General features: G+C 32.4%; 6 protein-coding genes and 5 non-coding genes across 14 annotated transcripts; 10 read left to right on the forward strand and 1 right to left on the reverse strand.

Moving 5' to 3' along the window:
* The first annotated feature begins 8,027 nt into the window (after positions 1-8,027).
* Positions 8,028-10,074, forward strand: LOC110609839 (IAA-amino acid hydrolase ILR1-like 2). The gene is made up of 4 exons (XM_021749666.2): positions 8,028-8,449; positions 8,732-8,857; positions 8,942-9,256; positions 9,343-10,074. The coding sequence occupies exons 1-4, from the start codon at positions 8,075-8,077 to the stop codon at positions 9,853-9,855; spliced, it is 1,329 nt and encodes a 442-aa protein (XP_021605358.1). The 5' UTR covers positions 8,028-8,074; the 3' UTR covers positions 9,856-10,074.
* A 3,683-nt stretch (positions 10,075-13,757) lies between these two features.
* On the forward strand, positions 13,758-14,490 carry LOC110628173 (gibberellin-regulated protein 3). Its single transcript, XM_021774696.2, has 3 exons — positions 13,758-13,964; positions 14,038-14,113; positions 14,207-14,490. The coding sequence occupies exons 1-3, from the start codon at positions 13,911-13,913 to the stop codon at positions 14,389-14,391; spliced, it is 315 nt and encodes a 104-aa protein (XP_021630388.1). The 5' UTR covers positions 13,758-13,910; the 3' UTR covers positions 14,392-14,490.
* Positions 14,491-16,187: 1,697 nt separating this feature from the next.
* On the forward strand, positions 16,188-17,819 carry LOC110627858 (UDP-glycosyltransferase 74B1). The gene is made up of 2 exons (XM_021774235.2): positions 16,188-16,832; positions 17,052-17,819. The coding sequence occupies exons 1-2, from the start codon at positions 16,188-16,190 to the stop codon at positions 17,784-17,786; spliced, it is 1,380 nt and encodes a 459-aa protein (XP_021629927.1). The 3' UTR covers positions 17,787-17,819.
* A 7,296-nt stretch (positions 17,820-25,115) lies between these two features.
* LOC122721879 lies at positions 25,116-25,310 on the forward strand. The gene has a single exon (XR_006348660.1). It is a non-coding gene; the product is annotated as a U2 spliceosomal RNA (small nuclear RNA).
* An 11,699-nt stretch (positions 25,311-37,009) lies between these two features.
* On the forward strand, positions 37,010-46,300 carry LOC110610021 (DNA polymerase lambda). Of its 3 annotated transcripts, XM_021749894.2 has the most exons (15): positions 37,023-37,165; positions 37,254-37,478; positions 37,557-37,694; positions 37,905-38,237; positions 38,461-38,539; positions 38,645-38,775; positions 39,247-39,309; positions 40,122-40,301; positions 40,385-40,438; positions 41,131-41,219; positions 41,632-41,722; positions 44,537-44,617; positions 45,497-45,564; positions 45,761-45,845; positions 45,927-46,300. In XM_021749894.2, the coding sequence occupies exons 2-15, from the start codon at positions 37,365-37,367 to the stop codon at positions 46,023-46,025; spliced, it is 1,605 nt and encodes a 534-aa protein (XP_021605586.1). In that variant the 5' UTR covers positions 37,023-37,165; positions 37,254-37,364; the 3' UTR covers positions 46,026-46,300. The 3 variants fall into 3 exon arrangements, 2 of the variants coding, with proteins under 2 accessions (XP_021605579.1, XP_021605586.1); XM_021749887.2 differs by having other exon boundaries at positions 37,011-37,478; XR_002487149.2 differs by lacking the exon at positions 45,927-46,300 and having other exon boundaries at positions 37,010-37,478; positions 44,550-44,617; positions 45,761-45,828.
* LOC122721885 lies at positions 37,023-37,173 on the forward strand. The gene has a single exon (XR_006348666.1). It is a non-coding gene; the product is annotated as a U4 spliceosomal RNA (small nuclear RNA).
* Positions 46,301-47,368: 1,068 nt separating the features above from the next.
* Positions 47,369-47,486, forward strand: LOC122721870. Its single transcript, XR_006348650.1, has one exon. It is a non-coding gene; the product is annotated as a U5 spliceosomal RNA (small nuclear RNA).
* Positions 47,487-48,191: 705 nt separating this feature from the next.
* On the reverse strand, positions 48,192-50,877 carry LOC110622176 (uncharacterized protein YuxK). Its single transcript, XM_021766601.2, has 3 exons — positions 50,481-50,877; positions 49,625-49,792; positions 48,192-48,626 (listed from the first exon to the last, which is right to left on the reverse strand). The coding sequence occupies exons 1-3, from the start codon at positions 50,737-50,739 to the stop codon at positions 48,415-48,417; spliced, it is 639 nt and encodes a 212-aa protein (XP_021622293.1). The 5' UTR covers positions 50,740-50,877; the 3' UTR covers positions 48,192-48,414.
* Positions 50,878-51,889: 1,012 nt separating this feature from the next.
* TRNAV-AAC lies at positions 51,890-51,963 on the forward strand. Its single transcript has one exon. It is a non-coding gene; the product is annotated as a tRNA-Val (tRNA).
* A 1,335-nt stretch (positions 51,964-53,298) lies between these two features.
* LOC110600998 lies at positions 53,299-55,382 on the forward strand. 2 transcript variants are annotated; one of them, XM_021737969.1, is made up of 3 exons: positions 53,299-53,370; positions 53,451-54,230; positions 54,304-55,382. In XM_021737969.1, exons 2-3 carry the CDS (start codon positions 53,964-53,966, stop codon positions 54,478-54,480), a joined length of 444 nt encoding a protein of 147 aa, XP_021593661.1. In that variant the 5' UTR covers positions 53,299-53,370; positions 53,451-53,963; the 3' UTR covers positions 54,481-55,382. The 2 variants fall into 2 exon arrangements, with proteins under 2 accessions (XP_021593661.1, XP_021593669.1); XM_021737977.1 differs by lacking the exon at positions 53,299-53,370 and having other exon boundaries at positions 53,380-54,230.
* Positions 55,383-56,459: 1,077 nt separating this feature from the next.
* TRNAV-AAC lies at positions 56,460-56,533 on the forward strand. The gene has a single exon. It is a non-coding gene; the product is annotated as a tRNA-Val (tRNA).
* Positions 56,534-60,948: the final 4,415 nt, after the last annotated feature.

Genomic DNA, 60,948 nt, shown 5'->3' on the forward strand with positions numbered 1-60,948 from the left:
AGTACAATGGTTTGTAAATAATCTCCAGCTTCGTTTGCTATATTAGCCCAGGTCTTATTTCAACCCGTTTATTTTGATTTGATGATTCAATATCGGGAAATCGTGGGTTGAGAAAGATTGGCTTCAGCCTAAGAAGCGTTGGATTCGAGGCCGTCTCTGTAGTGAGAATGAGGGCCTCCCACTGTGGAGATGAGGCTGGTGTCGCGTTGGCAAGAATATTAAGAATCAGAGTATTAGACAATGTCCGCGGAGTCACCGGAGTTCGATTTCGATAGCAGTTCCTGCGCAAGTGATAACTTAAGATGCATCATCGAGGGGGGCCAACTGGAAGTCCAACAATTGAGGATAACAAGCCTATTATCTAGAATTCCATATTCATATCCCTAAGCCCAATTTAGAAAAGCTACAGGCCTAAGTTCAGCTCAACATCGCCATTGAGGCTTTGTCGAATGAAGTAGAGGAGACGAAGATGGAACTGTCGCAGTCTTCGACGGCACAATTGTGGAAGAACAGGCGGAGATCTTGTCCCATTATCTCGAAGAAATATGGGCATGTTATGTTATAATGGTTGGGGAAGAGTTGGGATTGTGAAATGGGAGGCATGAGGAAAAGTGGAGAACAAATTTAAAGAGGGATTTGGGTGAAAGAGAAGCTTTAAAGGGAAAGTAATAATACATATTTGAACTTTTATTCAATTCATGTGGGTTTCTCTGGATTGGTAAAGCTGTGGTGAGAGTAAAAAATTATAAACTTATAATATAAATCCAGCTACAACTATGACTGAATCTTAAATTTAAATTTTATCATATTTGATAAATTGTCAAGATTTTTAAAGGTTTACATGACAATTAATGGTTTTCAATGTATTAATACTCAACTCGTGAGGTTTTAAATTTAAATCTACTTAAAACTAATGATATTAAAAGAATAATTGAATAATTACCAATAATAATAGAGATAAATGCTGTGAGAACAAGAATTTTTACTTTTTAAAAAAATATTTCATTAAGATTTAGGCTAAGCCCAATAGAAGAAAAAAAAATCTGATTTGCAATGAAAAAAAAATTTCAAACATTTAATAATAAGAAAGTCTAAATCCAAAATATAACCAGAAGATTTTAGAGTTTTAAATACCGCCGTATAAAATATCGTCGGCCACCGGAATATCGAGAAGCCATTAACATCTTTGCATAGCAAAATAACCAACTCTTTTTCATAGGCTCAATCGTAAAGTAACCGCAAACTTAGGCTCAATAGTAAAGTAACCACAAGCAAGTTTGTAGGCTTTTTTTAGTTTATAAGCTGATAAAATATTATACATAAGAATGTTAATGAACTTAATAAGTTAATTTCATCAGTTTATAAATTAAGACAAATGACAAATTTCCTTAATCTGCTGTATTGTTTTTAAACTATAATCAGGAGAATCATTCATATCATTAGGGAACAGATGTATCTAAATATGCAATTGTAGCTTGTTAACAAGTTAATTAAGCAATTTGAGATTTTTTGCTTTTTTTTTAACAACTGACCATTGACTTGGTGCTTTACGCAACGTATAATCTTCTCAATTTTCTCATCTAACCATAATTAACTTTTGAAAAAAAAAAAAAGGAGAAATGAAAAAGTAGACGCATTTTTTCACTTAAATAAAACGTGAAACATTCTCTGTTAAAGTTTTTACCCATGGAAAAATATGTAAAAGGTTTTGCTTGAGTTGCCTAACAAATTGATCTTCTTAAAAATATAATTAAATATTTTTATAATTTTCCCATGAATTTTATATATAAGGATAGAATTTGAAGTGTAGACACTCATGTCTTCATTTGCTAAACCAGTAATTTACCTTTAATCACTATGTTAAATTATATGTATTTTATTAAATACAAGAGCAGAGTTCAAAACTACATAATACTGAATCACTTAAGCAAATCAATTCCACTGAAAATTAAAATTTGATTTAGTCTATTTTAATTATCAAAATTTTAAAAAATTAATCAAAATAAATTCAAATAAACCAGATAATATTCCACCAATAAAGATTAAATGATTGAAAATTTTAAAATTTAGATAGATTTAAAACGACTTTCAAACGATTCAAATATAAGATGATTTAATTGATTTAATGACACCAATTTCATTGATTTAATAATTGATCTGGACTTGAAAATTTTATAAAATTTAACTTTTAAAATATAATAGACTAATAATTTAATAATATTTTTTAAAGAGAAAAAAAAAACCTTGAACTCGTGTATGTAATTTGAATTAATTAATTAATATTGTGCTTGAATTCATGAATTTAAATCTATGAATTGGATTTAGACAAAATATTTTGTTTGAAAAGTTTAAACAAATATGAATTTGGGTTGCAGTGAAATTCAAGATAAAAATAAAGGCTTAAAAATGAGAATTTCAAATACTAATAGTAACTAATGACCGCTGGATTTCTTCACCCCGGTTTGGGGTCAGGCCCATGATACCAGCCCATTATGTAGAGGCCCTCAAGCCTCACACATGCACCAAATCCGATCCGCTCAGCCTTGAGACCGAACTCTCGTTAGTCTCTTCAACCAGGCCGGCCCAGCATTGTCGGCCCACCGAACAGATACTCTCTGGGTTCAGTCTTGATTCTACCTTTCGGCCCAGCTCAGGATCAGGAGGGAGGCCTACCCATCCGTCACAGGGGACCACCCGCATGCGCGCCCGGGAAGAATCAGGGGGCCATTACGCATGGGACAGAGATTTGATTCCCTCGTACGTCCGTATCAACGTAGCAAGGACAGGTGGTCCAATGATATACGTTCTGTTAACACGTCACTAGCAGACAAAAAGAGACATATAAAAGGAGAAATACTCTCCTCTAGGTCGAAGTTTTTCCAGTTTTACAGAACCCATTATAAAACCCTATTTTTCTGGATCTCAGATCATCAGTAACTATATGTTTTTTTTCTGAACTATATATTATTTGAAATTCACATTGAATCTAAAAAGAAAAGTTAAATATTATATTAAATTTTAAATTATAAATTATTTTTATTAGTCAAACATGGTTTCTAATTTCAAATTTTAGTATTTAACATTTATTATTTTAAATTGAATTCGACCATATTATAACATGAAGGGAATAATATAAATTAGCCAACTTTTGGTGGGGAGGTGATGGAAAGAGCATTAAAATGCATGATTAGCCCACAACGATCTTGTTTATTTAAATTTTATAGAGGTATGGAGTTTAAAGATTTTGAAAATTTTAATATTGCATACTTATCTAAGCAATGTTGGTGCATACTTTAAAATCCATCTAGCTTATGAGTTTTAACTTCTTAAAAGTACATACTTTCCTCGCTTTTTTATATGAAATGCATGAGTCAAAAAGCGATGGTTTTGGATTTGGCAAGGGATATTGGCCGGTAGGAATATTGCAAACTTAGTTAAGCAATGTTGGCGCCTACTTTAAAATCCATCCAGTTTATGGGCTTAACTTCTTAAATGTATATACTTTCCTCGCTTTTCTATATATAATGCATGAGTTAAGAAGCAATGATCTTGGATTTGACAAGGGATATTGGCCGGTAGGAATGTGTTTAAGGAAGGCGTCCGAATAAATATTGGAAATGGTTTTAACTCTTATTTATTTGGCAAGATCCATGAATTCCAGGTGTGCCTAATCTTCGTCTAGTTAAGCCACCTCATTGCTCTCTTCATATTAATTTAGTGGTAGATTTAGTAGATCAAAGTGATCTGAACTGAAATTATCAGCTGGTGCATCACATTTTTTCTTTGTATCATGCTAGGACTATTCTCTCTATTCTATAGGCTTTATAGGCACTTTAGGCTTTATAGGCACTTTAGATTCCTTGATTTGGCACTTTGAGTAGAGTGGATAATATATTGTTAACTCATGCTATAGGTATCTTACCCAACATTCCTTTACCCAAATTTCTATCTTGCTTCCTTCCTCTTCGACTATCCTTTCAAAGTCGATTTAGTAAAAGACGTGAACTCTTCAGATTCAGCCTAAATTTAAAGTTTTTATATAGCGTTTACTTCATAATGTAGTCCATGTAATGCATAATTTAGTTTTACGTGGCATTCAAGTTTCTCCTATATATTTCTTTTGTCTTACACATTTTGAAATGCTGGAATATGGTTTTTTCTTTGTTCCCATGTTAGAGCTACTTAGTTTTTGAGTCCGTATACCTATAAACATGTGCTTGTCAGTTTTTTGAGTTTTTCTGTCTAGTGAGGTACCCTATGAGATTAATTTAAGACAGAGTCAGATTGTGATGCCATTATAAAGCTTCTTTATTTTACTTTGTGGCATATATAGAAGGTACAGAGTTTTTTAATTCATACTTTCATATCCTTCATCTCACATTACTCTTAACATTGTGGAGTTTAGATAGTTTGAAATTTTTGCGACTTTTTTATCGCGCAACTCTCCGTGCCAATTTCAAAATGAGTTTGTTACCTTTTCCTCATGAGACTTTAAAATATAACATTGATGCTGATTGAAAAAGTCAATTTTCTCGAGTTGCTATTTCTGTGGTAGTTCGCAATAGTAATAGTGTTTTAGTAGATGAAGTAGCTAAACGTATTTGGAGTTATTATCCGCTAGTTGTAGAGGTTCGTGCAGTTCTTAAAACTCTTCAGTTAAGTTTAACTCAATGTTCTAGATCAATTATTTGTGCCATTGACTCAGAGATCTTATTTGCAATGTTAACTAATGTGACTTTTTCGCTATCTTCTGACATTTTGGCTACTATTGCAGTTATTTGGTTTTTGCGCTATCAGCTGAGTGATATGTCTTTTAAACTTATGCATCGAAAAAACAATAAAGCTGTTGATGTAGTTATTAAGTTTTGTTTAAAAAATGTTTTGTCCTCTGATTGAATTGTAGCCGGTCCTCGAGAACTAGTCTCAATTTTGTAAATTATGCTATATTTACAGCGATACAATGCATTACCAATACAGGTAAAAAAAATTTGATATAAATTAAATAAAAAATAAACTTAATCCTATGTGTGATATTTTAAAAGATCACATTGTTTGATTTATTTTTTTTTTCAATTAATAATTTATGACCTCTCAAACAGATAATTTATTTGTTCAGTAAACTCATTGAATATGCTATTGATGGCTAATAGTTACTTATATTAGTTACATTTTTAATTTTAAAATCTTTTTTATCAACTTATTTTTTTATGTCATATAATTTCTTTTATTTATTAATTTTAAACTTTATAATTATAAATACAAAAAAATTATACAAATAATTACATTAGCTATAAGGTTTATTTTTATATAATAATAAATGTATATGTATAAAAAATTATATTTTATTAGCAACTTTTTAAATCACATATATATTTTTATATATAATAAACTATTAATTATATCTATATTCTAATAATAAATAAATAATATAATATATACTTTTATTTATCATTTTATAATATTATCTTTATCTCACAATATTTTTTGTATTCGTTAAATCAGTAAAAATAATTAATAACATCAATTTTAAAAAATTTATAATAATTTATTTAAAATATCCTTTAAATAATTATATATTTTTTAATATAATAATATTAAATGATTTAAAAATTAATAAAAGTATGTGTGAAAAATAAAAATCAATATTTCTTTAAAATTTTTAAAATGATAAGTAATATGAGATATAAAAATTTTATCTCAAACCGCATTATTATAAGAGGGACATAATAATAATAATTTATAAATTATTTAGATATTTTAATTGCTATTAGCTATTAAATATTAATTATAATAAGCAGTTAAATCAAATAAAATATAAGTGAAAAGAAATTTTTAAATGAATTTAGTTGATTATAAATTTAAGAGGATTCTTAAGAATTGATTCAGTCAAATATTTAAGTTGACTGTGAATGAAAATTGCCGTAATTAATAAAGGATTGTGATAAGGGAAGGGTAGTGTAAAGTCACATCGAAGTGATCATTGGAGTCATCCCGTCTCGTCTCCAGCTTAAGAAACCTCTTCTTTTTAGGTTTTGGAGGATTTGGATGTTCCTTCTCGTCTTTCTCCAACGTTTCCACGCGTGAAAACTGACCATACGCTATAAACCGACCGCCTACATTCACACTTCGCCGCTTTCTTCTTTTTTTTTTTTTAAAATTATTTTTATACTTTAACCTCTGTTTTTTTTCCACAGAAAAATAATTAATATTTAAAAACATTATTAATACAAATATTTTGTGTAAATTTTTATTTTTATTATAAAAAATTATAACCTAAATCGAATTTATGTCATCCGTGATGTAACATAAAGGTGAAATTCATATCAAATTTATATATTTACACGGTATGTTCTTTTAAATCCGATTTCAATAAATTTTTTCCTGATGAAGCAATCGAAAGTTGATAAGGAGTGCCAGAGCTTCTGGCTTCGTGTCGAAACAATAACCATTCAATACAAAGATGATGAGGAAGACATCAAATCAGGAATGTTTTTGTTTTGTTTCTGTTTGTGTTTGTGTTTCAATCACGCTAATAATGTGCCACTGCCAACCCACTCTCCACGTGGGAATGCTTTGTGATTGGACGTCACCTTTTTGTATGCTCTATTTTCTATCTCCTTTTGTTTTACACATTATGGTTTCCATATCAAATTTGTATACCATTATTGATTCATTTACCCATGTGATCCACGTGCTTATTAATATTTCGAATAATTTTCTCATCCAACAAGATATAGAAATTATTATTTTTCCTAATAAAAATATTTATTTTTATATAATAATTACTTACCTTAGATAATTTTATATTAAAAAATTTTCAATTAGACTCGATTTATCATATATATATATATATATATTTGTTTCTGTAAGGGCAAATATTTCTCAATGACAGCGTTCTTATAAATTATGCAGTGTTGTCACAATCCATTGCCCCCAGTCGGCCCAGTCCAACAGCTGAGAGTTGGTGCTTTCCGTCTAATCCAACTTTGGTGGCAAAAGTAAAAGAGGTGGGGTAAATGTGTTTTTCCATTTAAAAAAAAATTATATATATATAATTTTTTACATTATAATGTATGATTATTATTCCTGCACTTATTCATACTCCTTTTGGTATATTAGGTTATAGGCGGATTAGATAATTCAATTGAAAAAAGGAAAAATATAGGTAAAGTTTTATTAATTTGTAATGTAGCTCTAAAATGGAAAATTCACTTGACCAAAATAACTATTGGGTTGTTCTATTTTATACACAATTTGTTATTTTTTTTTCCATTAATAACTAGAAAAACAAATAGTCACCTTCAAGATTGCCATCACCAAATTAGTGAATATTAATTAATAATATTTTAATATTTATTTATTAAACTCTAAATTTTTATAAAATAATAAAATTACCATTGTAATTCAAGAGTAATTTATAAAAATTTAGAATAGGATAGTAAGATATAAAAATACAATTTATGATTTGTTTCTCTAATTATGATTAATTTATTAATAGTAATATTTTTAAAATATATACTATTAAAACTTTAATGTTATCAATATATATATTGTTCAAGTCAATTCTGCTACTGCTTCCGCCTGATGGAAGTGAGAAGATGTGAAAACAGTTGTTAAAAAAAGCTTGAGCCTCAAATTTTCTCAAATATAATAAAAACAGAGTCATAGTCATTGAATTGAAAAAACGAAAACCACTTTTGAAAAGAATGTAAAATTAAATGGCTGTTGACTATTGAATCGGATGGCTGCCTAAAACGAAAAAAAAAATCTAATTTAAATAAGGAGTTAGATTATTTTAGTGAAAGAAAAAGGAGAAAAAGTTGCGTGCTGTGCCGGCCAAGGGTGCGGCGGGCTAGCCGCTGGGGCAAGGGCTAGGCAAGAAAATTCCAGTTTGGCATGTATTTCACCAATACAAATTATTGTACTGTCCAAGTCTAATTTCTAAACTCACAGTAACATTAAAAATAATTATGGAAAAAAAAACGTGACAAAATTGAGAGGATAGGCATATATAAATATCGCGTGGATGCTATTCAAAATTTAATCCAATCACCAACAGCTTTGAACTTGCTCTATGGCCCCTTTCTTCCTACGCTTTCTCCTTATCTCCATAGTCATATGCTTCTCCTTTTCTTTCCACTCTCCAAATGAAAACTCATTCCACTCTATTAAATCTTTCCAGAATGCTTCCATTAAAGACCGGATTTTTGAGCTTGCTAATGATCACTCCACGGTCAATTGGATGAAGAAGGTCAGGAGAAAAATTCATCTGAACCCTGAACTTGCATTTCAAGAATTCGAGACCAGTAAGCTCATTAGACAAGAACTTGATCAGCTTGGTGTTCCTTATCAATGGCCTGTCGCAGGAACCGGTGTAGTGGCTGCAATTGGATCTGGTTCGCCGCCTTTTGTCGCTTTAAGAGCTGATATGGACGCTTTGCCTATTCAGGTCAGTTCAATTCTGTTTTCTGAATTTATTGTCTATGAGATGGAGGAAATTTCAAGATATATTTGTTTAATCTTTAGATTAGATTAAAATTTGTGAAAGGTATGCAAGAAGAATTCTTTATTCGCTTCTGGGACACAACTTGGCTGGCAATTCTTTATTGTAACACCTGCTGGAGCAGAGTTATTAGATGAAAACAAATCACTTGATTAAAGTTCTTAACGAAACAAGCGGCAGGAAAATTATTTACAAGTTATTAACTTGGATTTTGCTTGTTGCTTATAGGAATTGACTGAATGGGAGTACAAGAGTAGAATAGATGGGAAAATGCATGCCTGTGGCCATGATGCGCATGTTGCGATGCTTCTTGGCGCTGCAAAGATTCTGCAAGAGTTGAGGCATACATTGCAGGTACATGTGTGGATTTCACTAGGTGCTAATATTTTACCATCTCAATTGACTTGATGAGTACTGAATTAGTGACTCTAAATTCAGGGAACTGTTATTCTTATATTTCAACCAGCAGAGGAACAAGGGCAAGGTGCAAAAGCCATGATTGAAGAAGGGGTGCTTGATAATGTGGAGGCCATTTTCGGAATGCACCTGGTTCAAAGGTATCCAACTGGAGTCGTTGCTTCTCGGCCTGGAGAATTCCTTGCTGGCTGTGGGAGCTTCAAAGCAAAGATAAGTGGCAGAGGGGGTCACGCCGCCATTCCTCAACAATCCATTGATCCAATCTTGGCAGCTTCAGCTTCAGTAATTAGCTTGCAACAGATAGTTTCAAGAGAGACAGATCCTCTAGATTCTCAGGTACCATAAAATATCAGTTGTATATAAGGATTCAAGTTCTGGAGTCTCTAAATTAAACAGATTCTAAATCCTTCCATAATTTCCAGGTGGTTTCTGTGTCCATGATAAATGGAGGATCCGCATTTAATGTGATACCGGACTCGGCCACAATCGGTGGAACTTTCAGGGCTTTCAGCCAGAAGAATTTCCATGCACTGAGGGAAAGAATAGAAGAGGTAATTAAAGGGCAAGCAGCTGTACACAGGTGCTCTTCTCAGATTGATTTCAATGGAAATGAAAATCCCACAATTCCTCCAACCATAAACGACGCTAAAATCCATGAACATGCACGGCGGGTTTCAATTGAACTAGTGGGAGAAGAGAACGCTCAAGCAGCTCCTACCTTCATGGGGAGCGAAGATTTTGCATTCTACCTGGAAAAAGTGCCTGGATCCTTCTTGCTTTTGGGCATAAGAAATGAGAAAATTGGGAGTATACATCCTCCACATAGCCCTTATTTCACCGTAGACGAGGATGTGTTTCCCATTGGAGCAGCCATACATGCAGCCTTTGCGTATTCTTACCTTTCAAATTCAACAGCAACTTTGAGTTCTTACTGATTATGATTCAAAGGTTCAGAATAATTTGATTTATTTTTCAGATTTTGATTGCTCTCTTCAGAAGATGAACAATCATTTTTCTTCATGTAGAGGAGGCCTTTAATCTTTACACAAGGCTTTGTAGATTGGAAAATTAGAAAATTTTAATGTGATATCAATTGTATATCTGTGATTACTTGCGAACTTCTTTCATTAACACAGAATCTAATTTTGTCATCACTTATCAATTCTACGGCTAGTGGTCTAGTCTTGTGTTAAAATAAATCAAAATCTTGAGGAAGATGAAATCTTACAGAAAAATCATGTGATCTTTATTAATAATGTAAAGTAACAGACTTATTAATCATGAACAGTAAGACACCAGAATACAAGTGTGACGAAACTCAAACCAGAACAAACCTTGTAACAGGCAACAAATTAAATATACAACCATGGAAAACGAAGCTAGCTCACATTCGTTCTCTAACAACAAGAAGTGAGAAAACGAAAGCCAAGAATCCAATCACCATCGATGGAGAGACAAAGGTAGTGCTTGAATTTGGGGCAGGAGCTGGGGACATATCCATGCCGGGCGTATGCTCATGGCCCTCATGAGCAGCAGCAACCATAACCAACAAAGCAAAACAGGCAGCAAGCATTCTCGTAGCCATCCCAAAACCCATATACTCTGTAATTAGAGAATTGGGTATATAAATATGGAATGGTAATGGTTATATTTTGCAGTTGACTGGACTTACATAGCAGTGGGAGATGACTGATGAGCATACGGCTGGCCATTTGCCGCCCCCTAATAACGCTCGATATGGTCAAGGACTCAAGGTGGGTGGTACAAGTTGTAGTACGAGCATTTAAGTGTTGTTATAATCTATTGTTGATGTTAATTTTGATTATCATCCTTAATTTCCATTAAAGATTGTACTATAGAACATAAATTTGTACTACAAACATATGTACATATGTACATATGTATGGCAGTTTTCTACAGAAATCCGTCTGGGATTTTTGAGAAAAAAGTTTCCATGTTTGATTTCAAGTATCATAAAAAAAAACTATAAATAGTAAAAAAAATTAATTAAAATAAGAAAATAAGGTTTAAAATTGTTGAGTTGACTGATTCATTCAATTTTCTATATTATTCTTGTATTATATACTGTATAGTTTACTTTACTAAAATATCATAATCATATTTAATTAATGCAAGATGTCTCATTGGCCAATGTCAATAAAATAGCATGTTTGACTTTAATATTTTTCCTTGCTTGCCTTTTTTAGAAAGAGAAAACTTATCCATCTTTACCTCTTTTTTCTTTTAGATTAGGCTAGTACGGCTTTTCTTTTCCCTTAAGTATACGTATTTGGATTTATATTGTTTTGAATTAAAATAATACCCCTATGTTGTAGACTTTTTTAGGGCTTGTTAATTAATTACTACCTTCGGCCAAATTGGAAAAAGAAAACGTTAAAGCCCATGTAATCATTTGGGTTTCAGATGTAAGAAGTCCGATATTTTATATTGGGCCCCTTCCGGAGATAAGATAGCAGGGTCCGGTTATAGAAAACATCACTACTTTCACACCGGCGGTTTAGTCCTATGGTTTTAGAACGTACGGAGATTGTGCCGCTTTATCATCTGGCTTTGGTGTTCGCACAAGAACTTCGTTTTTCCTATGCCCATCTGAACTCAACTTACAACTATGGCCATGGCCCATGGGCTCAGCTTCCTCTCTTTCTACTTTCAACCAAAGGTAAAATGTATTACCCCTTTAGTTATCCTCATCTCTCTGTTCTCTTTTAACTAACAATTCTGTTTCTTCTTGAAGATTTCGTGTAGACTGCAATACGAAGCCTTTGGTAGCTCTGCCTCGTGCATTTTCATGAACATATTAATTCTATACAGAGTGCTCTCCTTGATTCAAGAGATTATTTATTCGTTTCAAACTTTTTTTTGAAGTCATAGAATTGAAATTGTGTCATAAGGGCATTGTTTAGGTGAACAGTATTCAATTCAAATCGAAAAATCGATCAAACGGAATCAATTTAAAAATTTAATTTAATTTTTTATATATTTCAATTCGGTTCGATTTCTAATTTCAGAAATTTTAGTTATTTCAATTCAGTTCCGTTTTAATCAGAAAAAAACAAAAAATCGAACCGAACCAATTAGGGATAATAATATGTTTTTTCCAATAATATAGAGAAATTAAATCATATTAAAATTAAAATATTTTAATTAAATTTTAAAATATTAAAAATAAAGTGTAAAAAATAAAAAAATATTAAAAATTAAAATCGATCAAACCGAATTAAATCGAACCGAATCAGACCGATTCATTTCAGTTTCAGACCAAACTTGATTTAATTTGATTTTTATAAACCCTGAAATTTTAATTTTCGATTTATTCGATTTAATTTAATTTAAAATCAAATCGACCGAATGTTCACTCCTAACGGTCCTAACAGTCTCTAACTGCAAGTGGACATACTTCATGATGGGCATCAAATAGAGAGGAGCAGAGGAGCATGTCATGTCAGGCATTCTATTCAATATGTGTGCTGAGATCAGAGCATTGTGAATCAACTCTTTTTTTAGTAAGTACTTGGATCGCTGGCGGATCCTCTTGCCTCTTTGGAAATAGTTGCGTCGTTGGTAGTTCCTATGCTCGACACATGAGACGTTGTACTTCGGTGCTTAACCTAAATCAAGCACGAGGACCGTTACAATTTGTTAATGAACTCTTTCAAGGAAAAAAAAAAAGAAATGATAAATATAACGTAATGAGAATTTTATTAGATTAATCAGGAAAGACACGTATAGTTTATTATCTTTATAGAGATTCAAGTTGTCTGCTGTAGAGAAAGTGCCATGAACTCATGCACTGGAATTTTTTTATTGACTTATTTTTTATAGGATACAATAGTCCGATGATTTTATCGTTCGATTAAAATGATTGAATTTAGAGTTTTATTTAATAAATATTTCTTCCTTTTACTCTAAAACTTTTTTTAACTTTATTTTCTTTTGAAAAAAAAAAACTTTATTTTTAGTTGTTTTAGAGAATTGTAAAGAAAACGGTGCAACGCTTACCTATTCATTGAAAACCTTAATCTATAACTTACATTAAGTTAAACTTAATTTAATTTTAAATAGCTTAAGATTTAATAAATGTTTTAAAATCTTCAGTTATATTAAAAAATTGATTAAATATTAAAATATTACTACATGAATAAATTATTACTTTATAAATAAAATAATTTATAATTATCTAAAGAAACTATTATCAAATCTTTAATCCGTAAAAAGCACTAAAAAAGTACACAATAATTAAAATTTTTACAGGGTATATAAATATGCAATTAATTAAAAATTAAAATATTTTATTTATATATAAATTCTATTATCATTTTTATAAATATATATATTTATATGCGCATAAAAATTTTCAATACTAACGTCAGGTGGTGCGTGTTATATCGGAGGTATTGTAGCGAGGAAAGGACAGATACAGCTGAACATTAGCAAAAGCCCAAGCGTCTCGCAGCTTGTGCTTTCTCGTTTGCAAGTGAGTTAAAGTGACAAGAAGAATTCATTACTGTGACGTATCTCATTATGTCCCTTCTATCCTTTAGCCAACTGTGTTTTATCTGTTCAACGTTCTTCTAGCCTGCGTTACCACTTAGCACCATGTTTTTATTATTTACTTGGGTAGGATACAGCTGTGCTTCTTTGGCATCTTTCCGAATGCGTAATTCTCTTTTTTACTCAAAATCGTAGTAATCCTCACCCAGCAGACTCGGTGACCGAGAATAGTTGGCCTTTTCTTTTTCTCTACACGCTGCCGTTTCCTTGTTTCTTTTTTTAGATATAGACTAGTACATACAACCATAACACAAACAAAACCCGTGGGTGAATTTGGTAATTGAGCCACGCATATTATAAATAAACTCAGGACTCGGACTCAGTATCACATTCCCGACACTTTTTTACTTAACAAAGCTAATTGAGCGATTGGATCGCTTCAACACCTTCAGACATTGCAGTAGTCAGCTTCTTTTCAATGGCTTTGCGTTCTGTTCTTTTGCTGGCAATCTTTCTTTTCTGCATAGCTCAGGTAGAGAACTCTAGTCTCCTGGTTTCAAAAATATAATATCTTGATCAAAACCCCCTGGAAATTTATGTTGCAGGTTTCATCTGACGTCGAGATTGAAGAGCAAGGCAACCAGGTGGTTAAAGGAGCTAACAGAAGGCTCTTATCATTGGGTTTGTCCAGAAACGTTAGATTTCTCAAGTTGTATTGTGTGTATAGCTTAAGAAGCTAGCCCATAACTAATAAAACTTAAATTTGGCATGCAGATTGTGGAGGGCTGTGCAAGGTGAGGTGTAGTTTACACTCGAGGCCTAATGTGTGCTTGAGGGCATGTGGCACCTGCTGCTTAAGGTGCCAGTGCGTGCCTCCAGGCACCTCTGGTAACAGAGAAGTGTGTGGGAAATGTTACACTGAGATGACGACTCATGGGAACAGGAAAAAGTGCCCTTAAAAATCTCACCTTCATGGTGGTACTGTATAAGGTATAGCATATAGAGGAACTTGTCTTCTCATATCAAATAATAAACAGTTGGGTATTTGTGTTTATGGATGTTCTGTTGTCGAATATTAATGTAAGACAGCTTGTGTGCAAATTAATCTCCATTCTTCTGGACTCCTTGATGCTTTAACTGAAATATCCTCCGATTCTTTTGGACCCCATGGATGATTCGATGGGTGAGGTTAATTGATGGTGGTGTCCAACCCATTAGTTCTGTTTCTCACGTAAGGCCATTTTGGGCTTGGCTGTCTCTGCTCGGGCCTCGCTGTCCTCTGCTCATGTGCCTTTCAATGTAAACGGTTTATACACAAATCAACATTTTAGCTCAGTTTTAAGTTTTGTCGAATTTAATGATATCTTACTCTTATTTTTATCATTGAAGAGAGAAAAATATGAAAAAATGTAAAAATCAAGGGCAGAGAAAGTGAGTTGAGGGGAAAAACTAGTTTAAATTCGGATTATAGACAACTCATAATAATATAATTTGATTTATATAAAAATTAAATAATTTATTTCAATAAATAATATTTTCATGAAACATCTTTTGATTTTTTACATTTGGGAACTTAAAAAGTTGATTAATAAAAAACAAAATTTCTGGTAAAATGAAAATATTTAATCCTTTAAAAATGATTTACACTTTTAAAATAATAGATTATTGTCATTTTATTAACACAATTAAATATACATAGATTTATTAACATCTTTTATATTTTTTTAAAAATGATATTTTTATATAAAAATAATTTTTGTTGTCAAATAAAAAGAATTCTAGTGTATCTAAGATCATTTCGTGTTTTGACTGGCCGCGGTTGAAAATGAAAGGAGATAAATGTCAAGGTGTGTTTAGGCAAATTAGACTCAGCCGGCTTGAAATTGATAGTTTATGGGTCCATAACACATCAAATTTGAACGCGAGGCTGCCGGTTCAATTTGTGAGTTGACAATAATAGGCGGATGTATCGTATAAATAAATAAAATGAGAAAATCACATTATCTAAAATTATGGTCTATTATATTTAAAATAAATATCGATATCAATCTATTATTGTTAATTTTTTATTAGTTGGATATGAATGCTTATAAAAAAAAAACTTCTTCACATGTGCACTGAAATTATTGAACATGGACGAGGGCAGACAACGGTCGAAATCTAAAATTGGTGAGGGTTTCAGATTTTTCATGAAACTTAGCTTAATAAAGCACACATATAACAATTACGCCACCAGGGTGGAATCACAACACTGACGCATGAAGCGGACGTATGACATGACGAATTTAATTTCCGGCCATGGCCAACTGTTTTTCATCTTCTCCTTCCAATATTTTAATCTGATATATAGTTTCTTTAATTTCTCAGCTGTCATTTTCATTGTTCCACAATCTGAACGTAAATTTCGATTTCTTGCTTCTGTGTTTCTCTTTTTCTTCATTTTTTAATAAATTTAACCCATTTCTATACCAACAATCGATCAATTATTAAATTCAACTACGTAATTCAGCAAAACTCATCAACTGGAGAGTCTGATTACGATCACAAGAGCTGGGATTTCCAGAACGCAACGAAAAACCATGCATGATGATGTGTCGGCTTTGAATGAGAGAATTTCAATTATTACTTGCTGGTTATATAATCGGATTGGGTCCTACTAATAATTTTCCAACTCCATAAATAATAAAGGTGATAAATCCTTCTAGCCCTTATAAATAGCGACATCTTGGTGATGAGAAAAGCCACCTAAAAGAAAATGAGTGAAACAGAGTTCAAAGGGCACGTTGTGGTGCTCCCTTATCCAAGCCAAGGCCACATTAACCCTCTTCTCCAATTCGCTAAGCGTTTAGCCTCCAAAGGTGTCAAGGCTACACTAGCCACTACCCATTACACTCTCAAATCCATCTGTGCTCCAAATGTCACCGCTGAACCCATTTCCGATGGCTTTGACGAAGCTGGCTTTGCTCAGGCCAAGGACGTTGCGTTGTTCCTCAAGTCCTTCAAGGCCAATGGCTCCAGATCTTTGTCTCTGCTCATCCAAAAGTTCAAGAAGTCTAGTGTTCCTGTCAACTGTATTGTGTATGATGCTTTTCTGCCATGGGCTCTTGATGTAGCCAGGCAACATGGCATCTATGGAGCTTCATTTTTTACTAATTCAGCTACTGTGTGTAGCATTTTCTGTTGCATACATAATGGGCTTCTTACCCTGCCCCTGGAGCTGGAGGATAATAAGCCTTTGTCGTTACCTGGCCTCCCTTCGTTATACCACTCTGATTTGCCAACTTTTCTCAGGTTGCCGGAGAGCTACCCAGCTTATCTGGCTATGAAATTGAGTCAATTTTCTAACTTGGAAAAAGCTGACTGGATTTTTGCAAACACCTTCGAAGAGTTGGAAAGCAAGGTGTATATTTACGTCAAACATCATATGTTTTTTTAGGTTGTGTTTTGATTTATAGATTTAGAATTGAAATCCGAGTACTGTTATCAATTATGGATTTAAATTCATGAGTTCTAAACACAGCATTAGTAGATTTTTTTTATTCAACTTTAATATTAGCCTCTATACACTGATCGATCTACTTTAGTTAGGGCTAACAAATTTAATTGTATGTTCAAACAGGAGGCAGGAGGCATATCAAAGCTTTGGCCAGCAAAGTTGATCGGTCCGATGGTTCCATCTTCCTATTTGGATGGCCAGATTGAAGGAGACATAGGATATGGAGCAAGCTTATGGAGCCCACTAGGGGAAAAGTGTTTGAGATGGCTAAAAACAAAGGCACCTCAATCAGTGGTGTACATATCTTTTGGAAGCATGGTTTCCTTAACAGCAAAACAGACAGAAGAACTTGCATGCGGCTTGATAGAAAGCAACTTAGACTTCTTGTGGGTTGTGAGAGAATCTGAAATGGATAAGCTTCCAACTGGGTTCATAGACTCAACAAATGACAAGGGTCTCGTAGTGACATGGTGCAACCAGCTTGAAATCCTGGCGCACAAAACCGTAGGCTGTTTCGTGACACATTGTGGGTGGAATTCGACCCTTGAAGCTCTGAGCCTTGGTGTGCCAATGGTGTGCATGCCACAGTGGACTGACCAGATTCCCAATGCCAAGTTTGTGGAAGATATTTGGAAGGTGGGGATCAGAGCAAAGGAGGATGAGAAAGGAGTTGTGAGGAAAGAAGAAGTGTCTAGATGTTTGAAGCAAGTAATGGAGGGAAATAAAAGCTGTGAGATCAAGAAGAATGTAAAAAAATGGAGTCAGGCGGCTATGAAAACGGTAGGTGAAGGAGGCAGCTCTGACAAGCATATCAATGATTTTATCGAGCATTTGATAAAGTCAAGGCAAAGTTTTTAATTTTTTAATTGGGTTAGCAATGTGAATTACAATTGGTTTTAAATTTAAAATTAATAATAAGTTAAAGCCCATAAAATCTAAATTATTTATGAGTGATTCTAAACTACATTAATTAGAAAAATATTGAATTTTCATTTCGATTTCAAATTTTAATTTAAGTATCCTTTTCTTTTTTTTATTTATAATATTTCTAAAATTTAATACCTTTTATGATATGAACACTACACTTGAAACTCAATTTTAAATAATTTATAGTTATATAGAAAAGAAAAAGCAAAAATATCAATTTTATTTAAAAGAAAAGGCAAGACACGGCGAACATAGTAAAATATAAAAAGAATAATATTCATGTTGTTTGATTTCTTTTAATTTTATAATATTACATTTACAATTATTTTGCGAAACAAAGTAAAAATAATATATAGAAAAAAAATCATAAAACTAAAAGGAAAATTATTGAGTAAAAATAAAATTTCCCTTTTTAGATTAAATGGATGTTAAAAAAAATATTAACAATTAGATTTAAAATATAATGAAGAAAGAAAGGTAAAGAAAAAGGTCATATATTAATAATTTTATGTATAAATAAAATTTTAGTGTAGGATTGATGATATAATTATGACATTGAATTTTTTTATATATACAAATTAACTTTTGAAGTGTGATTAAAATTTTAATTTACATCATTAATAGTTAATATTTTTATGTAAATAATAAATATGTAATCTACATGCCCTTCCATTATAAATTCCCACTACAAAAAAGTTGTGATTTACCAACGGATTTTACTAACGGATGAAAATCGTTAGTACACTACAAAAATTTTTAGGATTACCAACGGATTTTTCCATTGGTAATCCTGTAAAAATCCATTGATAAACGAATTACCAACAGATTACTAACGGTTTATGATCCGTTGTTAAAAAGCTCGTTGGTAAATTTTTACCAACGGCTTTGAAGTCCGTTAGTATTACTAACGGATTTACTAACGGAATTTCCGTTAGTAATACTAACGGATTTACTAACGGATTTTAAATCCGTTAGTAAATTGAGAGAAAAATAATTTACTAACTGATTTTAAATTCGTTGGTAAATCCGTTAGTAAATCTATTAAAAATTTAAATACTTTTAAAATAATTATTATTTCAATTAAATAATAAATTTCATTATTAATATTATTTTTTATTTATTATTTTAATTAAATAATAAATTTCATTATTAATATTATTTTTTATTAATTCAATAAGATTTAAAATTATATTATTATTGTTATTAAGTTTGTAATTTATGTCCAATATTTATTAGAAATATATAGAAAGTAGAAATAAGAGAAAAGTAGATGAGAGAAAATGATAAAAAAAAAAGAAAGAAAAAAGAGAAAAGAAAAAAATGATAGAAAAATAAAAATTATAAAAAAGAAGGAAGAATGAGAGTAGAGTAAAAAGATGATAGAAAAATGAGAAAAAAAGAGGAAATGATTAGAGAAAAAAATAATAGAAAAAGTATAGATAAAAAGAAAATGATAGAAGAAAATAATATGAGAGGAAATAATATGAATGATAATTATAGAGAAAATTAAGAATAATAGAAGAAAAGGAAGAAAATAATGGAAAGAAAATAGAGAAAGTGAAAGGAAAATTATGGAGGAAAATAAAGAAAATAATTGAAGAGGGAAGAGAATGAGATAAAAAAGGATAAGAAATGAAAGGAAAATAATAGAAAAAAAATGAGATAACAAAGTGAAATGAAAGAAAGTAATAGAAAAAGAAAGAAAATGAGGGAAAGGGAAAGAAAATGGAAGAAGTAAAAATGATAAAATGAATGAATGATAAAAGGAGAAAAGTTGGTATTATATTTATAAAAGTAGATTACTAACGGATTTAAATCCGTTAGTAAATTTTGAAAAAAAAAACGGGTTTTTTCCCTCCAAAAATTACTAACGGATTTAAATCCGTTAGTAAATTTTGAAAAAAAAAAGAGCGGGCTTTTTCCCTCCAAAAATTACTAACGGATTTTCAAATCTGTTAGTAAATCCGTTAGTATTACTAACGGATATTTATCTGTTATTAATCCGTTAGTATTACTAACGGTTTACCAACGGATTTTAAATCCGTTGGTAAATTTTTACATAAAATTTTTTATATTAAGATTTACCAACGGATTTTTAAATCCGTTAGTAAATCCGTTAAAATTACTAACGGATTTTCATCCGTTAGTAAAATCCGTTGGTAAATCACAACTTTCTTGTAGTGGTAATTTTAACGGATTTACTAACGAATTTAAAAATTCATTGGTAAATCTTAATATAAATAATTTTATGTAAAAATTTACCAACGGTTAGTAATACTAACGGATTACTAACCGATAAATATCCGTTAGTAATTTCAACGGATTTTCAAGTAAATTTTAATATAAAAAATTTTATGTAAAAATTTACCAATGGATTTCAAATCCGTTGGTAAACTGTTAGTAATACTAACGAATTAATAACGGATAAATATTCGTTAGTAATACTAACAGATTTACTAACAGATTTGAAAATCCGTTAGTAATTTTTGGAGGGGAAAAGCCCGCTCTTTTTTTTTTCAGAATTTACTAACGGATTCAAATCCGATAGTAATTTTTGGAGGGAAAAAGCCCGTTTTTTTTTTCAGAATTTACTAACGGATTTAAATCCGTTAGTAAATCCGTTAGTGATCTACTTTTATAAATATAATACAAACTTTTCTCCTTTTATCATTCATTCATTTTATCATTTTTACTTCTTCCATTTTCTTTCCCTTTCCCTCATTTTCTTTCTTTTTCTATTACTTTCTTTTATTTCATATTCTTATCTCATTTTTTTTTCTATTATTTTCCTTTCATCTCTTATCCTTTTTTATCTCATTCTATTCCCTCTTCAAATATGTTCTTTATTTTCCTCCATAATTTTCCTTTCACTTTCTCTATTTTCTTTCCATTATTTTCTTCCTTTTCTTCTCTTATTCTTAATTTTCTCTATAATTATCATTCATATTATTTCCTCTCATATTATTTTCTTCTATCATTTTCTTTTTATCTATACTTTTTCTATTATTTTCTTCTCTAATCATTTCCTCTTTTTTTCTCATTTTTCTATCATCTTTTTACTCTACTCTCATTCTTCCTTCTTTTTCATAATTTTTATTTTTCTATCATTTTTTTTCTCTTTTTTCTTTCTTTTTTTATCATTTTCTCTCATCTACTTTTCTCTTATTTCTACTTTCTATATATTTCTAATAAATATTGGACATAAATTACAAACTTAGTAACAATAATAATATAATTTTAAATCTTATTGAATTAATAAAAAATAATATTAATAATGATATTTATTATTTAATTGAAATAATAAATAAAAAATAATATTAATAATAAAATTTATTATTTAATTGAAATAATAATTATTTTAAAAGTATTTAAATTTTCAATAGATTTACTAACGGATTTACCAACGGATTTAAAATCGGTTAGTAAATTATTTTTCTCTCAATTTACTAACGGATTTAAAATCCGTTAGTAAATCCGTTAGTATTACTAACGGAAATTCCGTTAGTAAATCCGTTAGTAATACTAACGGACTTCAAAACCGTTGGTAAAAATTTACCAACGAACTTTTTAACAACGGATCGTAACCCGTTAGTAATCCGTTGGTAATTTGTTTAACAACAGATTTTTAGAGGATTACCAACGGAAAAATCCGTTGGTAATCTTGAAAATTTTTGTAGTGTCCCATCATGGAATTATTTGCCTTAAAAAACAACCTTCCCCACTGTCCCAAATCAATGAAAAGTATAATATATTAACCACTTGTTTAAAATCGAAGTTTTTACAAGATTCAAGTCCATTCAATTCTTTTGTATTATTTTTTTTATTTACAATAAAAAATATTTATATTTCTTTAAACTTTTTAAATTTTTATTTTTTTTAAAAAATACACAATATTTTATATGAAACTATATATTTTTTTTCAAAATGAATCAAGTGAGATGAAAAGTAATGGTAAGCCAAATTTCAGCAGTCATTATTGCTTCCAAATCGTTATTCAAGGCTTTAATCAGCCAACTATCACGATTAGAGTGCCACGCCAGCTAAAGCAGGTGAATGCCAGTTCCTAACACACCGAATGTCTCCAGTGTTCAACAACTGCACGTAAAAGCAGGAGATTAGTGTTACCCTTTGATTTTTTAGCTCACGCAAATTCAAAGGAAGCTATCTTTTTGAAATTTTGACAAGAGAAGCAAATCTATTGCAATTAGCTAGTAATCGCATCTTTAGAAAATTAGTCATTAAATTAGTGTTTTGATAGGCCTAGGGGCAGATAAAAAGAACTAGCAAGTCTACCAATAAAACTAGGTGCTGGGATATTTCATAGGTTTAGAAAGTAGTCTGGCACACAGACAGCAGACAGGTCGCGGTAGGCCTACGAAGAAGACAAGGAGAATCTTATTTTGCCACTGGACTGCAGGACATGCAAGAGGTGCACGAGAGTGTTGCGAGCGCTGAGCGCGCGGAGCTGCGAGGCATGCGATCACATGTCTATGGAAGGAGATGATGAAGAGGCTGCTTGGCGAGCATTGTCAGTGGTCAAAGTCAACAGGGACGCGTGGAAGCAGACAACTGAGTGATACGGACAGCACACGCTGTTGGCCTATGAATTTGGACACCTGACTACTTGGTAGGCAGAAAGTTGACAAATCTTTTAAAGTTTCTTCACTGACCAGCACACTCGCACTTCAGGCAGCAGAATGAAGATTTTTAGATAAATTTTCATAATTTTTCAATGTGAGTCATTTTTATTGATTCATCTGAAGGGACAAAGGGCTGGCTGAGGATTTTTACTGAAAAATTCAGAAATTAGGAAAATTTAGAACCCATCCTTTAGAGGTGGGGTTGCTTATATACTTCATTTCCTCTTTATTTTTCACACAGCAGGAAATACTCAAAGTGTCCACTGTGCAGCTAAGAGCTTTCTTTTGCAGTCTTTGTGAGTCTTGTAAAATTATACTTTAGTCCTTATACTTTTTCTTTTATAAATAAAAGCTTCATTTGCAACTCTAGTTTCAATTTTTTTTCACCCTCCTTTATTTTAATTCTTTCACCTAACTTTTGTGTTGCTACTTTGAGTCGCCTATCAATTTATTTGGGCTACTTTATTGATGAAGGCTGATTTAATCTATTCTTAACGGCTTGTAGAACTAAATGCCGTATGTTGACTTTGTCGGGCAATTTAACAAGCTAACTTGCAAGGTACATGACATTAGACATCGACACCGTCCCTCTCTAAAAATTGGGCAACAATAAAATGGTCAGGGGAAATGTTTTTGCACCAGCAGATAGGGGGACATGCACATGCTGAGGTTAAAAAACAACTAATATCAATTCTCTAAAATTAGAAAGGGTAAATAAATCAAGTCCATTTTGAAGACTTCAAAATTAATTTATTAAAATTTTTTTAACCTCGAACCAAATTTAAATTTTAATCATTTCAAACTCAAGTATACTATTAATAAGTTCAAACTTGACTTGTTTAGCAAACGAGCTTAAATGAGTCGAGATTAATTTTAAATAGTTTATAGACAGTTCAATTTATTTACATATATAATGAGTTATATTTTAAAACTAATTAAATAAACATGTATACAAATTAGCTTGCAAATTTATCAAGAATGAACTCTTAAATTTTAAGAATATGAATATCTACACGTTTTAAGAATATAATTAAATTATATAAAATTAAATTTTAAAAAATTTATATTTGACTCATAAAAATATATATATATATAATTTGAGTTTAATTCTCCTATGATATTAATGTTAATCTGCTTAATAAAATTATTTAGGATTCTACTTATAAATTCAAAAACAAATGAAATTTTAACGAGTCGAATATTATAAAGTTTAAGTTTAGTCCATTTATTAAATAAATTTAAAAATTAATATCAAATTTGATTTATTTAAAAGTGGGGTCGATTTTGATCAAATTTTTATCGAATCAAATATCAGAAGCTTACAAACTATATAAAATCTAGACCAATGATCCTAGCAAGGCTTCTCTAGGAAACAAGTTCCTTGCAGCCTACCAATGACCATAGACCAAATGTGCATTCATTTATTGTGGTTGTATCTTTCCCTATGATATTAAGATTCCTTTCTCTCAGTTGCTGCTTTCTTTGTTCTCAAATCCTAATCATCTTTTAGTCTCCCTCCTTTCTGGAATTTTATCATTCAAGATTTCTCTGGTTCTTATCAATATATTGAACCCTAATGAGCCCAGAATGCATCAGAAAAAGTGACTCACAAACTTACACTAGCAAACCCATATAAAATTATCGAAATTAGATTTCAACCAACGGCATAATGTCACTAGCAAATTCAAATATAGAAATCTGAAAATTTGCAGGTTTCTTGGACAAATCTACAGAGATATAATCCTAAAATAGAGAATGTTCAGGTGTGGGTGCATGCCATAAGTTCCGTGCAAAATAACAAGTTCCTTTTATTTGAAATCTTTATAAACTGGCTAGCGTTCAAAGTGGTTTCACTTTGCCATAGCTTTGTGCCAATTATAAGCTCAAAGAGTTGCTCCTCGTCGACACAAGAAACATTTCCTGATATTATTTTACACAAAAAGTTGGCACAGGTAGATTTAGAGGAAGAGTATGTGAAATCCTTTTGCTGCTGTTTATTTTTCCCTTTTGTTGCTAATGCAAACTAAGACACGAATACAGTTCGACAGAGTCGATCAGACAAACCGAAATTAGCCCATGATCATCAGCGCAGAATGTGTCGGCTCCCTCCTCATCGGAGACAATAACAACGTGTCCAGTAGGAAAGCGCCGATTACCTCTTCAGTATAACTAATTGAGCCCAAAGAAGCGGATTCTGAACGAAGAAGACGGAGAAGGTAAAGAGGATAGAGAAGAATTAGAAAGAGATGAATAGGAGTGCTTCAATCGCCAGAGAGCAGTTTAGGTGGCAACGAGAGCTGGTAGAAATGGTGCATTGAAGCAGCGCGATAGACGACCATTTGTCTTGCAACTGGGGGCCGGTGTTCGCTATTTTTCTATTTATCCGTTTAGTCGAGAAGATGAGATACGCGAGACTTATGGGGTTCAGAGGCGCGGGGCTTAAGCATAAACCCTTTGGCTTCTACATTGGGCAGATGAAACGACAACGTATATTAGCCGCTCATACTCATAATACATTAGGTAGTATTCTCTATACTCGAGGTTATCCCACATCGAAACAAGAGTAAAAAATTCACAGCGAAATGACTAATAAAATGGCATTCAAGAAGCCATTCTAAGCATACCTTTCTCGGCCTTTTGGCTAAGATCAAGTGTAGTATCTGTTTTTATCAGTTTAATATCTGATACGTGGATCATTGATCCACATGATATTAAATTAATCTTTTAATGGGGAGGTGCCATTCAATAGCTTGCTATTGGGTACCTCGAGCGTCGCCTCTGCGTTGCACTACAGCAAAGGCCTGGCGCACCCACCGAAACATAACTAAAACTTTCTTGCTCCTACTTCTCTTGGTTTTTACACTAAAATAATTATGGGGTGAATTGTTGTCCAGTAGCAAATTCAATTTATACAGAGCTGCAGGTAAGAAAGAGGAGGTATGATGCTACTATGACCGTGTTCGATTTCGAAAGAGAAAAAAATGAATCTTTCAATTGACTGATTTTTTATATGAAAATGAGAATCAGCTTTGTACAAATTATCTTGATAGCTGGAGCCGTTAAATTTGACACTCAATCATGAGGGCTTGAAGCAATTAGTTTCTTAGTGGAAACTTTTAATTATTTTTTTAATTGCTTTATTTTTCGTATATGTAAATAGATACATTTTATAATTTATTTATTTAATAAATATATTTAATAATATTTAAAATTCATATTTATTTTTTGAATTTTTTAAAAATTAAAATCAGATTAATCACTTATAATTTGAATTTAATTAAATTAGAATTAAAATTGTAAAAATTAGAATCTTAATTTTTTAAAATCAAACTGAAATTGAATCAAAACTCTTATACCGTTTTAAATTGAATTGATTTTAATTCATATTAAAAAAATAAATTGAATCCTAATTTTAAATTAGAACCCAATCGGAACCAGCCCATGGCAATAGCTGATGGGAGCTGGTATTAAGCGGAAACAACCCAGATCCGAAACACATATCAAGGGAAACTAAAAACATAAATATTAACTGACCTCTTGAAGCGCAGAATCGCTCACCGGTCTTTGTTCCTAAGATCTTGGAGTCACCCACGATCTTCTGCAGTAACCCTAGCTATCTCTCTAGAAAGTTTTTCTGAGTGGGCAGAAAAGAATAACGCAAGCGTCTTTTCAACTTAGGGTTTTTCTTATTTATATTCTTCAAAACGTATTTTCCATAGGAAAATAACATTTAATATAAATAAATAAATAATAAATTATTTTATTAAAATAATTATCAATTACTTAAATAAAATAATCCATTTATTATTTAAATAAAAACCCTATTATTCCAAACAACTAGGGTACTACAGGGACCGCAGGAATAAAATAAATTAGGCCACTAATTACAATAAGAACCTATGTAGGACCAACATATTCTTATTATAATTAATCAAGAATTATACCACTAAAAATTCATGATTGAACTCCTTATTTATTTTACAATTCCACAACATAATAATATTATGTTCTCCATGTTAAGATTACTGATACTGTTATTTAAATAACTCACTGACAATTTATTTAAATAACAATACAACTTTAAGATTGTCGCTCAACTTATTTCATGTGTCGGATTCAAAATCCACCTGCAGGGTTTACACAATGAAACCTTATAAGCATACTTAAAGTGCATCATCAATCTCTAAATCGAGACATGGATTCCATCATTAATTAATATTTCACAAACACAAATTATCTTTGCCCAATCCACCGAGAATATTATTCCAATAATGAAACTCACCCTTTAATGAATCAAAGCACAAGATAACAAATGCTTGCTCATATTAAATTAAATCAAGATTAAGAACATAAACTATATTTCTAATGTCCTAGAGAATATGTTTAATAGCCAGTATAAACATCCATTCTCTATTTGGTCCAATTAGATACATACAAAATGTACTAATCACAATTATTGATCATATGCTGAAAACCAATTTATTTAATGCAAAAATCTAATTAAATACATAGATATAATTGTCAATAGAAAAACATAAAAACTATACTATTACATTTGCATGGTTAATAGTATATCTCTATCAATCTCCCACTTAGACTCATAACCATGCATCAATTATTCTAACTCCCATTCCTTCTACATGACTGTCAAAAGTCTTTGCTGGTAAGCTCTTTGTAAAAGGATCAGCCAAGTTGTTTTCCGATGCGATCTTTGTCACTACCACATCACCCCTTTGAACTATGTGACGTATCAAATGATACTTTCGCTCAATGTGTTTTGCCCTTTTATGGCTCCGTGGTTCTTTCGAGTTTGCAACTGCCCCGCTATTATCACAATAAAGTGTAATAGGCGATTGCACTGAAGAAACCACACCTAGATCCATAAGGAAGTTTCTAAGCCATACAGCCTCCTTAGCAGCCTCAGAGGCTGCTACATACTCAGCTTCCATGGTGGAATCAGCAACACAAGTTTGCTTAATACTCCTCCAAATTATGGCTCCACCTCCTAAGACAAAAACATTTCCTGAGGTAGACTTTCGAGAGTCCCTATCAGACTGAAAATCTGAATCTGTATATCCAATGGGTATAAGATCCTCTGACTGAAAGACTAACATATAATCCCTAGTTCTTTTTAAGTACTTGATTATATGTTTGACTGCAGTCCAATGTTCTCGCCCAGGATTAGACTGAAATCTGCTAACCATGCCAACTGCAAAACAGATATCAGGTCTAGTACACAGCATTGCATACATGAGGCTTCCAACTGCTGAAGCATAAGGAACTGCCTTCATGTTCTCTATCTCATCAGGTGTCTTAGGACACTGATCCTTAGATAGAGTGATTCCATGTCTGAAGGGAAGAAATCCCTTCTTGGAATCTTGCATGCTGAAACGAGCAAGAATAGTATCAATATAAAGTGCTTGAGATAAACCAATCATTCTTTTCTTGCGATCTCGCATGAGCTTGATCCCAAGAATATGAGCAGCTTCTCCCAAATCCTTCATATCAAAACGCTGGGATAACCAATCTTTGACAGAAGTCAACATACCAACACAATTCCCTATAAGCAGAATATCATCCACATATAGTACCAGAAAAACAACTTTATTACCATTCCATTTCTTATACACACAAGACTCATCATGACACTGATCGAAACCAAAAGTTTTGATCGACTGGTCAAAACAAGTGTTCCATGACCTAGATGCTTGTTTAAGCCCATATATGGACTTATTCAATTTGCATAGCAAATTTTCTTGTCCACTTGTTATGAAACCCTCTGGTTGCTTCATATAGATGCATTCATCAAGACTCCCATTTAGGAAAGCTGTCTTGACATCCATTTGCCAAATCTCATAATCAAAATGAGCAGCAATGGATAGAAGAGTTCTAATAGACTTTAGCATGACAACTGGCGAAAAAGTTTCCTCATAATCGATCCCTTCTTTTTGAGTAAACCCTTTTGCAACAAGCCTTGCCTTATAAGTTTGCACTTTACCGTCTATACCCCTCTTTTTCTTATAGATCCACTTGCATCCAATGGGTTTAACCCCTTTGGGTGGTTCTACAAGTTCCCAGACTTGATTAGAGTACATAGACTCCATCTCAGATTTCATAGCTACAAGCCACTTATCAGCATCTTTATCTTGTAGTGCTTCATCGTAACATGCTGGTTCGATATTCACTTCTTCAGGGATTCTGTCAAATGCTTCTCCCAAAAGTGTATATCGAATCGGCGGTCGTCTAATTCTCCCACTACGACGAAGTACTACATTTTGTGCAATCTCACCTTGATCTTGCTGTGGCTGTAAGGCCAGCAAGTCAATGACTGGTGGTACTACATCCTGGTCATGTTCTAGAGTGTCAACATGTCCTTCATCACCCACAGGCAATGAAATGTCAATAGCTCCAACATGTTCTTGCTCATGTAAAGTTGGATCAACATCTGCAATTTCAGTTCCAACATAACTCCCACTACTTTCGGGCTGTAGTGAAATGTTGGGTGCTGAATGTTCATGCAGAGGTCGATCTACTGGTCCACTAACATGTCTCCCACTACGTTGAGGTAATGGAATGTCAGCTCCGACCATGGATGGATCAGGTTGGTTTTTAAATGGAAAAGTTCTAGTTGGTATATTCTCTCCTCTCAATTCATACAAGGCTAACTGACTTTTGGGAATATGGTTTCTAATATAGTCTTCCTCAAGATAATGTGCATTAGTGCTAACAATGACCTTTTTATCTTGAGAACTATAAAATAGACCACCTTTCGTTCCTCTAGGATATCCAATAAAGAAGCATAAGTCTGTTTTTGAATCCAATTTATCTGCTTTCCCTTTCAGCACATGGGCTGGGCAACCCCACATCCGAACATGTCTTAGACTAGGCTTTCGCCCAGTCCACAGTTCTGTAGGAGTTATAGGTACTGACTTAGATGGAACCAAATTCAAAATATATGCTGCTGTTTCTATTGCATATCCCCAAAACGAAATAGGCAAATCTGAATAACTCATCATTGATCTAACCATTTCCATAAGTGTCCTATTTCTCCTTTCTGCTACACCATTCTGTTGTGGCATACCAGGTGCAGACAACTGTGAGGTAATTCCTTGTTCTGTTAAATAAGCAATGAATTCCCTAGAGAGGTATTCGCCACCACGGTCAGACCGCAATGACTTGATATATTTTCCATGTTGTTTCTCCGTTACTGCCTTGAATTCTTTGAATTTCTCAAAGCATTCAGACTTACGGCGCAACAGGTAAATATACCCATATCTTGAGTAATCATCTGTGAAAGTCACAAAATACTCAAAACCACCCCTAGCTTGGACACTCATTGGACCACACAAATCAGAATGAATCAATTCAAGCACATCACTAGTTCTATTACCCTTTATAGGAAAAGGCCTCTTAGTCATTTTACCTTCTAAACAAGATTCACAGGTTGGTAGTGCCTCTACTTTCAATGAACTCAATGGTCCATCCTTGACCAACCTAGAAATCCTATCTAAATTAATATGACCAAGCCTTAAATGCCACAAATAGGTATGACTAAAATCAATAGGACGTTTTCTTTTCAATGAAACAATGACATCAAAGTTATTAATTTCAGAATTAGGAATTTGCAGTTCAGGTGAAACTTTGAGAATAAAAAGATCATCAATCATTGAGCCAGAACATATCATTTGTTTTCGAAATTTAATAACGACTGAATCATCATAAAATTCATTGAAACAAACCGAATATCCATTCTTGCTCAAACTAGAAACAGAAATCAAATTCCTTCTAATAGAAGGTACATATAAAACATCCTTCAAAACCAATGTTCTTTTATTCTCAAAATTCAAAGAAACATTTCCTATAGCTAGAACTGCAACTTCTGTGCCATCTCCCAGAAAAATGCTTACATCTCCTTCACTTAGCTGACGAGTTACCTGAAACCCCTGCAATGAATTGCAGACATGATTAGTGGCTCCAGAATCTACACACCATTGGAGTGTAGTCAACACCGCTAAACAAGTTTCAACTATCAGCATATAGAAAAAAGATATACCTTGCTTCTTCTTGGCTAACCAAGTTGGACATTGTGCCTTCCAGTGACCAGGCTGCTTGCAGTGAAAACACTTGCCCTTAGGCTTTTTCACAGCACCATTTGCATTGGGCTTAGCCTTGTGAACATTTTTCTTCTTCTTACCCTTTTTCTGGGCAGAAGAAGAACCTCGCTCAACATTAAGCACAACAGGTTGAGCTCCTTGCTTAATGATAGTCTCAGCAGCTACCAGCTCATTCAGCAATTTAGACAGAGTAAAATCCATCTTATTCATGTTATAGTTCAGACGAAACTGCTGAAAACTGGCGGGCAGTGTGTTCAAGACCATTTCTATCTGTGTAGTCTGGTCAACCACAGCACCTAGAACCTCCATGTCATTCAGAAGACTCATCATCTTCAAGACATGAGTTCTAACAGGGGTTCCCTCTTCCATTTTGGAAGTAAGAATCTCCCTCAGTGCATTTTGCTTGGCCGCACTAGTTTGGTCTCCAAACATCTCCTTGAGATTTGCTAGCATATCATAAGCTGTGTCCATCTTCTGATGCTGATGCTGCAAAACATTTGACATAGAAGCCAAAATGTAACATCGCGCCATCTCATCAGCTTTAACCCATTTCTGGTAAGCCTTGGTGTCCTCCTCAGAGGCACCCTCACCGGGTTTTTCAGGACACTCTTCATTTAGCACAAACTTGTACTCCTCAGCAGTAAGTAAAATGTCCAAATTTCTTTTCCAGTCAACATAGTTTGAACCCTCAAGTTTGTTTTGGGTAAGGATGTTGGCAAGGGGACTGAATGATGCCATTTCTATTGTAAGATTATGCATTAAACAACAAAAAAAAACAGCATATCAATAATAAAAAAAATGAATTTAAACCAAAAATTGCACATTGACAACAATGATATCAAAATTCACATATGCATATCTAAACATTCATGAATAGTAACCTCGATGGGAGAATTCAACCAAACACATGTTATGCATATTATAATAAGATAAGACCAGCACATACTACTCGATGGGAGATAACATGCTTCTTAAATAAATATTAATATGTGGGAAAAAATTATATCTAATTCATGTCCCCAATTAATTTATTCAGATGGAGAATTAAATTAATATAGACAAATTAGACTAGCTCAGTAATTATATTAAAACATGACATCTTCCGATGGGGAAGAAATGCAAATAATCACAACTAAAAAGTAATAATTAACACCCACAAATTAATTTTAATATAATTAAAACTTTAATTAAAAAAAAATTTAATTAAAATTCATTATAAAGTTAATTTTGCAAAAATAATAAAAATAATGGGACCATTTTGCAAATAAAATTACACATTTTGGACTTCAAAGTGAATAAAAATATATATGGGTCTTTTAAAAAAAATTATAAAAAAAAAGAGCACCAAAACAGAAATTCGGCAGGCAGCAGCTTCTTCTTCACGAAGAAACCCTAGCCGCCGCCGCCACTTCCCTTCAAACTCCATGGCCGCCGTCTGAAGAGCTTCAACCGCGCCGGACCAGGACTCAAGCGGCTTTGCGACCACCGCCCATCCACTCCAGCACCTAGAAGCTCGCCAGCGATCCAAGCCAGAAAACCGATTGGTATTCTTTGCTGCCGTTTTCAAGTTCCGGACGTCAAACCAGTCTACCGGCGACGAGCTAGCGAAGGTTTGAGGCCTTACGCACCGCCTGCCGACGACGAGACTCCGGTTTCACGCCAACTCACCTTCTGTTCTCTACTGTTCATTCTGTTTCCCTTTTTTTTTTATTTAATATTTAATCACAACAATTCGTTTTTCCAGATTTTTAATCAAAAACGATTTAAATTAAAACCAGTATATAAAACAACAACAATCATGTTTCAATCGCCAGAAAACATCAAACGAACAACATGATATTAATGGCAAAATGAATTTAGCCACCCTGTATGGTTTCGAAAGGCTCTGATACCAATTGATGGGAGCGGGTATTAAGCGGAAACAACCCAGATCCGAAACACATATCAAGGGAAACTAAAAACATAAATATTAACTGACCTCTTGAAGCGCAGAATCGCTCACCGGTCTTTGTTCCTAAGATCTTGGAGTCACCCACGATCTTCTGCAGTAACCCTAGCTATCTCTCTAGAAAGTTTTTCTGAGTGGGCAGAAAAGAATAACGCAAGCGTCTTTTCAACTTAGGGTTTTTCTTATTTATATTCTTCAAAACGTATTTTCCATAGGAAAATAACATTTAATATAAATAAATAAATAATAAATTATTTTATTAAAATAATTATCAATTACTTAAATAAAATAATCCATTTATTATTTAAATAAAAACCCTATTATTCCAAACAACTAGGGTACTACAGGGACCGCAGGAATAAAATAAATTAGGCCACTAATTACAATAAGAACCTATGTAGGACCAACATATTCTTATTATAATTAATCAAGAATTATACCACTAAAAATTCATGATTGAACTCCTTATTTATTTTACAATTCCACAACATAATAATATTATGTTCTCCATGTTAAGATTACTGATGCTGTTATTTAAATAACTCACTGACAATTTATTTAAATAACAATACAACTTTAAGATTGTCGCTCAACTTATTTCATGTGTCGGATTCAAAATCCACCTGCAGGGTTTACACAATGAAACCTTATAAGCATACTTAAAGTGCATCATCAATCTCTAAATCGAGACATGGATTCCATCATTAATTAATATTTCACAAACACAAATTATCTTTGCCCAATCCACCGAGAATATTATTCCAATAATGAAACTCACCCTTTAATGAATCAAAGCACAAGATAACAAATGCTTGCTCATATTAAATTAAATCAAGATTAAGAACATAAACTATATTTCTAATGTCCTAGAGAATATGTTTAATAGCCAGTATAAACATCCATTCTCTATTTGGTCCAATTAGATACATACAAAATGTACTAATCACAATTATTGATCATATGCTGAAAACCAATTTATTTAATGCAAAAATCTAATTAAATACATAGATATAATTGTCAATAGAAAAACATAAAAACTATACTATTACATTTGCATGGTTAATAGTATATCTCTATCAATAGCAATGCGGCGTAGAAGGCACTTCTTTGAAGACCTTCCTATGAATCAATCAAATATAATAATCTAATATGAAAGTTAAATTAGATATTTAGATTTCGTTTGATGATAATTATATGAAAGTTAAATTTTCGAATTTTTTTATCCCTAATTAAGAAAAAAAAATCATTTAACTTAATAACTAACTTAAATTATCACATACTGTAAACAAAATTAAGCTACTTAAATTAATAATAAATTTAAAGATTAATATATGGTAAATTGTAATTTGAGATTTTAATAGGATTATAAATTTAAATTATATCTAACATAATTAATTCAAAATTTATCTTTAACAAAATCATAATAACAATAATCTAATAAATAGCTAATTATGACTAACTAAAATTTTAATATAAAAGTTTTTTTAGGAAAATAATTCAATAATAGATATTTCATATAAATTTTGATATAAGATTCAGTTTAATATAAATTCATGTTGCGTTGACATAATTACCTTAGAATTTTATTCTTAATAATATTTTTATATACATTTACATTATTTATACATTTTAATATTAAATTATATATTACTCTTAACTCTTTTATTTATTTACGATAGTTTCTAATTACTTTATAATTGATAATCATATTATTTAAAATAGATAATAATTTTATTATTTAAATTAATTTTATAGTTAATTAAGAAAGTCTTAAAAGATATACATATAAATATATTGATATTAATTTTTTTAAATAAGAATATAAATTAGATGATAATTTTATTATTTAAATTGATTTTAGAGTTTACTATAAAATTTTAAAAGAATTATTTAAATTCATAAACATATAATTAAATTAATTTTAAAATTAAAATTATTAAAATAACATGTTTAAATATTAGATAATTATAAAAATAATAAATTCATGTTTTTTAAATATAAATTAAAATATAAAGTTAAATTTAATTAGTGAAAAATAAAAATATTAATAAAAAATAAAAAATAAAAAATAATTTAACTATTGTTTAATATTTTAATTTAATGAATTTTTAATTAAATCTAATAGTAAAATATGATATAAATTAGATGGTAATTTTATTATTTAAATTAATTTTAAAGTTTGTTAAAAAATTTTAAAAAATTATTTAAAATAATAAAAATATAATTAAATTAATTTTAAAATTAAAATTATTAACCTCTGAAGTTAAATTTAATTAGTTAGAATTAAAAATATTAATTAAATAAAAAATTAAAAATAAATTTACTACTATACATCAATTAAATTAAAATATCTAAATATAAAAAAATTTATCGATTATAATCTTTAAAATCTATAGATTAAATTAAATTAAAATTAATTTTATTATTATTTTTAAATATATTAATTTTTATTTGTGTACTACTCTTATATATAAATATTATGTAATAATTGATAATCAATATAACAATTATTTATGTAAGTGAATGACAAATTGGAAATTTTTTACAAAAAGAGTAAGAAAAAATATTATATATTGCTATAAAATTAAAGAAAATATATTTTTTAAAATTATCCGAATATATAATATTATATTTTTATTAATTATTTTTAATAATTTTTAAATATTTTTATAAATTCATTTTATATTTATTTTTTTCATATATAATATTATAATTTTAATATATTATTATGAAATAAAATTATAAAATATACATTATAATTGAAAGAGATAAATAAGATATTTTTTAAAACTTTTTGAATGTGATCATAATATATTTATTTTTATTCTGACTAAATAATAATTAAAAAAGTAAAAAATTAAATTTTGAATTGATTATATTAATGTCTTTTTAAATTTAAATTTTATTATTAAGTAATAGTTATTTTTAAATTAATTTAAGTTAAACTAATCATTATATAGGTAATTAATTAAATTTTATTGAAATATAATTTTAAAAAATTATTAATTTATAATTTAATGATATAATTGTAAGTACACATTTATTATATATATATATATATATATATATATATATATATATATGAAAGTGAAAAGAGATAAAATATTAAGATTTTAAATAATACCTTTAAATCTTTTATTTATTTATAATAGCCTTTAATTAATTTATAGTTAATAATATTATTACTTAAATTTTAAATTTTTAAAATAAATAATAATTTTATTATTTAAATTAATTTTATTAATAAAATAAAATTTTAAAATAAGAAATATCTAAATAAAATTAGTATTAAAAAATAAAAGGAAATAAAAAAGAAGATTCAAAGTTGATTTTGTAATATAGTTATATTACAATTGATAAATATTATATATATATATATATATATTTTTTATAATATTAAATTTAAAATTAATAGATTGTATAAATTAAATTTAAAAAATAATTAAAATATGTTATTACACATTTTAGATAAATTTAATTTTTGGTGCTGTTGTTTGGAAGAACAACAAAAAAATATTGTCATAAGCCAACTTGAGAAAATTTGAAGTAATTATTTGTAATTAAGATTTTATGACAATAATTTATCTCCTGATTATTGCAGTTATTTGTATATATATTATAATGATTGATAAACTATAATTCATAATAAAAATTAAAAAATATTTCATAAGTAAATTAAAATAATATAAATATTAATATAGCTATAAGTAATAATTATTATAAGTTTGAAATTAATTTCTAATGTTATTAGTTTTCTTTAAATAATTAAATTACTTATTATAATAAAAATAATGTATTAAATTTAATATAAATGTTAACATTTAAAAATTTTAATTATAAATATATAATATGTAAAATTTACATTTATCTAAGTATATAATTAAAATTTAAGTAGATAATGATTTTATTATTTAAAATAATTTAAAGTTAATAAAATTTGAAATTTATATATATTTAAATTTATAAGTAGATGATAATCTTATAATCAAATTTAAATTTATAGTGAATGATAAATTAACTAATATAATTATTTTATTAGTTAAATTAATTTAACATTAATAAAATTTAAATTTTGAGTTATATATAAATATTAAAATAATATATTTAAATATTAAATAATATTAAAAAATAGAAAGTAATATATGAAATCTTTAAATAATAATAATTATATATATAATAATTATAATTTATTTATATTATAATGAGTATTAAATGTGTAAGATTAATATTAGTGAAAATAAAATGTTAGAATATACAATCCTCACAATGTGTCCTCTTTAGCCGTTGGAATGGATTAAAAATACATATTCTCATTGGTTGCTTTCCGGCGAGAATTGAAATGGATATTGAACCGAAGGGGGAAAAAGAACTGGCGAGTTGAATAACGGGAATCCCACATCGTAAACAAGAGGGAACCAGATAAGGAGAAGGCCCAATAAAAAAAGACAAAATCGATTATCCCGGCATCTTTGCGCTTGGGGCAATGACGCAGCTAATGAGGTTCTAACCGAGGCGCGTCTATTGCTGGTTGAAAACTATTTCCAAACCCCCTCTTTGGCCTGGGTTTGGCCCAGGCCATTGAGAATTTCTGGAAGGGTTCCCTTCGGGGTAAAGCCCTACAAATTTTAGTATAAAGTTTCATATCGTGTCGTAATAAATGCACGTTAGACTGTAACGGTGATATGTTAATTTGTAGCAACGTTTAAAATTTTGCGAGCTTGAATCTTCACCGCCTCACGAGGGTATGAGCGGTCGCTGTTGCTAGAGTTCTTGGACTGAAAAGACTAGAGAATCTGTCAGAACCTAAATGGCGCCAAAGCGAACTAAAACTAATAAGAATCCATCTCCCGAGCCAAATGGAATGTTCTCTGGAATGGTCGTATTCTTGGTTGAGAACGGGGTTCAGTCACTCCGATTACAGGTTTCTCACCGTTCATTTATAGATTAACTTTCATTAGTTGAATTGATTTTCCTTTTGGTTTTTTTGGTGTTTTTGAAGATTTGGAAGCAAAAACTGATACAAATGGGGGCTACTATTGAGACTCGCCTATCGAAGAAGATAACTCATGTTTTTGCCATGAATTCTAACGCGCTTCTCCAGCAAATGGACAGAGAACAGCTACAGCGATTTAAAGGAGTGAGTTTCTTAATTTCTTCCTCACATTCCTCATAGAATCTGACGCATCGTTGAGCAATTTCACTATGACAGCAGTTGAAGTGGTTGTTTATGCCTTTTATTAAATTGCAATTACCAGTGCCAATTCGGTACTTCTTATCGCATGTGTATATGAGAATTGTGCCTCTGGGTTTGAAATTCTAATGATTTACACTCACTTTCTTGTTGTAGAGAGTTCTTCTTTTTCAGTGGCTAGAGGACAGCTTGAGATTAGGAGAAAAAGTACTTGAGGATTCATACTATGTTGGTGTTGATTCGGAAGGAAAAGGTGATCCAGTCAAGTCTCCAGTAAAAGAGTCGGCAGATGGAAACACTTCTGGCAGTGATGAACCATCGCCTCAGAAAAAGATGAGGTCTTCTCTTGAGGGTTTAGTTGACGGAGCAGATAAACAAAATAATGCTGTAAAAAATTCACCAGATAGTCCCAGTAGTTCTGACAGCTTGCCCTTTGCTTTAAGCTCAACAATCATGAGCCCGAGGACTCCCAGAACACCAAGCCAAAATGTAAGATTGAGTCAACAGTGAGTTTAAATTGCTTTGCAGAATTCTAATTTTGTGCACGCACGCATGGACACGTATGCATTTAATTTTAATAAATCAAAATTGGCATCCTTATTGTCAGGTAGATAAAGAATTATAAGCCCCACTATTATATCGGATAATGTGCTACAGGCCCTTATTTTGGCGATACTTTTGACATATACTAATGCAGTACAATTTGTTGCAGTCATCCCTGCCATACTGTCCACCTGATCTAAACAGGAACATCACTGAAATATTTGGAAAACTAATAAACATATACAGGGGTGAGACTAATTTTCTCCTCTGCTAATGTACTTCTAGTATGCATTTCCCTTTTTTTTTCTTGGCTTCAGTGGTCTGATGTGATGTGTTCACTTTTAACTGGAAAGCAATGGGCGATGATCGTAGGTCATTTAGCTATTACAAGGCTATTACAGTTATTGAGAAGTTGCCGTACAAAATTGAAAGTGCAGACCAAGTCAAAGATCTACCTGGGATTGGGAAGTCAATGCAGGATCATGTGAGTGGGTAGATTTAAGATTAAATTGCTATATCTGTAAATTTGTTTACTTGTTTTGTAAAGTTTCATGTGCTATCTAGTCTCTTGCCTACCTCCTCTCTTCATTTTAAGTGGATATGGTAGAATTACTTGATATTTCCCCCTGTTATTAGGTATTTGATTGAAAATTTTTCACTAGGATTTCATTCTTTGCATCATAATTTGCATGGCAATATTCTTATTTAATTTTAATTTGACTTGGTTCATATGCTTTTTAGATTTTACACATGAAGTTCAATTAAAGTCACCCATTCCCTTTTTAGTTATAATTGATCCAATGGCCTTCAAATATTATCTGCAGAGCTTTCTAATTGATTATGTAGCCTAAAGTGTGGTACCTGTGCTATAAAATTCTGCATTTTTTATACACACTTTTAACCTTCTGATCATCCTTGAATTATTATTTTTTTCTTTGGCATTGGATGGTGCCAGATACAGGAGATAGTGACTACTGGCAAATTGTCCAAGTTGGAACATTTTGAAACAGATGAAAAGGTAATTAGAGGTTTTCAGAGACTCTAGAGATATCACAATCCACATTTCACATCTACAGAATTCAGTTGTTTGTGCCGACGTCCATGTGCTTGTTGATTTTCATTTGTTCACAGAGCAGATACATAGATCTTCATTCCCTGTTTCACACACGTGTGCACACATGCATGCATGAATACGTGTCTATGCGCATTTGTAGGTTTTCATTTGCAGAGATTGCACTCAGAATTTATGTTTACCCAGAGTCAGATATAAGAATCTTGCTTTGCGTGCATGTAAAAATTTATAGATATTTTAACTGTGTTCGTGTCCACGTATGCAGAGTTCCACATGTGACTCATGCAAGCATGTGCACATACACATACTCGTGCATAGAAATGTCTTTATGGGTGCATTAGTTTCTTATCACCCAAATGGAGCCGGAATGGTTACTTCCCCACCCCTCCCTCTCTCTCTCTTTCTCTCTCTCTGTGTTTCATACATAGGTATGTTCATGTGCTTGTATCTATTCATTTTTACGTGTAGAATTTTGACTTGCGCCTTGTTGGTTGATGTATTGTTTCTTGACAATCAAATGAGAATTTCATGCTTAATTATGTTAATTATCTCCTTAAATTTTCATATTTTAGAATCTCTCCTTTGGCCTTTTTGTAGTGTTTAATTGGGTGACTTAACAGTTTTAAAGATGCAGTTGTAAAAAACTAAAAAGAAAAATTGAAATTCATTTGTTGATTACACTAGTGCTCAAATATTGTTTATGAACAAAATGATGTAAATGGCAAATTTAGTTTTTCCCATTTAATTCTCAAGTGCAGGTACGGGCAATTAGTCTATTCGGTGAAGTTTGGGGTATCGGTCCAGCCACTGCCCTTAAATTGTATGAGAAAGGATATCGCACACTAGATGATCTTAAGAATGATGATTCATTGACGTATGCACAGAAGTTAGGATTGAAATATTTTCATGATATTAGGACAAGGATTCCACGCAACGAGGTTTCCTTTGGACTTGACAGTTTATCCATTTATATTTTCAGGTTGCTTGCTTCTCAAATTTTGACATTAGTTTTGGCGTGCAGGTTCAAGAAATGGAACAACTTATGCAGAAAGCTGGGGAAGAGATATTGCCTGGGGTGAGAAACTATTAACTTCTGAGCTGAACTGGTAATAAAAGAAATCAAAAGACTGCAAGGGGTCAGTTGAGTGATAGGTGTCTTGGATTCAAGTATCCAAGGTAACAATAGATTGAGGGGTGAGTCAGCCACTGACATTAGATTCAAATTGTAATTTCAACGGTATGAGGAATAAAATGGGAGGGGGTAATGCAGGACAGTGGGCTTACTTCATTGCTAGAATGAGTTGGAATTTAGCTGGAACAGTTAGGGTTTTGAAAAGAATTAACGATCTAAACAAGAAGTAATCCCTTTGTTAGGCATCACACCTTTGGTTGAATTGCATCGTACAACTTGCAGAAGCATAATTGCTAAAATTCTTAATGATCAACTTAGAAACAACATTACAAACTTTTGAATACCTACAAAGAATTTTTAATAAAACTCCTAGAGAAATATAGATAATGCTACCGAAATTGAGAAATTACAAAATTATTCCTGTTATTTAAATAAATACCCCTAATCATACCATTCTAGCTTTTTTTTTTTCATGCTTTTTCCAGAGGTTTGGAGAAATCAAAGCTAACAGATTTAGATAGATACATTACAAAATTCTAAAAGAACTAAAGAGTACCCTTATGATTTCCCCAATAAATTCTACATAGAAGCAGTAATCTAGGCCCTTTTTTTTTAATCTTTTACTTATCTTGAAGGTGGTTATTATATGTGGAGGATCTTATAGACGAGGAAAAGCATCTTGTGGGGATTTGGATGTGGTAATTACTCACCCTGATGGGAAAAGGTAAAATTCCCTCCCTCCCACCCTGCATGTATTTCATGCTTAAAGAGTTTCTTCTGCATCATCAGTATTTCATATATTTATACGATAGTAAATACAAGGTTATCCCATAAAAAATGTAAGTAGAATGTTAGGGTCTCTAATGACTTATTACTTTTGAGTACAAATAGAATGTACTGTCATGGTCATTTGCTAATTCAATATATTCATCATGCCTCATGCCCTAATACTTCATGATATGCATGCTAAAGAACATAATTTCAAGGATCTTCTAATCCCCTGATCATTTATAATGTTAGATCCTGTGTAAGGCAATTTAACATATTCAAGAGTCTTGACATTGGCTTTTCAGCTTCAAGTGATCATTACAAGTACTAATATTTTCAAATTTTATGACTTTGCTTGGTGCTTACAGTCATAAAGGTTTTCTACCAAGATTCGTGAATCATTTGAAGAATATGAAGTTCTTAAGAGAGGATTTGGTATTTAGCATTCACAGTGAGGAGGTAACTTTGCTATTGCTGGGCTTTTCTGTAAATTTTGAATTTTTACAATGCTAGTATCCTGGTACCATGCCAAGACTAGTAAGGCAAGGAGTGACTATGTTATGAATGCGTTCGAAGGTAAGTACTACAAGCAGCGCTCCAAACAGAATTTGAAGTCCATCAGTAGAAGTTTATCTTTCAAATTAAGAGATCTATCTCTATCTGAATTTATTAAGTAGTTAGATTAGATTTTATCTTTATCTTATTAGCTAGATAAGTGATCAAATTCAAATAAAACTGTGCTTGTATCTGATTAGTTATCTGCATTGTAAGCCTCATTATAAAAAAGGAGTTATTACTGATGAATAAAATAAGCAGAAACTATTTACTCAAATTCTTTCAAGATTTGGAGCTCTCTTCTAGTGAGCTCTGAGGTACTCGAGCTCCCTCCATTGAGCTCTTATATTCCTTCATCATAGGTTCCACCCGAAGAGGAGGGAATCGTAATAAAGAAAATTGTTCACCTTCGACTTCTGTTGTTACTGGCTCCTTGCCTCGGCTCCAATTGAAGTCGGTTTTGAGTATTGGGCTATGTGTTGAATAGTTGCAAGCCGAAGGTGAACAATTTCCTATTAAATTTTATTTATTACCATTAGACAGTTTTGATGTGGTTCTTGGAATACAGTGGCTCAAAACTTTGGGACCAATTGTATGGGATTTCAAGGCTTTAACCATGGATTTTCTTAGAAAAGGGAAGCAAGTTACGCTACATGGTCGGCAACAAGAGCTCAAGCCACAAGTCTATTGTATAAGAGATACAAGAGACTCCTCTTTAGAGTTAGTCTTGGTAGAATTTTCTGATTTATTTCATGCGCCAAATGGGTTGCTGCCCATAAGATCATGTGATCATCGAATCTGTTTGTTCCCTGGATCTTCACCTGTAGTAGTCCGATCATACCGCTACCCACATGTGCAAAAGGATGAAATTGAAAAATAATGTGCATCCATGCTTCAACAAGTTATAATCCGTCCAAGCCGTTCGTGGAGATTTTGTGTGGATTACAAGGAATTAAACACTATCCCCGTGGTTGATGAATTGCTTGATGAGTTGTACGAGGCTCAATATTTTACCAAACTGGATTTGCACTCCGGCTACCACCAAATTCGAATGGATACTAGAGATGTGGAAAAAACAGCTTTTTGCACACATAATGGCTATTTTGAATTCTTAGTTATGTCATTTGGCCTTACTAATGCGTCTTCCACTTTTCAGGCACTTATGAACGATACATTTTCTCCTCATTTGAGAAAGTTTGTACTGGCATTCTAATATACAGTAAATCATGGGATAAGCATCTAAGCCACATTCGTGAGGTTTTCACTTTACGCTTATATCATTTATTCCTAAAGCACTCTAAATGCACTTTTGGTGCTAAATTGGTGTCCTATTTAGGTCATGTCATAAGTGGCGTAGGGGTGACAGCAAATGCATGCAAAATTTCAGTAGTAACTGAATGGCCAGAACCACATTCTATTAAAGCCCTTCGCAGTTTCCTTGGCCTTGCAGACTACTCTTGGAAGTTTATTAAAGATTATGGTAGTATCGCAAGTCCTCTTACAAATTTATTGAAGAAAAATAATTTTCAATGGTCTACTGCAGCTAGGGAGGCCTTTCAACAATTAAAGGCAACACTTCCAAACTCTCCGGTTCTTCAATTGCTAGATTTTGATTCTGAATTTGTGGTACATCTGGGGGAGGAAATTCCTTATCCAGACTGACCATTATAATATCAAATACTTGCTTGAACAACGTCTGATCACTTCTCTTCAACAACATTGGATTAGTAAGTTATTGGGTTTTTATTTTCGGTGGACTACAAGGCAGGTTCTTTAAACAAAGTGGCTGATGCTCTTTCTCGTCGAGATGAATAGGATGACCACGATGGTACTCTTGTTTGCTATTTCGCAATCAACACTTCTGTCATTTGCTGATGTGAAGGCTGAAAATGAAAACACACTAGCATTGTTGCAGTTAAAGAGCTCTTGAGGTATCTGAGCTCCCTCCATTGAGCTCTTATATTCCTTCATCATAGGTTCCACCCGAAGAGGAAGGAATTGTAATAAAGGCAAGGGCACAGTTGAAGGCAGCTCTCCTACCCGCAAACCCATGACACGATCCTTAACTAGGGAACTTAACAGACTACCTGAGTAGATAATAATTATAGAGCTGTAGCATATTGAAGAAGGCATTTTGTTTTCTTCCCTTATGTGGGCTAATTGATGGGGGCATTGAGGTCATCATCAAAAGCAGAATACACAGTTTTCAAATTATCCTTAAGACATTTGCTGATAATTTGAATTATGCAAGTTAGAAATTAGTTTTACTGCACTATAATTCTCATCCTTCTAAAGTTGCTGAAAAGTAATTGCATGAGACACCATTAACCGATAACTTTTTGTTTTCGGATCTGAGATGATGAATTCACATTTCCTCTTTATTTGGAATTAAAATTTCGCAAGAATTCAATTCATTTTTTTTTATTTTCCCAACTATCTTATTTGGAATGGAAAAATTCATTTCCTTTTAATTTTTTAAAAAAATTCGTTTTAGAAGAAATTGAAAAGTTCTGCCTGATTTTACATCTCTTATGAAATGAATCATATCAAACGAAAGATTCATGTTTTCTAGCTTAGCTTTTTTCTTCCTCTTCCTGAGTTCTCCATCTTTTTTCCTCTGGATCAAATTCTTACATCAGACTCATGTATAGATTCCATATCATGGTTTCTTAAACTATTGCCTGGCCTCTTTATGTTTGCCACTTTGTAACATGACAGGGCACTGATTCAGGTGTTGACACATATTTTGGTCTTTGTACGTATCCTGGAAGAGAACTGCGACACCGCATAGATTTCAAGGTAAACTTGACAATTAGTTCTATCTTCAAATTATGTTTCTAGTGTTAATTTTTTTCATTTATCTCCCTGCTAGGGTGTGGGCATTGGAATATTTTTCCAATGATTTTTGCCAACTTTACTCGACATTCCCCTGTGCCTTACCTGATAGAGTTAGGAATTTGGAATGCAAAATTGAGACAGAAATGGTAGCATAACTAATGAAAATTATATTGATTCAATAGAAAGATGTATCCAAAAGAAGAATTACAACCCTCTGATATTGGCTTCTCACAGTACTCTCAAACAAGAAAAAGAAAGATATAAATGTTTGATAAAATAATCCTCTGGAAATACAATTTCCCGTGCCAGCAGAGCTAGCCCTAGCTACAAGCTGCTAATTTGAGATAAAAAAAATTTCCACACCTACTCTGTTACAGAAGCTTCCTTTTTATACAGGTCTCTCACCCACCATTCTGTTAGTCCATTACATGTGGCACTATCCCTGCAACTTCCTTTAACTGAATATAACCACTTTATTTCTTTGCAGCTACTTGTTTCTAGAACCTCCACCTCTATTTCCCATTTCCAACTGATCCATATTTCTTTTATGATATACTTTTAGCTAAATTCCAATCATTACTCCTGCCCCAAGAAAAAAAATTGAAATGATTCTGATATTTTATTTCACTACCAGAAACTTTCTGTTGCTCGTAGCCTTTCTGATTCCAAATAAGAATGTGTCTTGGAAACTTTCTATGGTTTGATTCTCCTAGTTGTTCTGTTAATTCGATTATTATAGCCATCTTTTTTCTGATGCAGGTTCCTATTTTTAGATTAAGAGTTGCAGACTTGCAGTTGTCCAAATGACTAATATAGCTTTATTCGTATTCCATTTTTCAGGTATATCCAAGGGACATACATGCTTTTGGTTTGATAGCATGGACTGGTAATGATGTATTAAATAGGAGGTAAGTTTACATTCGTAGGTCATTTATGTCTAGTTAACTAACTGAATTGGGATATATTTCTAAATGAATCTCTAGTTAGTTTTACCTAATTACAAGGGCAATACATGCAATTCAGCAAAAATTGTACCTCAGGGTTAAAGAACTCGATATTTAAATATTCTATGGACGTATCAATAAGTTGGCAATTTGACTGCAGGCTGAGATTGTTAGCAGAATCCAAAGGGTACCGGCTTGATGATACTGGACTATATCTAGCTACTCAAGCTTCAGGTGGCAAAAGGGTAATGAGTTGACTTTCACGATCTTCTGTGTGCCTAGGAGTTCTATCGTTCTTTTCTTAGAAAGAGTTACTTTTGTTTCAGGGTGCGAAGGCAAGCGCAAGCCTAAAGTTTGACACTGAAAAAGAAGTTTTTGATTTCCTAGGGTTCCCTTGGCTTGAACCTCATGAAAGAAATCTCTGAGATGTATATGGCTTGCTTGAGCGTGTTTTATATATAGCCACATCTTCAACGACGAGGATGCATAACTGAGAAGTGGAAGCGGGATTATTTTTGGCAGTTCGCGAGAATGCTCATTTTGCTTGGTTTTATCATAATTTAAGAGCTGTTTTACGTTTTTAACTTTTGTCTCTGCTCCAAATTCTGCATTGTTTATGGCTTCAACTCTGGTGTATATAGCTTTTGAATAACCACTGAATATCCCTAATCTTTTTGAATGAAGTTTAGTTAAATCCAAATCCCATTGCAAAAGGGCAGTCTACTCTGTTCGCTCACACTACTTTTGCGTGCTTTTCTTAATCTCAAGCTGGTTAGACCCCATTGGCTCCATCAAATAAATTCATGCTGCATTTAGACGGTCCTTATGAAATAAAAAATATAGGAGTTTCAGAAAAAAAAATGTCCTTGCTTTAATAAAATTATAAATCCAGACTTGAGGAAAATGTTGAGAGAAAATATGTTATATTAAAAACTAAATGTCATGGAGGGGATCTGAACCGGTGTAAACTCAAGACATGGGTAAGTCAGTTTCTCTAATAAAATATTACATGAAATCTATATTTTTGTAATTTGCATTCATAATAGATTGGATTCAAGTAAAAATTTCTTGTGAGATCACGTAAACATAAAGATTTGCAATCTTTAGATCGCCAACTGAATGTGAACGGGCCCAAGCTCATGTTGACAAGGACCGAAAAGAGTGGATAGTTAATGATAGTAATTGATAAGAGTATATTATGGGATTATATATATTATCTTGTTTGACGCAACTTTTAATTGGAATCTAGAAAGCAGCTAGGTTAAGCGTTAAAATTTGGTTGGAAATGCTCCGCAAGTTACGACAGCTATTTGTGAGAGTAGCCTTGCATTATATTGAAATGGGAGCGAAGTTGCATATAATCTTATTCTAATTTGATCGGGATTAAGACTAGGTTTGAATGGAGAAAAGAATTAATTATACCTGAAAAAGCAAAATACTTATTTGAATAGAGTTTTCATTAAATATCGAACCATGATGTAATAATACAAAATCAATGCATGTGAACCAATTTTCAACTGTTGTAGAAGCGTAAATGTTGTACAGATTACTTCCGGATGTACTTCAGAACTTAGAATGAACAAGCGCAGGAAAGAGAGTAGGCCACGCCAGCTGAGGGAGCTTGAAGCTCTAGGCGAACAAGTTAGGCCCAAGAAAGGTTTAGAAGGACAAAGTGGAGCGAGGAGATGAATCCCACATCGATAAAGAGAAGCAAGCAAAACACAGGAAAGCTATATAAAATTTTCAAACTCGTTTGTGTTAAGCACGCAGCCGCGCGGTGAGCACAAAGCGAACTATTCTTTCGCCTTTTACTAAAGAATACCGTGTGCTCGCCGCAAATAGCGGCATACGCCAATTTTTGGAGGGTGTGCCCCAATTGGGCAGGCCCACAATAATAGTTTAAATTTCACAGCACGCCAATATTTGATATTGTATCGGTCATAAGATTAGGTAACTGGATTCTGTCTTCAATTAAAATAAAAGTTTTAAGAGCGTTGTTACCTTTTATTTGCAAAATTTCAATAAATGGATTTGACAACTGTATCGTGGGATATTAAAACGGTAAATGTGGTGAAATATTAGTAAAACACGTCATTTAGCTAAAACGATGGAATAATTTTGGAAGAATAAAAAATCCATACTAGTTTAGTTGTTCTAAGTGAAAAGGTGATCGAATTTTTTCCCAGTCGAATAATACGTTATTTGTCTCTCGATATCACTTTGTAAATACCTTCATTTATAATCCTTAATTGAAACATGGTCGAAGTTCATTCCAATGCCGGTTAGAGAGCAATAATCATATTTAGCAGCATCCAAACAGAATTATGAACCAATTCCTTGAGATATAAATATCTACCGTCTTGGTGAGAAGCTGTAGAAAAGGCCATGAAAATCTGAACCCCTATAGCTCGGAGAAACGATCCACAACACAAGCCTATTTGCGATTTGCGAACCTAGTTTAATTTTGGGACGTTATCCGTTGTTTAAGATTTGTATCCGGTTGTGTTTCTTTTTGGAAATTCAGATATTACATAACTTAACTACTATTTAAGATGGTTCGTAAAGAACAAAGAATATTGCAATTTAGCACGTTTCAACCAAGCTTACTATGATTTCCAGTTGATAACAAAATGCTTTTACCAACCAAATCTTATAGACAAGAGTTTTTTGTATATATTGTCTATTCCTAGTTAGCACAGATATATAATTGGCGAGAGTGATATCATTTAACCAACTGCATATCTGCACCAAAAGGCTGTAGAACATATAGCATTGCTCAATCATCTATAACCAAGTTGCTGTTTACATATATGATCAACTCCTATCTATCATCTCATCCCTGTCTATGAATCGCTCAAGCAAGTCTTTATCTTTCAAAACCAAGCAATTATCAGCCTTCCCAAACCAATCGTATCGTCGTTTCGCAACATAGTCGTAAACAGCATCTCTGAGGGGAGTTGGAATTATCAAGAGTGCGCTTAAAGCAGAGTATGGCAGAGGCAAATATGAAAGTACTCTCAGTGCAGCTGCAAGGCCACAAAATTGTAAATTAGTTCAAGCTCAAGTTGCATGCTCAAAGAGGACAGGAAATTAAAATGAAAGGTATAGACAATAAAATTCTCACTCATCACATCCTTGTGCGAATAAGCAAAAAGATATTGGAAAAAGATCATTCTGATGAACATCTCCAAAGTTTGTATTACAAAAAGTTATTGGGATTGCAATTCATTAGTACATAAATTCCATCATGAGCTTTTTCGATACAATATGAAGCTCCAAAAAGTCAGGCAACTAAACATGCTTTAAAAATTGAAGATTTGATTTTGAACACAGGTTTCTATTATCTGAACCTCCAAAAGAAATCTCATCTAGGAAAACATAAAACACGAACCTAAATAACAAACAAGAACTGGATAATGCTGTGGATATTAATCAGTTTCTACAACTCATTTCCCCTCATACGCTTTGGGGATTGCGTTTGAAAACCGTTGGCTCCTAAACTACAGAAAATAAACTGTATAATGCTAACCCTACAGCTAGAACACAGGAAGAAACAAATTAAACATAACGATTTTTTTTTTGAAACTAAAACGCAAAGAGTTCAGTAAAAAGGCAAGTCATGTAATGGTTTCAAGGATAAAATGGGAGTTGATCCATACAGAGCCCAACTATGGTAATCCAAATAGAAAATTCTTGCATAATTTGTGTGAAATTGACTAATTGAAACAGACAAGACTCTACTTCTCTTTCTAGAGGCAGAGGTAATAGGTAATTATGTATAAGAAAATTTGTTGAGTAACCAATATAGTTTATGTGATGATATCTCCAATGGACAATCATGGTTATATGATAAAACTATATGTCATTTTTTCAAGTTAACAGTGAACATTAATTCCCAGGCAAGCTCAATGAAAGATGCAAAAAAATAAGTACAGAGCATATGATACATATTATACCTTGAAAAGTAACTAGAATTTTAAGAAACAAGCATTGTAAAATTAAGTTGGTTGATTAAAGAACTAACCAGTGGATGCTTGGTGGTATAATTCGGGGCCTTCAATAAAAAGAAAACGACGAAGAACATCCTCTCGTTCAAGACCACACAGTCTCAAGTATGGCTCAGCAGCCTTAGATTGGAGGCAACAAAACTTGATCTTTCTATATTTGTCTGCTTCAATCACCCATTTTACCCCTGTAAGATTGTGGGGTGTTTAGAGATACTAATTTACACTCGTTATAATAAATGCCATAATTCCACTTCTCTATATCAGACAACTACGAAAAGCAAGGAAAGTGACAACCATAAGTATGGAAAATGAACACAGAGAGCTAGATAATGATGTAACTTTTAAGTAGACGGGTACGGATTATTATGACTAGAACCTTAGGTAAATAAAATAAAAATAAAAGCTTTTAGGTTGGCGTTACAACGGGAAAGAACCCTGATTAATAAGAAAATTTGTTTATCTACAAAACTTGCGGTGATCATCTTTAGCTATCGGGAATTTCAAGGAACAGGGTCATAAATTAAGTTGGGGAAGAAAGCTCACTGCATTCATAACTCTATAATCATTCTCCATCGCGGAATGTAATCTTGAGAATCCAATTAAATTACGAGCAGAAAAGGTATTCTAACTGCCAACTCTCCATTCCAGATGTTACAGCTTGAGAAAAAAGAAAGAGAGAGAGAGAGAGAGAGAGAGAGAGAGTCAGGCAGGGCGTTATTGGCATATTGGATGAGCCCAAAAGATCGATTAACTATATAATCAGTTTTTATCTGCAATATTAACACAAAGGCGGCGATAAGCCAATAAGGCTCATTTTCACGCATGATTACCCTGAAAAAATTCGTAGAGACAGGGAAAAATGAGAGCAAGAACCTCGGTGGCAGAGATGGCAGACGCCATCGTAAACGACTACACGTGGCTGAAGGAGAATGGGTATTGTAGCCGGCTTAACGGCTGAAGAAATAGATGCATCAGAGTAGAGCAGATCCTCTTCTGCAGCAACGTCGGCAGAACCTGAAACGACATCGGTTGGTGATGGAGAGGAATGAGAAAAGAGGCGATGTTTCAACAAAGAAGAGGAAGAGGAGAATGGAAATCTTGTCGTCAAGTTTCGAAGCCTTGCGATCAGCATTTTTGGTTGCTTTTCATTTATTTTGGGGTAAATGGAGCTGTCAAGCCATCGTCTCGACTCTTCAGGAGAAACAGTGAAGTTGAGCCCAGCCAACCGAGTCCGGGTCGGTCAACAGGGACTACAGATGGAAGTCGGGCTCATTCCTTTAGCGGTTTAATTGATTCTGCTTCAGATAGCTTTATATACTATTGAAAAATATTATAATAAATTATATATATAAATAATACAATATTAAATACATATTTAATATACAATTATTTTTGAAATATTTTAAATTTTAGTGAAAAAATAAATAAATAACCCATACAAACAAATTTATAAAACCAAAACTAATATTTTATAAAATCTACTCAAAACTGTCTTTTATTAATATTGGCTATATCCTATTCTCCATATGTTGATACCTTTTTATACATTTGTTCTTAAATGGTGAAATATTATTTGTATTCAAAATTTCATAAAAAAAACTTTATGGCATGATAAACTTTAAAAACCGCTCATGATAAAATTGAATTATTTAAAAATATGATTAAATAATATTACAATTTAAATATAAAATAATATAAATTATAAATACGTTAACATGTATTTCCAGATCTTAAATTACTTTTTAAATTTATCGTTAACAATTAATAATTATATGCATAATATAAATTATAAATTTAAAATTCATATTATATTTTTTATACTAAAAATCTTCATTTTAATATAAAAATTAATATTTTAAAATATTTGTATTATACCAGCTAATTTAGCATGTGATATAATATTTTTAAAATTTAAAATAATATGAGCTTTTTTAAAGATAAAATTAAGGAGTGAAAAAATGTTTTTCCTTTTTTCGAGCTATCTTGTATTCAATAGAAATGTCATACATACCTTGTCATCTTCTCAAAGAGTAAAATTATGCAAGCATGTTCATCATCCCCGAGAGCAGTACCACTCTTTCTCGCATTGAACATAAAATATCACCAGAACGGAAAATGAAATGACTACATTGAGATTGTTGGTAAGAGGAATGGTTGTTTTCGGAGCAAGGGAATTGTGAAGCAGTTGAAGATGAGTTTGAGAAACAGTAGACAAGTGGGCTCGAGTTACAGTTGGTAAAAGAAGGAAAAACTCTATACCATCATAGTCTGTACGCCAACAAGGTGTCGTGGTGTAGTTGGTTATCACGTCAGTCTAACACACTGAAGGTCTCCGGTTCGAGTCCGGGCGACGCCATTTTGCTCTTCTTTCATTTTCTGAACAGTCAACAATACCAAAATGTTTGGGCCATGTTCGTCCTTTTATTTTGCGATCCAAATCTGTGAGCCCAGCTCATTTAATTGCTTTTCTTGCACTCATTAAATTAGTTTTCCTTGTTGAGCCACTAATTAAGGATTTTGAGATTTCATTTCATACATGATATGGATGAGGTTCATGTACTACAATACAATATAACTAGTGAGTCATATTTCATATATTTAAATTTAATTATCCTTAATTGATAAAAAATATTCATAGCGGGAAAGAGTGTAAACATGTACATAAATCCAAAACTGAAAGATCAGAGTTTTAGTTTAAAATTTTAGGCATTGTATAGTTGGGCATCAATTCATAAATGTCAACGAAGTTGACCATATGAAGGCACCCAAGTTAAAGAAGATGATAAAAAAATATGAAATTCACTCTTAAATTATATAGTAGTTGATTCAATCTGAGACTGGGTGAGGTCAATTGATGACACGTGGCTAAAGGATTTGATATACCGAGAAATTAATGGATTTAATTTATAGAGAAATTAATGGATTTGATTGGGTAGTTGAGGATAGAGAAGTAGGGGTGAGCAGTATTCGATTCAAATCGAAAAAATCGATTCAACTAAATTAATTTGAAAATTTAGTTTGATTTTTTTATATTTTAATTCGGTTAGATTTTTAAATTTAGAAATTTTAGTTATTTCAATTCGATTCGATTTTGATAAAAAAATCAAAAAAATCGAACCGAACCGAACCGAACTGATCAGCGATAATAATATGTTTTTTCAATAATATAGAGAAATTAAATCATATTAAAATTAAAATATTTTAATTAAATTTAAAATACTAAAAATAAAGTGTAAAAAATAAAAAATTTATTAAAAATTGAAACTGATCAAACCGAACCAAATTAGATCGGTTCGGTTCGATTTGATTTCTGATCAAAATCGATTCGGTTCGATTTTCATAAATACTAAAATTTTGATTTTCGGTTTATTCGGTTCGATTCGGTTTTGAACCGAACTGACCGAATGCCCACCCCTATGGAGAAGGGATTAGACTGGTTTTTTTTTGTTTTAGGGATGTTGAGATTCTCAAAGAAAGTTGAGAGTTTCTAGGGTCTGGGTTTCATAAAAATCTCCCTCTCTACGTAATTGGTTCAGAATATTAATATTTTGACCGTTCTAGAGCGTTTTGACAGATTGTCCTATCGAACGCGACGGTGGAGTGTTGTGTCAGAAGTGTCAGGCGGCTCATTTATGGTGGGCAATCAGCTAATAAATGGTGAGCCGCTTCCCCCATTCCCTGTCCATCACTTGCGTATTGTCTTTCAATCCTACTTGCATGCGTAATTGTGATCTTAAAAAGGGAAAAAAGATAGAAGCTGCTGGTATATAACCATTCCTTTGTCCCTGCTTCTCTATTAATTTCACTACTTTGTATTTTTATTTGTTCTGGGTGTTTTTGCAGCTTCTATCATTCCGATGGAGGACATTTCGACTCCTCAAAATTTTTTTCTTAACCGTGACGCTATTTGGAAGGCTGTGGAATCTTTCAAGACCTGGAAGACCATAGATGTGGTCATTGAGATGTCAGGGGTGGAGCCCGTGCTAGCTCAGGTTGTGCCTCCTTTGCCCCCCACTGAGGCCAGTACAGAGTTGGCTCTGGTCGATCCTGATCAAGCTGATGTCACGCTCGCGACTGTTGGGGATGCCTCTATTTTTGGGAAAAATTCAGAGGTTACTATAGTAAGGGCAGTGGTCAGCTCGAATAGGTCTTCTCCTACTAAATAGGTAGGGGAGGCTTGAAACGGAAGAATTCTCGTCTCCCTCAGGAATCGACCGCCATTGCCTCGGGGACGATAGAAAAAAAGAGGCGGTTGGTAAAGGAATCCAAGCTAGTCTCCTCTCTGAAGGTGACTTCATCTTCCTCTAGTATGAGAAAGCCCATTTCGGATAAAGCGGGTAAGGGCAAGGGCAAGGAATGCCAGACTCAAGAGTCAATAAAGAGCTATCTACTGCCTTAATTTCCGATGAGGCTGGGCTGCCTTTCCAACTAGGGCCCGATTCCACTCCTACCTCAATTGCTGAGGTATTGAGCAACCATATTTTCGGGCCATTCCCCAGTTTGATTGGCCATCAGATGATGAGCACGATTTTCAGGCTGATTGAATCCACCGTGCATTCAAACTCTTTTGCTTCTCGAGTGGAGGAGGACCTTTTTAAGGCTTCTAAAAGACAAGTTCTTCTTGTAAATTTTCTTTCATTTCTTTTTTCTTTTGGATGTTCTGGTGATTTTCTGACTTGTCTGCTTGTTTTTGCAGCTTTTGAGGGTTTTACTAGAGCTCGAGAATAGAAAAGTCAGTGCTCGGGAGGCTGCCCTTCGTGACATTGAAAAGGCCAAAGAGGAGGAAGTTGCCCGGGTAACTGCCTCATTGAAGACTCTGTATGAGAGGGAGATGAGCCAGTTGGAAGGGCTTCTCCGAGATAATCAAGTCTAGAGTGAGAAGATTGCTCTACTAGAGGCACAAATTGCTGAGGAGAGGTCTATTACAGAAGCTAAACTTGTTCAAGAGAAGACTTCTGTGGACTAGAGGGAGAAAGGCCTTTCAGCTCGGTCTGCCCATCTTGAGGGGGAGATAATGAAGCTGTTCGAGGAACTGGGAGAGGTCAAATTATTGTTGAGCAAGGTTCAAGGGGACCTAAGTGCTTCCGAAGCCGTGAGGAGACAGCTTGAAAGTGAGATCCACGATCTTTCTACGCAGTATAAGGATTATGAAAAGAAGATTGTGGACGCTAAGGAGAGTGCAAAGATAATCATCCGAAGCAGGATCAACAAGTACCTTAAGTCGGACGAGTTTAAGGGTAAGGTCTTTGAGCAGTCCACTCATTTTTATGTGACGGGCTTCAACTATGGCATCTTGAAAGCTTGTAAATTTTTTGTTGTTCCCCTTAGTACTCTCTGGGCTATAGAGTATGATTCTGACAGTGAAAAAGTACAATATGGCCCCGATGACCGTGCTCTTCCCAAAGCATGTTCCCCTCTTCCCTAGGGGATGTTGGCCCGCTTGGCGGCTAGGTTTGACTAAGGTGTCAATCAAGTCGGTGATGGTCCACCTGTGCTTGAAGCTGTTAATGCCCTTACAAATCCTCCTTCGGCAAGTGATGTTATAGCGATTCCAACTATCGCGGCTGTTAATCCTCAGAGAACGCTTTTGAAGTTAAGGCTGACTTGGCTGGAGGCCTTGCCTCCTCCGAAGAGACTTGAAGATTTTCTCTTTTTCTTAATTGTAAACACATAGTTTATTTTTGTATTTCAACATCTTTGTAATGTATGCATATTTTTCATTGAAATGGGGAATTTATGCTTTCGTCTGTAGTTTTATTTTGCTTTTCGGCTTATGTTTTTATGGAAAATGCTCAATCTTGTCTTTTGTTGACGTGAAATCTTAATGTTTTGTTAGATGGGCATGTATTTACTATTTGTCTTAGCTCTGATGGCCTACGAAGATAACTATACTTTGAATTTCGAGTGAACAAAAGAAATAATGAACATATCACTTTAAAAAGAATCTTGCTGAAAAACGTTTTGTAAGTAAGAAATCTCTAAAAATTATAACATATTTTATCTTTTTATTTTCAGACCGTCACTTAAAACTTCTTTTCCGAATTCTTTTGTCATTCATGTGTTTCTGAGTATTTTTGTTCTTTCATTCTTTTGGACATTCAGCCTTGGTTATGCTTCCGGACTCTTTATCCCTGATTTCACTTTTGAGCTATTTTACTGTGTTTTCGAATATTTTTGCTTTTTTATTTTTTTAGACATTTAACCTTGATTGTGGTTTCAAACTCTTAGCATTGATTTCGCTTCCGAAATCTTTTACCCTTACCATATTTCCAAACATTTTCACTTTTTTACTTTTTCTGGGTACTTAGTCTTAATTGTGTTTTTGGTTTCTTAGCCATAATTGTGTTTTTTGTTTTCTTTGAAGCATCTTGTGTTGAACAGGAATGTAATACACACTTTCCCTTTGTGGAATCCATGGAACTTGTTCTCTGCCGCTTTTTTTCATCTTCCCAAAAGGATAAAAACATGCAAGCATCTTCATCATCCATATCTGTGATAAAGTTTTTTCATCTTCCCAAAAGAATAAAAACATGCAAGCATCTTCATCATTCATATCTGCGATAAAGGTTTTTCATCTTCCCAAAAGGATAAAAACATGCAAGCATTTTCATCATCCATATCTCCGTTCTTTATCGCATTGAACATAAAATATCACAACCACGAAAAATGAAATGAGTCCATTGAAATTGTTGGTACGAGGAAATGGTTGTTTTTGAAGCAAGGGAAGCGCGAAGCAGTTGAAGATGAGTTTGAGAAACGAGAAGGCATGATGGAATTGGCGGTATAGGAGAAAAAGGCAGGTGGTTAGAAGAGAAAGTTGGATTGGGCACCGTTGGGTTCTAAAGTCAACAAGGTGTCGTGGTGTAGTTGGTTATCACGTCAGTCTAACACACTGAAGGTCTCCGGTTCGAGTCCGGGCGACGCCATTTTGCCCTTCTTTCATTTTTTTAACAGTCAACAGAGCCAAAATGTTTGGGTCATGGTTTTCCTTTGAATTTGCAATCCAAACCTGTGAGCCCAGCTGATTTAAGTGGGTTTTAGATTGACCATCATCCATCATGCCGCAATATGAACTCAGTCCATAAACCAACTCTGCGTTTGGGTCCCATGGGCATGCCGTGCCACCTTCTCCCTAAGTCCAAGATGGGGGAATTTGTTGGCTGGTGTTTGGCTGTGAAGGGGTTGAAAGGGTTTGTTTGCAGGCTTTTACTTTATTCCCCGTGGTTCGAAAAACCCAAGGCCTAACTAAATGGGGCCAATGACAGATCCAATTCACTGCAACAGTCTTTTGGCATTTTGAGAGGAGCAAAAAATAGCCAACGTTCCAAGGTTCTTGTGGATTATAATGCCATGAAAATTTGGAACTCGTCAAATATTTAGAGGGGTTAGGAGGTTGGATTTAAAACCCTACCGACACCCCTTCACAAATATTTTCTTCATCATTCTCTAACTTTAAGCCTTTATTTTGGAGGAGATTTTTTCAAGTATTTAAGCCCCCGTTTACCAGGTTAAAAAAAAAGATGTTTTAATTAAAACACTTTAATTATATATAAAATTAAAATATATTATATTTAATTTAACTAGTTTTAGTATTCTTTAATTTTAACTAATAGTACTTAAGGATTTTTTTTTTAAAGTGCTATAGATATATTCATGTACAATATTACTGGTAAGTAATCGTATAGTATTTAAATTTAATTATTTCTAATTGAGAAAAAAATTAATATTTGCAAAGAGCTGTGATGATCGTGATATATAGATTTGATGAAGTCCAAATTAAAAAGATCGAATCTAAACTCTAAGAGAGTTTAATAAGCGACTCTAAACCCTTTATGGGTTTAGATCTGTTCAGACAAATTGGATTGGATGTGAGTTTATCTATAAAATTTTAATTTTAAATATTTACTATTCGGTGTGGAGAAGCATTTAAAATTGTGTTTAAATATTGCAAATAAAATTAAATAACTAATTGACGAAAGAAAAAGATATAATATATTTGTATATACGGGATGTAATAGAGAAATATCGATACAGATCTATAATTATATATTATTAAAAATAAAATAAAATTTTTTTTAAAAAAATAGGTGAAAAACGAAAATTAGTCTAGATCCATTTTTAGATCTCAAAGTGGTAAACATGTACATAACCCCAAAATTGAAAGACTAGAGTGGGTTTTTGTTGAAAGTCTTAGGAGGCGTTGTGTAGTTGGGCCATCATTAACTCATACATGCCAATGAAGTTGACCAGATTTAAGCACCCACAATAAATAAACAACAATGAAGAGGACATTTGTATAAATTAAATAAACAGGTTTTAATATTAATATATACGTATATTATTATATACACGCATGTATTCTTTTTAAAAAATATATTTTGGACACGTATTTTGAAATTACAAAAAACCACTACACCTAGTGAATTATTAATGTTTCTCATTCCAATCACACTGTGCCGCACCATAAAAGAGAATAGACTACAGTCCACTAGAGTGGTCATTATATAATTAATTCAATACTCCATTTCTCAGGTTTAAGATATTCATATAGTAATTAAAAAGTTAAATTATTTAAATTAGATTAAAATACTATTTATTTTGACCAAATTATTTTTTCTATAATTAATTTTTTTTCTCACCTAATTAATTTAATCTCAATAATTTTCTGATTTGAATATTATTAAGTAGACTAAACTAAGAAATCCAATGAGATGGTAAAAATCTTATAAATTACTATTCATTAAATTAAGAATATATCTATGAAATAATTTAAAGATAATGGGTTAGGTAGAATAACCCATAAAAGCTAGCTAGAAATCACTTTCAGAGGATAGATGTAGATTAATTGCTAGACGAATTTGATTAAATCAATTGACTACCAAAGGTCTAAAGCACACTAAAGAAAAACCTAGCTGATATGTAGATTTTGTATTAATTAATAACCTAATTCTATAAAGAAGAAGAAAAAGTCAGTATATGGAATTATTTATTAATTGATACTTTTCATTAAAACCATGATTATTCATCAATAGATTTTTTAAAAAAATTAATACAATTCAATTGCAATAATTTAAATTTAATATAATCAATAATTATAAGAAATTTGTTATATAATAATGAATATATTGAAAACGTAGTTTGATTGGACGTGTCCCAATCTGCCTCACCGACCAAAAACACAAAAGGTGAAATTGGGTCCTCTCTATATGCTTATATATATTTTTGTGAATATAAGCCAAGATAGGAATAACCAAGGGCAAATGAAAAAGAACAAGGAGGGGAAAAAAAGAAAAAGAAAAAGAAAAAGAAAAATGGTAAGCTCTTTTCAAATAAAATTTTGTCTTTGAGAGGCAAATAATACAAGGCTAAAGAAATGAAGAAATAAATAAAAAGGGGGGAGGGGGGGAAACAGTGCTGAAAATGATGTTCCCACTTTTGGGTCTTTTAAGTGATTTAAAGATCCTGCTAAGGGACAAATCAAAGATGGCTCCTCTCAGTCTGTGACCCTGTCCAAATCCAATCTCAGGTAAAAATCTAATTTTTATTATTATTAATTTTAAATAATAATAAAAAAATCCACCAAATAAAATATATATAATAACACAAATGCACATTTCTTATTATGAAAAGAAATAAATAAAAGCTTATATATATATATACATAAAAAAAATACCTCCAATAATTGAGAATGGAAGTAGAGATCATAAATACTAAATGTATTAATATGATAGGTATTTATGTGATGGACATAAGGGCACATGTCCTATCCGACAACAGTTTCAATTGCCCACCCAACCAAACCATTTTGGACAGTTATATTTAGCTGCGTTCATCAATGTGTTTTTTCCACTTTTTAACTTAGCTCCTTTGTCTGTATACTCACATCTATACTTGCAAATTAATTTTTTTTAACAATAATAATCAATTTTTTTATATACCCATTAATTAATTACTAAAACTCTTAATTGAAATAATTATTTGATCCCAATAAAAGAAGCCACAGATTCTAGGAGTGAAATTAATGAGCCATTTATATATATATATATATATATATATATATATATAAGCCTGAGGAATGTACATGGGGGATTTCATATCCATAAATGTCCCTCCACTAAGGGTGATGGAGCTGTATTGGAAGACAGTAATAATAAGAATGTGGTGGCCTTGTTTAAGGTACAGTCATCTCACTGTGGCTTTGTTGGTTGGTACACTTTATTACAAATCAACTAATTGTAAGGGACATTGCGACACCCACTTTTAATTTCCTTGCTAATTTAATTGGCTTCTAAGTTATATATATTAAAAGGGTTCTGTTTTTTTCAGTTAATTGTTTTTTGTTTTTTTATAGACAACAATTATTAAGATGAAGAAAATAATTAGCACTGGCATTCTTCAAAGTTACATAAGATAATTAGGATGAAACAAGTTAGTAATCATCGATGTGAAAAGGTAATTTAACGATTTCTATGTTTAATTAGACCATAAAATTACAAATTAATGATTTTATCGTTTCAATAATTATGGAACTTTTATGAGTTCAAAACGTTAAATCATTCGAGAATAAGTGTACGTAATAGAAGATAATGGTTACTTTATATCATTTCACTATCTATATATATATACAAGCTCCACCAAAAGCTAAGAACTTCTGGGCAACTTTCATTATTTCACATAATTTCTGACTTCACAATGTGAGCTACTTACTTTTTGATGATACTTGGCACTGTTAGTTTCCACTCTCCTCTCCATATTTCTTATAGTTATAAAATAATGATATTAATTCTAACTACTCTAGTCACTTATATCTCAGATGATATATATCTAACTCCATTATGGATGCATGCATGGCAGACAAGTTTCATCAACATAAATGCAAGTAGACACATCATGAAAAACGGTATACATGCATAAAATAAGCCAACAGATAAAAAAAAAAAAAGTAGTGACAATAAATTTGCATCATTATATATGTCATAATTTAAAAACTAATAAATTTGGAGCGATGGGAGGGAGAAAGAGGTCATAATAGATTTTTTTTTTTTTAGGAAAACCAGTATATATAATGTGAATGGTGGAGAATATAAATTAGATTCTTAGTTGTAATTGTGTGATTGAGAGTGAGCAATAATTAAAGGACAGAAAATAGAAAGATTTTTGAAATTATTGTGTTCCATATACAAGTGCATGATGCGTTGCCAATGCCATCATTTGGGTGCTCAGTATATCAAATGCCTTCATTTCAATCTTCACTGTATGCGGGATTTTCCCATACTGAGGGCTGACGACGCCTTCGACATCTAAACATATATAATTTCATACACGTGTACGGCCTTAGTTT

This window comes from Manihot esculenta, chromosome 1 (genome assembly GCF_001659605.2).
Source record: "Manihot esculenta cultivar AM560-2 chromosome 1, M.esculenta_v8, whole genome shotgun sequence".
In the NCBI taxonomy this organism is placed as follows: domain Eukaryota; kingdom Viridiplantae; phylum Streptophyta; class Magnoliopsida; order Malpighiales; family Euphorbiaceae; genus Manihot; species Manihot esculenta.

Bases quoted from the DNA above. Each gene is read 5' to 3' on its own strand.
- LOC110609839 (XM_021749666.2), top strand. From the start codon at position 8,075: ATGGCCCCTTTCTTCCTACGCTTTCTCCTTATCTCCATAGTCATATGC. The intron at 8,858-8,941 runs GTACATGTGTGG...CTCTAAATTCAG, and splicing joins AGTTGAGGCATACATTGCAG to GGAACTGTTATTCTTATATT. The intron at 9,257-9,342 runs GTACCATAAAAT...CATAATTTCCAG, and splicing joins CAGATCCTCTAGATTCTCAG to GTGGTTTCTGTGTCCATGAT.
- LOC110622176 (XM_021766601.2), bottom strand. From the start codon at position 50,739: ATGCTGATCGCAAGGCTTCGAAACTTGACGACAAGATTTCCATTCTCC. The intron at 49,793-50,480 runs GTTCTTGCTCTC...ACAATCTTACAG, and splicing joins CTGCCATCTCTGCCACCGAG to GGGTAAAATGGGTGATTGAA. The intron at 48,627-49,624 runs GTTAGTTCTTTA...GTGGCCTTGCAG, and splicing joins ATACCACCAAGCATCCACTG to CTGCACTGAGAGTACTTTCA.
- LOC110628173 (XM_021774696.2), top strand. From the start codon at position 13,911: ATGGCTTTGCGTTCTGTTCTTTTGCTGGCAATCTTTCTTTTCTGCATA. The intron at 13,965-14,037 runs GTAGAGAACTCT...TTTATGTTGCAG, and splicing joins TTCTTTTCTGCATAGCTCAG to GTTTCATCTGACGTCGAGAT. The intron at 14,114-14,206 runs GTTTGTCCAGAA...TTTGGCATGCAG, and splicing joins CAGAAGGCTCTTATCATTGG to ATTGTGGAGGGCTGTGCAAG.
- LOC110627858 (XM_021774235.2), top strand. From the start codon at position 16,188: ATGAGTGAAACAGAGTTCAAAGGGCACGTTGTGGTGCTCCCTTATCCA. The intron at 16,833-17,051 runs GTGTATATTTAC...ATGTTCAAACAG, and splicing joins TCGAAGAGTTGGAAAGCAAG to GAGGCAGGAGGCATATCAAA.
- LOC110600998 (XM_021737969.1), top strand. From the start codon at position 53,964: ATGCCAGACTCAAGAGTCAATAAAGAGCTATCTACTGCCTTAATTTCC. The intron at 54,231-54,303 runs GTAAATTTTCTT...TTGTTTTTGCAG, and splicing joins CTAAAAGACAAGTTCTTCTT to CTTTTGAGGGTTTTACTAGA.
- LOC110610021 (XM_021749887.2), top strand. From the start codon at position 37,365: ATGGCGCCAAAGCGAACTAAAACTAATAAGAATCCATCTCCCGAGCCA. The intron at 40,302-40,384 runs GTTTCCTTTGGA...TTTGGCGTGCAG, and splicing joins CAAGGATTCCACGCAACGAG to GTTCAAGAAATGGAACAACT. The intron at 44,618-45,496 runs GTAAACTTGACA...TCCATTTTTCAG, and splicing joins GACACCGCATAGATTTCAAG to GTATATCCAAGGGACATACA.